The sequence below is a fragment of the Acomys russatus genome, chromosome 24 (genome assembly GCF_903995435.1).
Source record: "Acomys russatus chromosome 24, mAcoRus1.1, whole genome shotgun sequence".
Lineage (NCBI taxonomy): Eukaryota > Metazoa > Chordata > Mammalia > Rodentia > Muridae > Acomys > Acomys russatus.
The window spans coordinates 621,757-682,272 of NC_067160.1; the positions used below are offsets into that span (position 1 = coordinate 621,757).

The 60,516-nt window shown below is 36.0% G+C and overlaps 5 protein-coding genes across 5 annotated transcripts in view; 1 reads left to right on the top strand and 4 right to left on the bottom strand.

The window, feature by feature from the left end:
* The window catches only part of LOC127207364 (olfactory receptor 10AG1-like), a 1,257-nt gene extending 756 nt beyond the window's left edge, over positions 1-501 (bottom strand). The window contains exons 1-2 of the mRNA XM_051166761.1: positions 479-501; positions 1-151 (exon numbers count right to left, since the gene is read on the bottom strand). The exon at positions 1-151 is cut by the window's left edge and continues 756 nt beyond it. Coding sequence (XP_051022718.1) covers positions 1-141 — 141 coding nt within the window. The 5' untranslated portion in view covers positions 142-151; positions 479-501. The remainder of the gene's footprint in view (positions 152-478) is intronic.
* Positions 502-6,958: 6,457 nt separating this feature from the next.
* On the bottom strand, positions 6,959-7,936 carry LOC127207371 (olfactory receptor 10AG1-like). Its single transcript, XM_051166766.1, has one exon. The coding sequence runs from the start codon at positions 7,934-7,936 to the stop codon at positions 6,959-6,961; it is 978 nt and encodes a 325-aa protein (XP_051022723.1).
* Positions 7,937-20,082: 12,146 nt separating this feature from the next.
* Positions 20,083-21,027, bottom strand: LOC127207333 (olfactory receptor 5W2-like). The gene has a single exon (XM_051166730.1). The coding sequence runs from the start codon at positions 21,013-21,015 to the stop codon at positions 20,083-20,085; it is 933 nt and encodes a 310-aa protein (XP_051022687.1). The 5' UTR covers positions 21,016-21,027.
* Positions 21,028-34,774: 13,747 nt separating this feature from the next.
* LOC127207754 (olfactory receptor 5I1) lies at positions 34,775-35,719 on the bottom strand. Its single transcript, XM_051167192.1, has one exon. The coding sequence runs from the start codon at positions 35,717-35,719 to the stop codon at positions 34,775-34,777; it is 945 nt and encodes a 314-aa protein (XP_051023149.1).
* Positions 35,720-56,439: 20,720 nt separating this feature from the next.
* On the top strand, positions 56,440-57,375 carry LOC127207337 (olfactory receptor 5W2-like). Its single transcript, XM_051166734.1, has one exon. The coding sequence runs from the start codon at positions 56,440-56,442 to the stop codon at positions 57,373-57,375; it is 936 nt and encodes a 311-aa protein (XP_051022691.1).
* Positions 57,376-60,516: the final 3,141 nt, after the last annotated feature.

Here is a 60,516-nt window from a genome sequence, read left to right on the forward strand (position 1 = left end):
CTGTAATGCAGGATCCATACTGGTTATTAATATTATGAGAAAATTTCCAATCAGGATAATTATATAAACAACAGAAAACACTGCAAATAGAAACCCTTGGAGGTTGGGAAGGTCAGAAAATCCTAATAGCACAAATTGCATCACTGTAGAAACATTGTGTATTGCCTCAAGTGTCTCATTTCTCACCTGTGGAAAATGTTAAGTCACAAATACACATCATTTCTGCTTCTAGTCAACTTAGTTTTATGTATGGTTTTCTGACATCACACATTTTAGTTTCCTCTTTTAAATAATAAAAAATTTACATTTCAAATCTTAAAAAACTATAATTAGGTACATTTAATGGTTAATGAGTGATGTTATAAAATTAGTGTTTTAACTTTCTGAGATATATTTAATTATGTTTTTAAATAGAAAAATGCATTATTTTAAATTGTATAATTCATTTGTACACCCAAAATCTGAACAGTCTTTCCTATGGTTTTGCTGTGGTGTCTCCAAGGTGTTTTCTAGGCTTGTGTACTGTGGAACTTTGTAATTCCAATACTAAAAAAAGAAAATTCAACTACCAAATATAAAATACTATTTAGTTCAAAATTGGGTTTCCCTTTCAATGTAAGTTATATGAAATCCGCAGGTATAAATTGTATTTAGACATTAAATTGGAGAGTGAGTATCTGGATTGTCTTAAACTATTTGCCTCTTCACTAATCTTATCAGCAGATTTTTTTCCATTCAGCATTACCATAGTGTGTGTGTGTGTGTGTGTGTGTGTGTTTGTGTATGCAAATGTTTAGTTGTGTTTATGTTATTGTTTTGTTTTCTATAGTGTGTGTGTTTGCGTTTGTGTATGCAAATGTTTATTTGTGTTTATGTTATTGTTTTGTTTTCTTATGTCTAAATATTGATCAAAAGGTTTTAAGAGTCATGGCACTTTATGTATAAAACATAGAATATTGTTTTGCAAAAATAATTTATTAAATTACTAGATAAACACTAATACATCAAATTGCCTATTTCATAGGAATAGTTCCCACCAAACACCCAATTATTTTTAGCTGAAGTTCTGATCCACACAAGTAGCTCTTTAACCATATCTTACGTATTTATCTGTGTGCACAGACAGATAATGGTAAGGAGCACAAATCTGGAAGAATTATTTTATTCCCATTCACTCATGTATAAGAAGTATATCATGTTTTTATTATTATCAGCTAGCTTGTGTTCATATTATGTGGTAAATAATAGGAAAATGAAATTAAGTATCTTACTTTAAGGAGAGACCTCATAACCATTTGGTAGCAGTAATAAGTCTGGACAATGGTAAAGGAAGACATTTCAACACATTTTAAATACAAATATAAATTATTTTATAATATTCAAGAAAAATCGTATGTTACTTAAAATATTCTGAATATCCTGTACTTGAATTATAATTTTAATTAGTAAATGATGGTACATACTGTTAAAAATCTGCAGCATGGTTTCACAGTAGAGACAGTAAAGAATGCCAGAGGCAGGGAGACTGGGAGTCATGTGCTGACGGAGCTCGGTTGACAATAGACATGAGCTGTGGTTGGGTTCGGAAAAAACATTCTGTACTCTATTAGACAGCAGAGCCTTAAGAATTTATATTGTGTTGTGTGTGACTAGAGCAGAAGAGGAAATGGTCTACAATCAGGATATAAAGTGAATAAATAAAAAATAAATTTAAAATAAAAAAGATTGACCAAGCTGTTTTTTCACTTAGTCACATAAATAAAGTATACGTATTTGTGAGGAGAATTTATCCTGATTGAGCATTACTCAGTGTACCAATCAGACTTTTGTGACTCTAGAACTATTATGATTTAATTTACCAGATAAAATAAGAAAAAGGAACAAAATGATAAGTAGATACCTTCATATGAAATCTGAAAACTGAATTTTTAGGATATCTATAATTTAGTAAGTAGTGACACTGCTAAAGGATAATTTCAAGTTCAGATAGTACTTTCTCTATACCATTGTTTACTGGTATAATCATTCTACACTCACAGATTTACTCCAATTTAAGGAAGAGAATAATACTGGAAAACAAAGGAAGCCTTTTAATATAAGCATATAGGATATAAGTCAATTTGAGTCTACTCATTCCTGCCTCCCTCCTCCTCATCCTCCTCCTTCTTCTTTTCTCTCTCTCTCTCTCTCTCTCTCTCTCTCTCTCTCTCTCTCTCTCTCTCATACACACATGCGCGCACGTGCGCGCGCACACACACACACACACACACACACACACACACACACACACATGCACACACATCTTTTCAAGACAGAGGTGTTCTGTGTAGCCCTGGCTGTCTGGGAACTCACTCAATAGACCAGGCTGGCCTCAACAGCCTCCCAAGTGCTGGGATTAAAGCTGTGCCACCACCCATTCTCTAACTGACTTAGTCGTTATATAAAGTTGAGCTTTTTGGACATCTTATGTCTAGACTTGATATATGTAAAATATTTAAATATCTCCTAAACAAATACTTTCTTAATTTTGAGAGTTAAATGCAGAGATTGGTGTAGTAAAGATGATAATCTTTTTTACATAGGAGTACTTTCAATTTCTTTATGTGATTACTTAATAATTATATCCAGAAACATATAAAAGCTACCTTAATCAGTGTTTAAAATTTAAGCATTAAAGATTTATCTAATTCTTTTTAATTGAATATTATTTTCTGCTGATAAAATGGTGTTTACTTATACAAATACATTTGTATTTGACAAAATAATTTCACACTTACCTGTTGAATCTAGGCTCAATAGAATACTTACCATTATAGTTTGCACCAAAAATGAGAAAGAAAATATACCTTTCAGCTTATGAAGTTTATCTTCAACAGCTGTTAAATGCCTTCTTAAATGTCTCAGCTTATAAACTAACTATATTCCTTAAGTAGTAAGATTTGCTACCCTGGGGATTAATTCTTTTCCCATGCAACCTTCTAAATGAGATATTAAGTCAGCCTGCCACTTGAGGAGATGGATACAACAACCATATTAATGTCCAGTGGATTATTTTAATAATTTAATTCATGCATATAATCTATTTTGATCAAATTCACTCTGCATTTCCTCTACCCATTCCCTTTCTCTTCCCTGGTTCAATTTAGTACATGTATGTGTGTGTGTGTGTGTGTGTGTGTGTGTGTGTGTGTACACACACGTACACACATCTGCTTGAGTGCACACAATTTAGGCACCACATCCCTGAAGAAAATGTATTCCTTCACCACCCAGAAGCCATCAATTGTTGACAGCCTCTCAGATAGGGTTGGGGCTTCATGAAGCCCTTCCTGTTTGATGCTGAATGTACGGTTGGCATGATCCTTTGAAAGTCTTGTGCATAGAGTCCCAGCTGCTATGAGTTCATATATGCTATAATCCTGTTATGTCAAGAAAGCACTGATTTACTGCAGATGTAAACTTCCTCTAGCTCTTTCTGCTCCCTCGTCCACAGAGGTCTCTTAGCCTTCAGAGGAGTAGGTGTGATATAGATAACTCATTTGGTGACTAGTATTCCATATTTTCTTCTTTTATGCAGGAAGCCATCTGTGGGAATCTGTATTAACTAGCATCTTATACAAAGAGAAGCTTCTGTGACGATGTTTGAGTGATGCACTAATGTATTTGATTTTTAACCCCTATCTTTTTGCAATCATTAAGTGATGTGATCTTTGAAAACATCAACATATTATGACTTCATATGATTTATGAATTAATTGAGTTATTCTTTAAAGTAGAACTAATAAGCATTGTATCAATATAAAAGTAATTTTCTTTTTCTTTTTTTTATTAATTTTTTATTATTAATTTATTCTTGTTACATCTCAATGGTTATCCCATCCCTTGTATCCTCCCATTCTTCCCTCTCTCCCATTTTCCCCTTGCTCCCCTCCCCTATGACTGTTCCTGAGGGGGATTACCTCCCCCTGTATATGCTCATAGGGTATCAAGTCTCTTCTCGGTAACTGCTGTCCTTCCTTTGAGTGCCACCAGGTCTCCCCCTCCAGGGGACATGGTCAAATGTGAGGTACCAGAGTACATGAGAAAGTCATATCCCACTCTCCACTCATTGGAAAAAAAAGAGTTATCAGAGATCTTGGATTGATTGAGAGTCTGTGACCTTCAACCTGACTCGTCCTTCTCCATGTCTTATGATCCAATTAGGGCTCTTTATTCCTCCCATTATAAAGGTGGAGAAGAGTAATAGATGCTAATACGAAGTGCCAGATATGTCCTTTATATGTATAAACTGCAAAGAGCATGCAGAGTATCTATACAGAAATTCTTCTATAGAATTTAATCCCCAATTCACGGCAAGAAGAAAACATGTAGAAAAAGCAATTTCTTATCCAACTTCCAAATCACCAGAGAAGACAATTTTTATAAAACAGTGTTTGTTTCTCTTAGATTATTTCTTGACTTGGCTATCACACAAATAATTGAGACTTTTCTGTAATACAAGGCTTCACAACACAGTCTGAGCAGTTTAAGTCTGTTCATAACACTCTATGCTACCTTTTTTCTTACTCCCAGAAGACATCCCACAAATACTTGCACTCTGTAGCTTTCCTTCCTCCTGATCGCCTTTGGACCTCTAACCAAGGCTGAATCCCTTGCTTCCTTTTCTAAGTGCTCCTCCCCCGGCAGGCAGGAAGGTCAGCCCTATTCTCTCTCCTGCTCATTGAATGGCTGTAAAGTGTTTTGTTGACACAATATGAGGACAATTGGGGATCAGAGTTTGCACAACATTTACATAGGAATTCAGAATTTAAACTAAAAAATAACCTTGTGCCTATACATATACATAACCGTTATGAAGCTATAGCCATATAGAAAATAATTTAAAAACATAATGGAAGAAGATCTAGGCTTAGAATACAATATGATCTAGGCTAAGGAATAGAATATGTAATTAAAATATTAATTTGTAGAGACACAGACAAATAGCTATTTTATATACACATTGAAATTTATCTATATGCAAAAGTTATATATTTCTTCAATTTTGAGTTCTACCACTTGTCATTTTTCTTCTCCTAGATATGACACTAAAATATATCTTTTTTAACAGATTTTAATTTGGAATATGCAAAATTTAATGATTAATGATGATAGCTATATTTTGTAAGATTTTTATGACACTGGTATACCTTTGGATAGAGTATATATTAAAATATTTTGCATATTCACTTATTACATAGTTCTATCCATAACTAAATGTTTAGGGAAATCTATTTGTGAACATTCCTATTGTGAGATAATTTAAAAAGAGTGATAATCAGATTCAACTATCTAAATTTTGCTGAAACCCAGTTATATCATCTCCTTTATGGATTATACCTTAGAAAACAAAGTCAATATTTTTTGGCCTATTTATGTTCCTTCCTCTAGTCCTTAAGCTTTAACATTTAAGCATAATATCAATTTTCTGTGACCTTGCATGTGTATCTGGTCTTCTGCATGTGTTTATTCAATTTTTGTTGTATTCAAGTTTTGTGTTACCAAATACTTAAAAACAATCTTCCTTTATTATTGAGCAGAATAGAACACATGTATTTAAATTTTTCTTTAAATGAGATTTTTATTTATCATCAGTTTTCATCAGTTTTATAAATATATGCAATGTACTGTGATAATTTTACTTTCATTGCGAATCTTATACCTCCCGCACTTGCTAACACTTTTCTTCCTCCCAAGTATCCCCCTTTTATTTCATGCTATTCTTTAACTAAATTTAATTTGGCTGCTTGTCTGAACATGCATAGAGGGTAGTTAACTGAGCAGACAACATAGCAATAGCAGCACCACTGCAGAAAAAGACACAACCTCTCCTAAAATGAGTTCTTAGAAATCTGGTATGGAATAGATGAAAATGTATGACTATGCTAATTGATATTCAATTTCTCCATAAAAAAAACCACGCCAAAAGCTGAATGATTTTAGTACCCCTAGTCAGGGTTAAAAGCATGAGAATGCGCATGCGTGCGCACGCGTGCACGCACACACACACACACACACACACACACACACACACACACACACACACACACACCACCCCAGTTTGGATTATAACTGTTTGGACTGCAGTAAATACTGAAATTACTCATGTATTCACATTTAAATGTACGAAATTTGTTTGGTGCACTTAAAAAGGCAGGGGGATAGATATTTGAATTACAGTTTGAAAAAGGAACACCAACATAATCTCATAGTGAAGTAATCGAGGGTTTCAATAACAAAGTAGAAAATTATGTGCAAAAGTACTGAGTATGTTTATAGATCTGCATTATAGCATAAAGTCACCTCATACTAATTATGGGAAAGGGTATGGGTCTCAGCTTCCCTTTTAATATTATTTTGGAAATATCCCACAGTGAAGCAATCACTTAAATAAAAAAAATCAAATAAGAACTGAGGCTGTAAAATTCGTAGATTTTTTTTTTCAGAATTGGTTAGTAGGGTCCAGAAAGAATCACTGATAATTCATTTATCACTTACTGATTTATTCAATAGCCATTCATTATTCTATTTCTATTGGAAGCTATTGTAATATGGATTTCATAATCATAGAAAATTGTCAGAAAATATAGGTGTGATGATTTGGAGAAATAATACCATCAACATTAAGATAGGGACTTCAAATTTTGATTTCTACCAAAATTATTAATGCTAAAAATGTGAAATATTAACATTTTGTTTTAAAAAAATAAATATACATTTTTTGAGATGGTTCATTGAAGATGGATGTTCTTACCTAATACATGTCTAAACAGAATAAACTGTACAAGAAAATTTAAGCTTGAGGAAATTGTATTATCAAATGGAAGTTATTGCTTTCTTAATATGGAGATAAAATATTTCAAAATAAGGGAAGTACCATTAACACAGGTTAATAAAAGACTTCTTTGCCTTCATGGTCCTATTTTTGGAGAATTAATTTTCTCAGAGCTGCAATCACATCCTTGTTCCTAAGGCTGTATATTAAGGGATTGAACATGGGAGCCACAATAGTATAGAACAGAGAGAGCAGTTTGTCAGTACCAGGAGAATGCATGGACTTTGGCCTCAAGTAGGTAATAGTACCAGACCCATAAAACAAAACCACTACCAGCAGGTGGGAAGAACATGTAGAGAAGGCTTTGGCCCGCCCTTTGGCTGTTGGCAACCTCAGGATGGTGGCAATGATTTTGCTGTAGGATGTAAGCACCAGCATGAAGGGGAGTGCAGCCACCACCATAACGACGACATAAACCGACAGCTCATGAACCAAAGTGCCCCCACAGGCCAGCTTGAGAATGGGTGGTATGTCACAGAAGAAGTGGTCTATTTTATTAGAATTGCAGAAATGCATAGAAAATATCCAACAGGTCTGCCCAATCTGTATTGGGATGCCACTGAGCCAGGAGCCTGCTGCCAGTTGAGTGCATTTTCTTTGATTCATGACTAGAGGATAGTGCAGAGGGTTGCAAATGGCAACATAGCGATCATAGGACATCACAGCCAGGAGGAAGCATTCGTCAGTTCCCAACATAAGGAAGAAGCACATCTGCACAGCACAAGCCACCACAGAAATGTTTCTATCTTGTGTCCAAATGTTGAATAGAATCCTTGGGACAGTAACCGATACATAAAAGATTTCCAAAGAGGAAAAATTTGCCAGGAAAAAATACATGGGTTTCTGCAATGTAGGGTCAAGCCTAGTTATTAATATTATCAGGGAATTACCAATGAGGATAATCATGTAAATGATGGAAAACACTGCAGACAGAATCCCTTGGAGGTTGGGAAGAGAAGAGAAGCCCAGCAGGACGAACTGTATTACTGTGGAAATGTTGCCTTCAGCCTCGACATCCTCGTGTTTCATCTGTAGAAGTGGTTTAGTTAAAGTCTGAGTCATTTTTCTCTTTAATTTTGTTTCTTCTTCGACAATCAAAGAATTGCTTTCCTTCTTATTTCTCCATTCTCTGTATGAACTTATTTCTGGGAATGTGCCTGTAAAACCTGAGATTTTACCATTTTAAAGAAATTTTATTAAATTTTACTCAGAGATGAAAAACATTTTAATATTTAATGTTCACTTAGAGCATATACGGGGGAAGAAATCCCTCTCAGGAACAGTCATAGGGGAGGTGAATAAGGGGAAAATGGGAGGGAGGGAAGAATGGGAGGATACAAGGGATGGGATAACCATTGAGATGTAACAATAATAAATTAATAAAAAATTTAAAAAACTCATTATAGTTTTATAACTAAAGTATATTCAACAAAGGTTCCTTGAGTTTAGACTTATTACTCTGATATATTTCCTGTGACTCCCAGTTATATTTATTTTATATTTAAATACATAATTTCAATCTAATTCAATTTATTGGTAAGAACAATACCTACATAATTATGTTGCTTGGTTATTAAAAAATCAATATCAAGGAACGGAATAAAACAAAATATTTAAACTTCCATAGCATACTATAGAATACAAAAAACCATTTAAACTTTAATGTAAAATCTGCAAAGTCAGCACTCAAATTATGTTCAGATTTTACAGTGATTAGTGAGCATGACTAAGGTGATAAATATATAGAAAGGCTCAGTAATAACTAAAAGAATACGGTGCATGTTTAGTATTTTATGAAAGGATTATATCGTAGTGCTTTCATCTATGACTGTCTCAAACCTCTCAGCCCATCATTAAGTCATACTAATGTATTTCATTCAGTGTTTTCCACTATGTGATGTATTATTGCTTCTGTGATTTGTGGTGGTGCTATATATATTTTTTATTTCCTTATCTGCAAACCTACATTACAAGAGTTCTTAAAAGTTCTAAAAATCTTTGAATTTAATGTGTGATAGAAAGCTTCTTATATGACAAAAGTGATTTACTGTCTTATTGGAAAATTATTACTACATATAAGTGCTTGCATCATCAAGCTTTTTCCAAGTGTAAGAGGTGATTTCTAGCTAGAATTCAGAACCCTGTCTTCTACTCATTGACATTTTGGTAACTTTTGTCTATGAATATTAAGTTGGTTGGAGTGGGGCTCTAGAAGAATCATTTTATTTCTATTGTCTCTTGCAGAAACAGCATTTCACACCATTGTTTTGGTGTGAACAGCATTGTGTGATAGCATGCTGTAATTAATTTGAAGGGCAAATGGACAAGCTCAACGCAAAATAGAGCTACACATGCAATCCTTTGTGATAAGCATAAGCCGTGGTTAAGATGCAAGCCTCAAAGACAAGTTAAATTAAAGTTTATTGCATTATAATTGCATTCACAGTACTCTGGACAAAAGAATTACTTAAAATATTCATAGTCTCCCACAGTTATATAACTCTACTGATAAAAATTTGGTGTACATTATTGTGGAAACACATCAGCTTTTTCATAGAAGTGAGAACTTTGTAGAAGTTATTAGTTCCTGTGAGAACCAAGAGTTGAAGGAAACAAGGTAAGGCTCATTAATGGAAGCTAAGTTCTAGTTAGAATTAAAAGTTCCTTTTATGCTACCCTACACTTGTAACTATAGGCAATTATATTTTATTGTTTGAAAAAATAACCCTATATAATATTTGAATATATTCAATTTAAAAGTTATATATTACATTATTGAAGAGACAACATTATTCTGATTTTAATGTTAAAGACTGACATTGTCAAACTACAAGATGATACCCATAAACATTCAGAATGGAAACCAATCAAGTAAAAGTAAATGAAATGAGACAGACTAAGAGAAATGGATATTTACACACACACACACACACACACACACACACACACACACACAGACACATGGAGAGAGACAGAGAGAGAGAGAGAGAGAGAGAGAGAGAGAGAGAGAGAGACAGAGACAGAGACAGAGACAGAGAGAGAGAGAGAGAGACAGAGAGACAGAGACAGAGACACAGAGAGACAGAGAGACTCTGAACAGAGAGAGAGAGAGAGAGAGAGAGAGAGAGAAGAGAGAGAAGAGAAGGAGAGAGAGAGGGGAGAGAGAGAGAGAGAGAGAGAGAGAGAGAGAGAGAGAGAGAGAGAGATTAGAACTGAGTTACTAAGAATAAAAATTGTTTGTGCATAGTAACACAATTATGATATGATTTCAAGTGCGAATTATTAAAATCCTACACTATCCTACAATATCTTCATCTAATTTCATTCATTTATCCATTTCAACTGATTTCAATCTCAAGCCTACTTCAGGAAAAGTAACTCAAACAAAGAAATTATTTTTTAGTAGGAGGATGGATAATACCCAAGTCAATACCATGCAATCTCTATCTGTTATTAATTAGGTAAAGATTAAGCTTTCTTCAAATATTGTCTTCAGGATAGACATATGTAACATATGTAAACATATGATTTACATGCTAGTTTATTAATAAATATTAATGTTTATGTGATTATGAAGAATAATAGTGATAATTATGCTAATTTTAGCGTTTGTGCTCACTATATAATGAAGTTATTTGACTTTGTGTGAGCTAATAGAAGTTATATACAGAACATGATGAAGATGCATGAATCAGGACTTTGAAATTTTAAAAGAAAATCAAATAATCTATATTTTCAAAATATTATATCACTACATATCCTTTGCTGATAATAAACATACATGTATTTTTAAGTGTAAATGGTAATATACATAAGTAAGTCATGTTAAATTCATTGAAACAAATTATATTAAGTACATACCTTTATTGGATTCATTACAATGCTACAAAATTTTAAAATATGTAATTTTTTTTCAGAGTCTATCTATATTCTCCAATATATTCTAGAGTAAGACCTCAGAACATTCTTTAAATAAGACCTGTTGTTTACTCTGGGGGATTTATAATTGAAGTGAGCTAGTCTGTCTAATGATCACAGGGTTTGACACAATACCATGAAATCTGTCTGTCCCTTTGCATGTTCTTTCTTCCTCTTCCTGCACCTTCTCCTGCTCTTTGTCTTTCTCCGACTCTTCCTTCTTCCATTTACCCCCTCCCTTCTTTGTAAACTATCAACCTCTTGTCTGGAATTTTGTGTGTTTTTTTGAAATCAACTTTAAAAAATATTCAAAAACTGTAAAAGTATATATATATATATGCATATATATTCTTTTTAATGATGCAAAATGCAATATTTTGTATTTTGAACTGTAACCACTCTTCTTTTATTGGCAGCTGAAATGGCTGCACTTTATGACCATCCAGGCATTTGAGCTGTCATGGAATCTGTATCATGATGTTTTCTTTTTCATGTCCACGTCACTCAGTCAGTCAGTCTGTATCTTCTTTTGATAATGTAGTGGCAGATTAGTGAACAGTGATGGACAACAAGCATTAATTTTATATTCATCCAAACTGGAAATGGCATTCAGAGTTTCCATACAGAGTACTCATGTTTTTGTCACAAGACCACAGCAAGTTCAGGAAAATCTAGATGATGTCATTTCCAGTTTACCTTCTGTCTAACCAGGAAAGCAACTCATGACTCATAACGACATGAACTTGAGGCAGTGGTTGTAGATGGATTCAGTCAAGAAATGGCTCACATTAGTGGTGACTTCCGAAATTTGCATGACTAAGAGAATGAATGCACATATCTACCAAATAGTTATGTTCCTGATATGTTAAAAACAATATTTTACAATGTAATATTCTTTGCCTAAAATCATAGAAAATATTTTTTAACTACAAAGATAAAATTTTCTACAAATTCCTGAATGGTTGTGCAAGAAAATGAATGTCTCTTGAGACAATTTTCTGTATGGTTGAAAGCAAGGATAGTTTCTGCAAAGAATATGTCAATTGGTCCCGAAAATGTTATGCTCATATATATAACATAAATTATATATAAATCACTATACAGATTGAGGAAGTTATATTTAGGAATATAAACTTCCTTTCTAAATAGCCAAAATTACAAATGCTGTGCTTGAAAGTAGAAGTAAGCATGAAATATGGTACAGATCTAGAAGTGTCTAATTACCTTGACTGCACAATTGGAAATTTTTAACATTGATATAAAGTAAAAGCTGTGAACCGTGTTCCTTCGTACCATTGATGCCCACTGACATCACACCTACTTAGAGTGTTGGACAAGATTCTGTTTTAGACATGTTACCGCTGTTGTTAAATATATGTAGTCAAGACATTACATCCATAATTACTGTTCTCACTCAGTGCTTACAGTTAAAGAATGTGTTAAGTTTATGTAAAATCAACATGCCAATCAATAGTCATGATTATGTTTATTCAATTGTGATTAACCCTGTCCATGCAAACACTAGAGATGTCTCCATGGTTAAGATCACTGGCTTTTCTTGCAAAAGACCCAGAGTCAGTTCACAGGACTTGGCACCTCATAATCAACTCTAACTCCAGTTCCAGCCGATCCAATGCCCTTTTCTGACCATGCAGTAGTACACATATATGTGTAAAAGAAATTTTACCACAGATGCTTCCCTATTTTAAAGGACAAATAATTCCTTATTTATGTTAAACAGATATAAATATAAACAGATATATATTTATATATAATATAATATTATAAATTAAACTAATTTTAAGCAACACCATACATCCTAAATCATTTGTCAGCACAAAAACAAATCTTAACCACTAAATTTTCACTTTCCTTATTTTCCAACTCACTAGCACTGAACAATCATTAATCTGCAATTTCTCTTAATTTGCATATTCAAGTTCACATATTACACAGATTTCATTAATAATATGTTCAATTAATCTATAAAGTTAGTTTGTATTTTATGAGATATGTGAAAACAAAACTACACAATTTTTCAATTTGTATCTGTTTTCTAGTATATAATGCTTCTTGTGAACTTTCCACATGTTATGTGGTGATTTTTTTGGTCTTTCTCCTAATTTTGTATCATTCCAAAATACCAATGGAAATTAATTCATCTCAAGATAATGGGTATTGAAATGGTACACAAAATGTTATTACTGGTATCCTATCTGTGACTATCATATAAACCAAACCTGGTTGGTTGCAACATGGAAATTATAACTGAGAAAAATACATTATAAGATTCATGGCTCTTTAAGTATTTTCCAACTCTTAAGTAGTATGTGTTAGGATTCTGCTTCAATTCTCCCATCTGTGATGTCATTGCCTGCCTGGCACTGGGGTGTAGACTTGATATTCTGAGAGCATATATAGGGGGAGGAGGTCTCCCTCAGTCACGGACATAGGGGAGGGGAGAAGGGGAAAAATGGGAGGGGAGGACGAATGGGAGGAAACAGGGGAAGGGCTATCAATCGAGATGTAATATGAATAAATTAATAAAAAAAGAAAAATAAAAACAAATGAAATTAAAACCTACCTTACTGCTGAAAAAAAAAAAAAAAAAAAAAAAAGAATATAAAAGACCAAATCCTCCTCATGGCTCTTTCTCTTACTCTTTTACTTCTCTCTCATTCTTCCTCTCTTCCCCGATCTCTCTGTGTGTCTCTCTCTAGGGTATACTTCCTCCTCCCTTTCCTTCTCTCTCAGGGTCACTTAATAAACCTCATATGATATAAATTCTGCTGCCTGGGATCATCTTATTTTATTTTAAGATGCCAGGCAACAGGTATTATATCATATGAGGTTTATTAAGTGAGCATAGGAGAAAAAGGAAAGGGGGGAGGAGTATCCCAGAGAGAGACAGAGACGGAGACAGATAGACAGAGGAAGAGAAAAAGAGAGAGAGAGAAGTAAGAGAGCAAGAGAAAGAGCCACAAGAGTTTGGCCTTTCATAATCTTGGGTAGGCCATGTCCCTGTGGCAGGTAGGCAACGACGTCACAGGTAGGCAGACTAAAGCAAAATCCTAACATTCATCCCTTATCCTATAATTTAAAAATGAGGAACGTCGGATTGATTTTTATATAAGGTAAGTTAAAATATATAAATGTAGGTTCATTGGAAGGAACATTTGGCTGCCATGTAAAGGGAAAAGAGAGAGGGAAAAAAGCAATAGCAATAAATTGCCCAGGTTATATAGTGAAGGGGAGGGAAATGCTCTGCCCTGAAAGTTCAGGGTCGGGGGTAGGGTATGTCATCCATGTCCTGCAGCAAATGAGTACTGAGGAGTGCTGGGAGAACGTGGAGCTGTTTGTCCTGGGTCTAGAGCACACATTTTAGGATTTTGTAAATGGATAAGGGGTGAAGTAATCATCCTAACTACTTCCTGCCTGCGACGGTAGGGTGGCAACAGGGGATTAAAAAACTAAAATGCAGGCCAGGTTTTGGAAGAACAGGCTGTTGCATTTGCTGTCCAGGGTCTGAGAACATCTGCAGCTAGGAGGGGCAATTCAGGCGCAGCTGACATGAGCTGTGAGTTTGGACTGGAACATCTGTGGGTAGCTGCTTTGGTGATGTCAAGGATTTAGAAAGCCTGGAAGAATGCTGGAACATATATGTGGGTAGAAGACAAAGTTAGTATGTTAGGGGAAAAATTCCCATAGGTGTACATTTGAAATTCTTGGGAGCCCAAAGAGGAAAAGGTTGAATATAATGAAAGAGACAATGAAGATAATGCTTGATAATTTGTGGAGAGCAAAGAAAAGGTTTGAACATGAGGAACTTCCTTCCATTTTACCTGATTTTTGGTAATAATTAAAAAGTCTCATTTTGCATCTGTCCAAGTTTGGTTGCAGAGGTGTAAAAGCTTAGCAGCCCTTAATGTGGGCATAGGGATTTGAAGCTCTCCAGAAAACATCCCAGAGGAGCCAGGAGAAGCAGCAGATGGACTGTTTCTCATGGGGAGGTGAAGTCAGTAATCTATTAGGGCATCCCCATAAATGGACTGTGACTCAAAAAACAGATACACAGACTGTTCCAGCAACTTGTCAGATCTGGTCAGCTGCCAATAGAGCACAGCTCCGAGGCTGGCCTGGGGGCACAGCCACCTAGTGCACTAGGATTTTTCGGGGGCCAAACAGTGGGGGGGGGCGATGGAGGGAGGAACTGTGTCAGAGATCTCACCTAGTTGGAATAGGTCTAGCTGTTGGTCAGCAAGAAGGATCAGCTACAGCCATGCAGATCTGGGTTGAGGATACCTCCACCTCCAGTGAACCAGAGAGGTCTCTAGGGCATAAGGAAGCATTAAGCAGTTGGTGTTGGGCACAGAAAGGGCAATCAGGAAGTTAGGAGAGTCCCAAAACCAGGGAAAGGGAAGTGAATCCTACTCTCAGAGACAGGTGATAGGCGAGAAACTTAGCCTGTTGATTGGCAGTACTTGTCTGGATTGCAATTGACCTGAGAAGTGGATTTTCTGTAGTTTACAAGACTTTTTTTATGTTCATAAAGGGAGATAAATTTTAGACACATTAGTGTCACCTATATTTGAAATCCGCAGTGAAATACTCATTGTTAGACATGTACACATTGTAAGAAAAGGCATTAGATGTGTAGCATAGTAGAGGCTTGGGAAAAGAACTTTGTGTTAAAAGCATATATATTCTTTGAGGTGAGCTTAGGAAAAGCAGCAGCCTTGTGGATCTTTCTGACATCTGTGGAACAGTAACATGGGTAGTACAGAAATCTCCTGTAAAGCAGGATGGCAAAAGCTTACATTAGCATCAGTACACATCATGAAAAAGGGGTTTCTTCCCTCTTTTTAGACTAGAGGTATATAATTCTAGCACAATGAAAGCTGTTTTATGAAAAACCAAAGGAAATTTAAAATCTTGAGCTTAGAACTATCATAAGATCATATAGTGGAATGTTTTTATCACAGCTTATTAATACATCCTAGCTCTATTGATTAGTGTCTTATTAATAAATCAGAGCTCTATTTATCAGTGTCAACTCTCTGAACAGTTAATACAGCAATAGCATAGCAAGAGGAAGAATAAAACATCCTTTTAGACAGGCTGACCTTTATAACTTGCATTTACCAACTTAAAACACCTTCTTAGATCCCCCAACATTCATAAAACACCTTCTTAGACCTTCTAACAGTCATAGAATACCTTTCTGCAGTCTTTAAGATGTAGGTGAAATTGTTTTAAGTAGCCATTGTCCTTTAGCTAAAAGAATGGTAAAAAGGAGTTTGCAAACAAAGTAGACTGTATCTAAATCTGATGGTTAATGCATATGAAGATGACTGGAAAAATATCTGAAATCTGTTTATCTTTAACTTGAGGTCTGTGAGTAAGACACACCTGTTTGTCATTTTATATAAGATAGTTAGTGTCTAGTAGTTTTAACTAGTAAATGAATTAACCAATGAACTAACATGGTAGATTAATTTGGCCTAAGGAGGTAATTGTCAGATTTCTAGCTATCAAGCTAATATCAGTTTAGTCATCAATGTAGAGGAGGATACATTATAACTATGTATCAATAAAAATGACAGAGATGATTGGTCACTCATATCCCAGTAAATAGACAGGTGTCCCAGTTGTCTCCCCTGGCAGCATGGCACCATGGGCAGAAACAGTCTGGTGTTAGACACAGAGGATGAGAGGCTCTTTCTGTGGAAGGTGGACATGGAAGAGATTGACCCTACCTTGCATTCAGCAATGTGAGGCATAATTCTCCAGTTTGTCCACAGTCCAGGCTGAGACCTACCAGAGGGAGAGACATTGGGACCAGTTTTGTTCAGTGGTCAGAATATAACAATCCAGGGTTGAAGTCACCTGCCATTGTGTCTAACTCTTCTGAGACATTGGAGAACTACTGCTATGATCTGGGAATCTCTGTTTTTTATAATAAATTTATACATGTTAAATGCCATATTCAGCAGATCTCTGACAATTTGAGGGTTGGCATACTTGACTTAGGCGATATTTGTATCAAGTTAGCTGCTCTAAACTATACTTTGCAAACTTAAATAGAACGTTTTGTTCTCACTTTATGTTTGACCTTGAAAATAAAATTAATCACATTGGTTCTTAGTATGACTAAAAATACATTTTTTAATATGTTAAAGGACTTGATCATTTATAAGACCTTAATAATTAAAGACTAGGAGTTTCAGTTTAATCCCTGTTAAGTTGGAGCCTCAAAAACCACAAACATTGTCCTTAAACACAGTCCATAAAAAGAGAGTAGGACAGTTTCCTGTATGATTAATAACAGTATATAATAAGATTTAAGATTTTGAAATTTTATCCTGCCACAAATGATACAGTGTAAAAAATTTTCTTACATATTATATCTTAGGCTTAAGCACTATTTCTTTTTGGGTATAATGTAGAGATGCAGACAGGCATAATGGCACATTCCCTTAATCACAATATTCAGGAAAAAAGAGACAAGTAGATCTCTGTATATTCTAGGCAATTATGGGCTTACTATTCAGTTGAGAAAAGCCAAGATTAGATAATAGCCAGATTTTGTCTTGAAACAAAATCTAGGGATGGTGTTTTGTGGTAATAATGAACTAGTCTGTCCAGCAAGAATATATGTTTTTATACAGTTTTATAAATTAGTATGGCAGTGATTATAGAACAATTATGCATTGCTTGTCAAAAATTAAAATGGATTAAACAGATTGTATCAATTTCCTGTATGATTTAACATGCTTCACTAAGGATATAAGTTTAAATAATTTCAGCATTAATAGACATAAATATCTGCATCAACTCTTTATTCAAGAAGATAATAATAAGAATACAAATTATCCTTAGTGAGGTAACTCAGATCCAGAAAAACATGTGTTATATATTCACTTATAAGTGGACATTAGTTGTAAAGTAAAGGATATCCATGTTTCAATCCACAGACTCAGAGAAGCTATTTAACAAGGAGAGTTCAAGAGAGAATGCATGAATCTCCTTAGAAAGGGAAAATAGAATAGATGCCATGGGTGGGCGGAGGTGAGTGGGAACAGGAACAGGAGAGATTAAGTGAGGGGGGAGAATGCAGAAAATGAGTATTGGAAGAGACAATTGGAATGGGGGGCATCTTGGGGTGGAGCTAGAAACCTCATGCAAGAAAAACTCCCAGGAGAGTATGAAGGAGGCCCTAGACAGGACTCTTACCAATGGAGGATACAGAAACCTGAGCCAGCCATCTCCTTTAAGCAGGCAAGACTTCCAATGAGCCATGGGGACACTAACCTAGCCTCAAAAACCTTAGATCTAAAATTTGTGTTGCCTATGAGTAGTTCTGGGGTAAAAGTGGCATAGAAATTATGGGATTGGCCAACCAACTACTGGTCCAACTTAATATCAATACCATGAGAGAGAGAGCCATGCTTGACACTGTCTGGAGAGCCAGGACTTCGAGTCAAAGATTAGTGCCAAAAAAAAATATATATATATATATATATATATATATATATATATATATATATATATATATATCAACAAAATGACTTTAATGACATTGTATTATACTCAGGTTGGTGCCTAGCCCAATTGTCATTAGAGATGCTTCATCTAGCAACTGATGGAAACAGCTGTACAGACCGACTGTCAAACACTAGGTGCAGCTTGGATAACTGTCCAGATAGAGGAGAAGGAAGGATTGTAGGAGCAAAAGGGCTCATGGACACCACAAGAAAACTCACTGAATCAATTAACCTGGCTTCATATTGTCTCATAGAGACAGATCCATGACCAGGGAGGCTGCATGGGACTTATCTAGGTCCTCTGCATGTATGTCACAGTTGTGTAGCTTGGTCTTCTTCTGGGACTCCTAACAGCGAGAGCAGGGGCTGTCTCTGACTCTTTTGCCTGGCTTTGGGACTCTTCTCCTCATACTGGATTTACCTCGTCAAGCTTTACTATGGGGGGAGGTGACTAATCCTATTGCAACTTGATATGACATGTGTAGTTGATATCTTTCGGTGGCCTCCACTTTTCTTAAGAGAAGTGTAGATGGAGGAGTAGATGGGGGTGTGCAGAAAAGAAGTGGAAGAGGAGGGACTTGGAGGATAGGAGAGAGAGGAAATTGCAGTCACTAGCTTAAAATAAAAATAAAAGGAACTCTAAATGTAATTAACATGCCATTACAAGGCCACATTTAAAAATAATTTGCTTTCTAAAGTTAATATTATATTACCCGCATCACTGTTGTCATTATTACAGATAAAACTTAAGAGATTAAACACAATTCTTTCATATACAAGTGAAACATAAATTTTACTATGTGATTATTTTTACAAGTAATATGGGGCTTACATAGCAATAAACTCATATTTCACAATCACAGAGAACACAGAGAAAACAGTAAACTAGAAAAGGTCCTAAAATCATCAAACCTAATTTTCAGCTAACATCATTACTGCAATAAAAGGGAGTGCTCTGAACTCTCCAAGAATTGATTATAATTTAAGGATATTTCCAGAGGCAGGAGAAGGAAGAGAAGGGAAAGAGAGGAAGGAGAGGATGAAATTCTAGTTCATGGTAATTACTGAATCTACTAAGTTCGAGAACATTCTGATTTTTTTTTTTTTACTTTCCTAATGTTACTATTATGGCTACTATTATATTTTAACAACCCTATGATGATTATTGGTAACACTTCTTCATAAAACTAAAATATAATGTGAGCCTTAGAAAATTTAAAATACTTCTTTATACTTAATCTCCATTATCTGTGACAATCTCAATGATAACATGCTGAACTTATACACAAATATACCACATTCTTGTTAACTCTGGTTTGCTTTTTCAGAGGCAAAATAAAAAGTATGTCAAGATACAGGAAACTGAGTTTAATAAGACTACACAGTCAATTATTACAATATGCTTGGACAAAAATATATGTTGTGAATCATTGTTAAATAGGTAGCAAGAATGAGAGTTGTGGGTATGATAGGAAAAGATAATAGTCGAGATAAAATAATAATAATATTTTGAATATTCCTATTAGATTATAAAAAATTTATATTGCATATCTTCCAAAATAACATTGATGACAGGAACACACATGTGTGTATAAACAAATGGAATGGACAGTGGTACTTTGGGAACAATTTTCCCTAATTTAGCATTAAAATGGGTTGTAATTTCATTAAATTAACATAATAATTAAAATTCAATTTTATATGACTTAATTTTAGGAAAACAGTTGCTATATATGAGAAAGGTATTTAGCAGCACCTTTTATTTCTCAGTCTCTTCAGGGCTTCTTTCACATCCTTGTTCCTCAGGCTGTAAATCAGAGGGTTGAGCATGGGGATCACAAGGATGTAAAACAGTGAGCTCATTTTGTCTTGATCAAGAGAATAAGAAGAACTTGGCCGGAAATACATGAAAAGCACAGTTCCTTGGAAAATTGCAACTGCGGTTAGGTGGGAGGCACAGGTAGAGAAAGCTTTGTACCTCCCCTCAGCAGAATGGATCTTCAAGACGGATGAGATGATGTAACAGTAAGAGACAAGGACTCCTGAGATAGTGCTCAACTCAATAGACCCGAAAATTGTGAATATTGCCAACTGATTGACCTGTGTGTCCGAGCATGACAGTAGTAAGATGGGAGGGATATCACAAAAGAAATGATCAATTTCATTAGAGCCACAGAAACATAAGTGAAATGTCAATGTTGTGTGTATGAAAGAGTCGGCCACACCTACAAGATAAACCCCAGCCATGAGCAAGGAGCACAGCCTGCTGGACATGTTTGCTGTGTAGAGTAAAGGGTTGCTAATGGCCTGGTACCGGTCAAAGGCCATCACTGCCAGCAGTATGCATTCAGAATCTACAAATGTACAGCAAATGAAGAACTGCAGAGCACAGGCAAGAAAAGGAATTGACTTGTCATTGCCAATTATGCCTAGCAGCATCTTGGGTCCAACTGCTGTGGAGTAGCAGAGGTCACAAAAAGAGAGGTTACTGAGGAAAAAGTACATTGGAGTTTGAAGCTGGGGATCCACTATAATTAAAATAATCATTCCAAGGTTTCCAACAAGATTGATGAAATAGACCAGTAGAAATATTGTGAACAGAGCCATTTTTACCTCAGAGTTGTTTGTAATTCCCATTAATATGAACTCGGTAAATGAAGAGCAATTTTCCCTCTCCATTCTTCTTTGCTTCAAAAATGTTTAGAAAATGTTCAAGAGGATGGGAAGGGTATATTTTTCTTGCTGGACAGCAACAATCGACCTATAAGAGAGAAGATAATTGTCTTCACATGCTATTAGCTTCCCATAAAAGAGTCTGTCAGTGTGAAGATACATTTCTTTTTAGTTAAAAGATTTAAGACCCAACATCTCAGCTTGGCTGATTAGATAATTTGATATAATTTCCTTGCTATTTATGAAGGATGTTGCTTTCAACAAATTCCATAATTTCTGTGTGATATTTTCTTGCCATACGGTATATTTGGCTGAAAGCAGTATTTAAAATTCAAAATGACACTGAAAACTGTGGCATTACAGGCGGTACAAAAGACCTTCTGTTCTTTGAAGAAGTCATATGACAGAAAAAAGATCGCAATATCCCCCTAATAAATCATGATGGCTTTAAAAAGAATTTTGTATCAGTTATAGAAATACAGACTAGGTTCTTGAGTAATACTAATAGGCTTCTACATCTACACCTGATGCAAGTTTCTTTTGGAAACTTCATAGTTGGTACTCAGTTCTTATTACCTGTTAGCAGCAGTCAGGGTTCTGCTACTCACAGATGAATCTTCTGACCAAGACATGCCATAAAATATAACAAAATTATTATGCATTTTCATTAAGCCTGATTCAAAATTAATTTACTATTATATGCCCCAAAGCTGTCCATCTCACAGATAGCAGCAAGTGAAAGAGCTCACTAACCTGCTTTCTCACATGCACTAACCTGCCCATGGGTGCCTCAGGTGGCCCTTAGGTATGGAACTACATGTCCCAGGGAATTGTAGCTTACAGAAACAATAAGGAACTTCTCCATAACTGTTCACCAGGATCTAGAGTTTCCTGTTCTGGATATACAAAGCATTGTGATTTATCATTCCATGAAATAAGACAAAAGCTCCTATGGCTAATTGTATGTCTTGGCACGGCCAGATTCAGAAAGACAGAACCCTGATAACTTTCATTGCAGAATGGAACTATTATTTAATACTTCTTAATACTTCAAACTACTCTGGAAGTTGGATGATGGATAAAAATATTTCTGGAATATATATATATATTTCTGGAATATATATATATATATATAAAATCTCTCTATTTCCTTATCTCTGTCTTTGCCTCTGATTCTGTCAGTCAGTCTGTCTGTCTGTCTCTGTCTTTGTCTCTGTTTCTCATGCTGTATTTCTCTCTCTTTCTCTATGTACTTCATAAAACCTCTGTCTTTGTCCCTGGTGATGTGTGAAAAATGGAATGTGGATGAAGAACATTTCAGTAATTTTCTAGATCTAACAAATCATGGCACTATACACACATGAAAATTAATTTGAATATGTTATTCACTGTCTGCAATCAATTTTGTCATAAAAAGCCCATTAAGTTCATGAATGTGTTTACGTAATTATAGAAAAAATAAAGTCTTTGTTATGTAGCCAGATTGAAGTTAATTTTATTATTACTAGTATTAAATGTAGACACATTCTTCCCTTTCTCTACAAATAAATATTTTAAGCAATTAAGTATGAAAACACATGAACTAAGAAAGCAAAACTTGACTGTTAACATTATATTCTATAAGGGTAACTTTTCAGAATTTAATCTTACGTATTTAGATTTGGAAACTTAACACCTACCTTGGTTGAGCTGGTCTCTGCCAGATAAGCACAAGACAGGTAGGATTTTTATCTTACTGGGGGGCATTTGGGACTACAGACTTATTTCCCTCCGGGTTTGGTGTGATTAACTATAATTCTGGATCTGTATTCTATTTATGTGGTATGTCCACTGTTAATTGTTTATTATGGTAACCAAATTAACACATATCAGAAGAAAAACTACTAATTATTTCATATAACCTAAGATTTACTTCTCCATACAAAGCAGAAACTTATTAAAACTCTACCAGCCACTCCACTCTACCAGCCCTATCCGTTCCTGACATATTTCATACTTCATCATTTTAATCTTTACATTATCTCAGGAATACATCAACTTTGACAGAAATATTTTATTTCTTATTAAGAAATGATATGTTATAGCATTCACCTTTTTAAAACAAATCTTACTTGTTTTTCATTGTATTCATTGGTTGTATAGCCAACAACATTACATAATTCTACACTTCTTAAAACTTCAGTAATAAATTTATACTTATTATATGCAGTATTCATTTCTAGCCTTCATCCCCCATCTGTTCTTCTGTAATCTTTGGAATACACATTTCTTATGATAAGAATCTGCCTATCCTAGAAATCTACAAGTAGAACAATATGATAGGCAGATTTGGGCCCAGGGGTCCCACTCAAATTAAGGCACCAGCCAAGGACAATACAGGAGGTAAACTTTAAACCCCTTCCCAGATCTAGCCAATGGTCAGAATATTCTCCACAGTTGAGTGGAGAGTGTGATATGACTTTCTCACGTACTCTGGTGCCTCACATTTGACCATGTCCCCTGGAGGGGGAGACCTGGTGGCACTCAGAGGAAGGACAGCAAGTAGCCAAGAAGAGACTTGATACCCTATGAGAATATATAGGGGGACGTAATCCCCCTCAGGAACAGTCATAGGGGAGGGGAATAATGGGAAAATGGGGAGGGGGGAGGAATGGGAGGATACAAGGAATGGGATAAACATTGAGATGTAACAAGAATAAATTAATAATAATAAAAAAAGAATCTGCCTATCCAGGACAGAACATAAAAGTATAACTATGTAAAATGTATCCTCTTGCAACATATTTCATATGTCTACCCAAAGGTTTTCAAGTAAACTGTACATGTATGCATGAAAAATTTTTTCTTTTATGGATAAAATCCTACTAACATGTGTGCTTGCACACAAAAGCACATCTATTCCCTAAGGAACAGTCAGTGGTTTGATGCTTTCTGGCTACTTTCTAGCCATTTAAATAATTTATTAACATGAATTTTAATGTCAATGTTAAAGGTGCTTTCTTCACACATTGCAATGGTGTGTGTGTGTGTGTGTGTGTGTCCTTTGACTCCTACTTACAACCAGAGCAGAACATTAGAAGTCTTCCTAGTACTCTGTACTTTACTCCTTTGGCTAAGTGTGTCTAACTTAATCCAAAGCTCACAATTTGTGGCTGGGCTGGCTGGAGAGTGAGCTCTCAAGTATGTGCCACAGTGCTGGAGTTACAGGTACTCAAAATTTTCTAAGGGATGTTGGAGGTTCACACTCAGGTCTTTGTGCTTGCACAATAAGCACTTTAACACACTGGAGTACTTCATTGGGTCATGTTCTTATCGCCCAATGAGTTGACCTCTTACAACACTGGTTTCATGATGGTGTACATTCTATATACTTAGTATATTCCATATTTGAACTAACTTTCTTCAACTAAAATCATAAAAATATCTTAATCACTTTTCCATTGCTGCGACCAAGGTAGTTCTTAGAAAACAAAGCATTTAATTATGGGCTCATTTATAGTGTTAGAGGGTTCATTCACTATTATCATGCTGGAGCTCATGGTGGCATGCATATAGTTACTGAAGAAGTAGCTGAGAAGTGCATTCTGGTCCATAGGCTGATAGAGAGTGCAAGACACTGGGTCTGCATGCAGCTTTGAAATCTTAAAGCTCACCCACAAGGACAGCCCTCCTCCACGAAGGCCACACCTATTCCAGTAAGGTGTGGAGGGCATAACATCCTAATCTTTTAATTCTTTTCAAACAGAGTGATTCCCTGATGACTGAGCATTCAAACATATGATCTTGTTGAAGCCGTTCTTATCCAAACTATCACAACCACCTTATGTAGAACATCATCATCTGTTGGGTTTTTTATTGCATGTTTATACTAGTTTGAATATTTAAAAATAATTGATGAAATGTATTAATTATTTTAGAATAATTGAAATTGAAAATAATAAAAAAAATTAGAAAAAGATTGGATTGGGAAAACATTTCTCTACTGAATACATTCTATGCAAAGTTAATTAAAGCCAGTGGAAATGTGTGGTGGTTTGAATAAAAGTGGCCCCCATAAGCCTATTGGGAATGGCACAACTAGGAGATGTGGTCTTGTTGGAGGAGGTATCACTGGGGTGGTCTTTTAGGTCTACAATGCTCAAGCCAAATCTAATGTGGCAGTCTCTTCCTGCTGCCTGCATATCCAGATACAGAAGCCTCAGTTCCTTTTCCAACACATGTCTACCTGCACTCAACTGAATAAAAAAGTAATAAAAAGGAAAGGAAAGATTATTATAGTTTTCAGGTATGGTAGGAGGAGAAAGTTTATCATAGATATATGAGATAGCACAGATAGACACAGACAGATCTGGGACAGTCCAGAGTAATCTTGGCCCTGAAGCATGTGGGAAGGCCAGGGGGAAGACAGCAGAGAGAAAGGGGAAACAAGGGCAGCAGCCAGGAGGTCAGTGGAAACAAGTGCAATCTCCAGGGGGCCAAAAGGACAAATGGGGTGGCTTACCAATTGTCTGCATTATGTACTGAAGAGCAACCCAGCCCCCTGAGCTAGAGAGTTTAGAATAGCAGGCAGGGTATGCTGGCCATACCCTGAAACAGGTAAGAACTGAAGGATGCAGGAAGAGCCTAGAAGTGAACCAGGTCCACTTTGAAATGCTAAATATGCACCTCAGCTATTTCTCCTGGTTTTGAAACTTAACAGCCTAACTTCATGACATGCTTCAGGCCATGACGATAGTAGACTAAACCTCTGTTGCTATAAGGCAGCCTCAGTTAAAAGTGTTTCTTTATAAGAGTTGCTGTGGCCATGGTGTCTCTTCACAACAAGAGAACCATAAGTCAGACAATATGCAATGATCCACTTGGGATTCTGCAATGTGAAGTGTAATGGTGCAATACAAGAAAGTACAGAGGCAGAGGAGCCTTTGCCAGCCAGGAACAGATGGTGAGAATCTGGGTCATTACCTCAGTGACTAGAGGACCTTCTATTACCCTTTTCAAATGCTTTTCCTTGCATCCATTGCTTTCTTCAGTATCCATATCTTTAAATATGAGACAGGGTATCGTAGCAAGGTTTCTGTTCTCCTGAAAACTGGATATAAACATTAACTTTAGAATTAGTCCGCTGAGACTTCATTTTATGGCCGCTTTGAAGCTCATTAAGAGTTATTTTTTTCACTCAAAATTTAGTTTAATGTCTATGACTTACATTAGATGATAGCACTCATGATCATAAACACAAGACAGTGCAGCATGAAAGAAAATACAGAAAGAAAATACAGAAAAGCACCTAATCAATGAGATGTTTATTCTTTGATCCAGGGTTTAATTATGTAGTCTAGCACAGCTATGACACAGAATCTTCCTGCCACTCTCTGTATTATGCCTGTCTTTCTGCTATGTGTCTGTAAGTTTGACTTATAGCGTTTCAATGAGAGACATGAAAAAAGCTATCAATGCAAAAAGAGTAAAATCTAAGTAATTCTATAAATATTATTAAATTCAATTTAATAAATCTTAATACAACGAATGGCTAGCTGTGCTCGTCATGTAATCTCAGATGTGGGTTACTGAGATGAGGGTGTCATTACTTCAAGGCCAGGCTGGAAAATATAATGAATAGCTGAAAGTGAACATCAATGTCAGAAATGTCGTGTGGACACTGAATAAATATTTAAAACCATCACTTGCTTTTGATTTTCTTCAAAGCTTTCTTACATCCTTGTTTCTCAGGCTAAAAATCAAATGACTCAGCATGTGAATTACAAGAGCATAAAATAGAGACTTAATTACCTTTGATAAAGGGACTAAGAATAACCTGATCAAAAATACCTGAAGAGTAGAGTTCCCTGAAAAATGGCAAATGCAGTCAAGAGCAATGTATAGGTGGCAAAAGCTTTGAACATCTTCTCAGAGGAGTGGATTTTTTCTTTTGGTTTTTAGAAACATGGTTTCTCTGCATAACAGCTCTGGCTGTCCTGAAACTCCCTCTGTAGTCCAGGATTGCCTCAAACTCATGGAGATCCACCTGCCTCTGCTTCCCAGGTGATGGGATTAAATGTTTGTGCCACCACCACCCAGACCCAGAAGAGTGGATTTTTGGGACTGACTTAGACATGAACTCTGGTGGCACATATTTGACCACCTCCTCTTGGTGGGGAGGCCTGATGGAACTCAAAGAAAGAATAAGCAGGCTACCAAGATGAGACTCAATAGCCTATGACTATACAGTGGGGGAGGAGCTCCCCCTCAGGCATAGACCTAGGGGAGGGAAATAGGGTGAAAGTAGGAGGGAGGGAGGAATGAGAGGATATAAGTGATGGGATAACAATTGAGTTGTAATCTGAATAAATTAATAACATTTAAAAAACAAACAAAAAAATGACTGATGAAATTATAGAGAAGAAACAAAGACCCCTGAAGTGGTACGCAGTTAAAGGAAACCATAAATAGTGAATAATGACAACTTATTCCATTGAGTATCTGGGCAGGAGAGGAGGTAAAGTGCCTGAAAAATCACAGAAGAAATGGTTGATATCATTGAACTCACAGAAAGAAGTATGTATCAAAGCATTTTAAGTGCCCAACTGGTAAGCCCGAACATGATCATGGAATATACCATGCAGGACATGATCTGCTCTGTAGAGCAAAAAGTTACTAATAGCCTGATACATATCAAAGGTCATCACTGCTAGCATTCCACTCTCAGCTTCTGAAAAGGTACAAGAAATGAAAACGTGCAGAACACAGTCCCAGAAGGGACTTGAGTTGTCCTTGCCAAATATATCTACCAGCATCTTGGGACCAATTGCAGTGGGATAGCAGAGACCACAACTAGAGAGGTTGCTCAGGGTATATGGACCGGGGTATTTATTCTGATCAAAATGATCATACCAAGTTCCCCCAGACAACTGATGAGATAGATGAGTAGAAATATGGCAAACCCAAATATTATTGGCAATGTTCCCCCTTAATAAATTCAATCAAGGAACACTTTCCTATTTCCATTATTTGTTCCAATCTATAATCAAAAAATTAAAATTTCATTTTAACTTCTAGATATTAACAATCTATTTTGAGGTACAACACAATTCATTTGCTTCTCACCTATCTTATAGTATTAGAATATCTGAGGCCAGTTTTTTTTCTTGCAACCTCTTCCTAATCTATTTGTTAATAACAAATATGGACAGTTTCTGACATAGACAGTTGAAAAACTGGGATGTGCTTATGAGACACTGAGGTCCACGATTTCTACCTATTCATTATTGTATGTAATGTCTACAAGTCTTATTGCAGGAGATACATTAGATACATTGGTTCTCATATCTTTAAAATATTATGAAATAAACACAGTTGTTTGAGAGACAGGATATATTTTCAGAGCATATTATTTCTATTCTTAAAGATATTAAACCCATAACTTAGCTGTTTTATTTTAGAAAGAGCACATGAGCTTAAAACTCATTTTATTGGTTTAAAAATAGTCAATGATTTATTACTTTAATAATGTCAAAATATGCTTACTTGGTTTTAGAAGTAAAGAACAGAAATATTTACTAGTAACAAAGAAGATGGCTATTCCTTTTCTGTTTCATTTTAATTTATTTTTAAATATTTCTATCACTTTACTTAATTTGTGTGTGCATATATGTGCATGGATCTACCTTACTTGCCTTTACATGGGTTCTGTGCATTTCAACCCAGGTCATTATGATTACACAGCAAGTGCTTTATCCACAGAGCCATCTCTTGGCTTTTTAAAAATATTTTTAAATTTCTTTTTGGTATGTTGAGACAGGGTTCCTCTTGAAGTCCTGGCTGAAGTGAACTCACTTTGCAGACCAAGCTGGCCTTGAACTCATATAGCTCCATTTGTCTCTGCCTTACAAGTGCTGGGGCTAAATGTGGGCACCACCACACCAGGCTTTTTGATTGAAACAAAGTTACACCATTTCTCCACAATAGAATCAAATAACTCAAGTGTTAAATAGCCATGCTGAATCATCCCCAACATCTTTTTCTTATACAATTTCTCTTCAATATTAACATATTTATTTTTTTATCTCAATTAGAAATATAACTATTCATTTTTTAAGGTTTATTTATTTTTTATTTTATGTGTATGAGCATTTTTTCATATATGGGTTTATGTGTACAACATCAGTGTCTGTTGCCAACAATGGGCAGAAAAGGACTTTGGATCTCCCACAATCAAAGTTACAGGAGATTGTGAGCTGCCACATAGGTGTTAGGAATCACAGCCAGTTTCCCTGCAGGATGGATTCATATCATCTCTCCAGGCCCTATAATATGTTTTCATTAAAATTAACATTTAAAAATTCACATTTCTTTTTAGAATTTCCATAAAGTTATAGAACTCCGGCCACTACCTAATTATAGAACTTACCTTACTATGATCATGTTTTTAGTGAACACATCTACTTTCACTTCATCTTTTACAATTAATGTATTGACTGAACATGCAGGAGTTTGTTTAGAAAATAAAGTCATTGGAAGAGGGATTTTTTTTTTTTTTTGCCCTGACTCTGAACTTTCATGAAAACTTCTCAGCTTCTTGATGGATTATGATCATAAATAGGGATCTCATGGAACATATAATCTCTGTTATATTGGCAGTCATTCCTACAGTAACTACTCTACCAAGATGCTCATCTAAATGGCCATGACATTATCACAGATTCTATTCTGATTATCCTATTATAAACATGTTACTATTTTAAGTCTATATAAAAATAATATTTTAAATGACATCCATAGTGTTAATTTTACCCAAGAAGAGTAAAGACCACCAAACCAAAAATTTTTTTTTGAGACAGGGTTTCTCTGTGTAGCCTTGGCTGTCCTGGACTCACTTTGTAGACCAGGCTGGCCTCAAACTCACAGCGATCTGCTTGCCTCTGCCTCCCTAGTGATGGGATTAAAAGCATGCGCCACCATGCCCAGCTCCTACCAAACCAAATTTTGGTCAAATGAAGGAAGCATTAATTCTGTGCACAACAAAGCACAAAGCAGCCATCCTTCCCTAAAGTGGAAGTCAGTAGACCAACAATGAGCTAACTTTATAGGCTCTTTTCATAGGGCAAAACCATAAACTGATGGTTTACAGAAGGAATTTGGTAGCTCAGAAACTTGGCAAACAAAATAGAGAAGCAGATAGCAGTTTAAGATTACTTGGCAGAATATCATGTGATTTGATGAAGGGAGGTCAAGCATGGTCAGGGTGTGGTTCACATCAACTTATAGGAAACAGAAACTTAAGTTTTATGGTAAACTGGAATATCTTTTGATGCAATAGTATGGCTTACGATCTTAAGACGGAGTCAGACTGGTCCATCAGTAGATTTCTATATCTGAATTTATTGAGGTGATCTTTACTTCCAACTTTGTAATTGTTAATGTAATTTCTTTGTAGACATCCACTTATTGACCCAATTTTGCTTTCTATAAATAAATCTTCCTAGATGAAGATGAAGATAGATGTAATAAATAATAAAATTTGTTGATACTCATCATTATAAACTTAAAACATCTATCTAGACCTAAAAAAGATTTTAACCCCCAAACAACTAAGCTTAATTGTAAAACTAAACTAAAAACAACTAAACCCTCTGATCTTTAACCCCATCAGATACTTGAGAAGGAATAGAATTTATTGCCTGATTATACAGGGAGTGCATGTTAGCAGCTTCCCAAAGAGAAGATGACAGAGATGGTTTGCTGCATGAACACTCACCCAAAATTCTCTATAACATTGTAGCATCATCTTCAGCCTTCTGGACCAATATCTATGATAGGTATATATGTGAGGTAGGAACTATTAAGGACTTGCTTACCCTGTCTTGGTAGAGTTTGGCCATCGATTCTGCCTGCATCTGAGCTTGCTCATTTTTAAGCAGAATTCTTTCTGTGGTAGAAACAAGGACATTTTGCCCAGTGCCTTGTTTGAAGCCATGTCTATAAGGAGGTTCTTTGATGGTCACCATCTTCCTTGAGGTAGGTTGTATGTTGCCAGGATTTACCTGTCTCATTGTAAATATATCTTTGAAATAAAAATATCGACTCACCAAGACAGGAAAGATGTATTCTTCAAGGCTACCAAATACAAATAGCCCAAACACTATGTATGTAATATTTATATAATTCCTGATAGTTTCATGGTTCCTCCTGCTGTAGGTAGTTTATTGTATATATGTATGATAATATAAATGTAAATGTGAAAATATTTAATAGATAAATAAATAAGAAGGAGGAAGAGAAAAAATTTGCTGATAATTAGGAATTTTTCAAACCAATGGTAATCAGAAACACTAACCTATTACATTTATTTTTTATTTTGTTTCCTTTATCAGGGTATATTATGCCCAAGGGTTTATATTTTATGTGATTCTAGAGCCTTTCAAGTTGGCAACAGCAACCATTGCATCCCCACCCCTTGTAAACATATTAACTTTAAGATGGCATTTCATCACTTATTTCCATAACCTTATGACAATTTTAGAATGTAAAACACATTCAGCCAAACATCAAAAAGCTCTGTATTCATGAATCGTTCATGCACTTTTAGACTTTAAAACCCCTAATTGAATTTCTATGCAAGGTGAAATCATCAAAAGCAAAACCAAGTCACACACTTCAAATGTATAATGCCAAACAGTAAACATTTCTAGTAGAAAAGAGAATAATCAGTGCTTATCAAAGAATAATGAAAACCACAAAACATCACAGAAGTTAAAAACAAACAAATATAACATGATTGAACACTAGAAACTACAGCTCCATGTCAAATGCCTAGGACTCATAATAAGTTCATCTAGGTAGGAAAATACTTAAGTAGTTCCTTAATCTCTCTGCCTGTCTCCTGCTTAGATCTTTCTGGGGCCAGCAGTCTTCAGCAGATATTGAATCCAGTTCTATTCAATATCCTAGGATCTCTTTAGAATTTATACTTAACCCTCATCATAATTTCTCTCCTAGTTTGCTCTCTCCTGCTGAGATAAAGTACTCTGAGATCAAATAATGGGAGGGAAGGTTTTTTTCCAGCTTATACTTCATAGTCCTGGAAAGGAATTCAGAGCAGGAAACCAAATAGAAATGCTAACAGAAGCTAAAGAGTAATACTACTTACTGGCCCCACTCAGGCTCATGCTCAGCTGCCATTCTTATCCATCCCAGGAGTGGTACCTGCCATTCACTCATCAGTCAAAACAATCTCTTACAGACATGGACGTAGCCAATCTCAACTGGGAAATTTCTTAATTGCTGGAATATTTTCCCTGATACCTCAGTATATATTGTGCAAAGCATATTATATGTATGTGTCATGTATTCGTGCTTTGTATTCTTGCCATACCTTACAGTACCTGGTCTTAGCTTACCTCCATGACTACCTCAATGTGGTTCAGACTAGCGCTTGCCTTCATCTGTGTGATGAATATGGAGAAACACTTTCCTAAGAAATTCCCAGGAAAAGCCTTCTATTTAGGCTTTTTTTTTTTTTTTTTTTTTTACTTTAAATGAACCTGGTTCTGCAGACACTGGAGCCTTCATGGAATGAAGTTTATCTGAGTGCACTCATCTTCCCCTGGTGCGGTATGGGTTTTTTTCGTGGTGGTGTTGATTTTGTTACCATGCACTTCTGTTTATGTCAGTATCACCCCGAAAACAGTTCATTGTCTCTGAACTCAGCTTTACTCTGGCTTTAGGGCATAGACAGACTGAAGCCAGACTCTTGGACAAAATATGACAGGAATTGCCCCTATTACTTTCCTGAGAGAATCCCTGTTTTTTTTTTTTTGAAAACACATTATCCAAGTGTCTTCAATACTGTCTTCAGTACTGATTTGATATTGTTGTCTTCTAAGCTCCCACTAGAGTGGCCCATTAAGCTTTGTGTGTGTGTGTGTGTGTGTGTGTGTGTGTGTGTGTGTGTGTGTGTGTGTGTGATGTGTGTGTGTGTGTGTGTGTGATGTGTGTGTGTGATGTGTGTGTGTGTGTGTGGGATGTGTGTGATGTGTGTGTGTGTGTGTGTGGGATGTGTGTGTGTGTGTGTGTGTGTGTGTGTGTGTGGGATGTGTGTGTGTGTGTGTGGGATGTGTGTGTGTGTGTGGGATGTGTGTGTGTGTGGGATGTGTGTGTGTGTATGTGTGTGTGTATGTGTATGTGTGTGTGTGTGTGTGTGTGTGTGTGTTTTAAACCAAATTTCTAAACTCTTTCAGATTCATCCTCAAATTCTTTTCAGTAGTAATGAAGGCACTGCAATTTGATATTTGAATTTTAATTAACATACATGTGTTAGGAATCGTTATGAAATGTTCAACCATAATTTGTTCTGTTTCTCCTCCTTAACTGTTTTTTTCTAGTTTCCTTTCTCCCCACTTATGCTTTTAAATCCCAGTGGCCCCTTTCCATTTTAATGTCACATACATTCAATTATCTATCACTCCTTTTAAAAAACCTTTTACCCTTTCTTTATTTAATAACTTATACGTTCTCTCTCTCTCTCACAAACACATACACATTATATATATGTATATATATACATAGATATATGTATATATATATAAAGATAGAACCTGTTTATGAGTGAGAACGTATGGAGTCCAAGTTACCTTACATAATATAATGATTTCCAGATTAAATTCTATTTTCCTATGTAGCACATTAAAATTCCATAGTATGCATGCAACCTATTTTCAGTATCTACTCTTCCACTGGTGCATATATATGCTTGACACATTTCTCAGTGTTTGTAAATAAGCAGCAGCAGGATGGAGGTGGAATGTCACTATTTTTGGGTAGGATTAGTTCTTTGCATAGATGGTCATGAATCGTATGTCAAGCCACATCCTAGTTTTTATTTTAGCTTTTCAACAAATTTCTCCACTCTCTATGATGGCTATACCAATTTACGTCTTGTAAATAATGAATAAGTTTTTTCATTTACTCACAGCCTTGCATACATTTATTATTATTATTACTTATTAGTGTTTTTACAATAGCCATTAGTTGGAGTGGGATGAAATGTCAAGGTATATTTAATTTCCATTTCTGAGATATTAAATGACTAAGGATGTTGAATACCTAAAAATAATTATTATATTAAAAACTATTTTAATTTAACCTACTTACATATTATCTTTCTAACATCTATCTATCTATCTATCTAGCATGTGCATTGTGTGTATGCCTTTGTCTGGGCATTCAAACGCCACAATACATATGTGGAGATCAGAGGACAAATTTATAAGTCTTGCTTCTCTCTTTCTGGGAAACTGAACTCAGGCCATTAAGCTTGCTGTGCAGCCTCTTAGGTACAGAGCTGACTTCTAGCCCTTGTGCACATTGTAGACACAATGCATTAATCCTCAGAGGGGAGGTGAAAGAAAGGAGGAGAAGAAAGGAAAGGAAGGAAAAGGAGAGGGGAGTGAGGCGGAGAGGAGAGGGAAGGAGAGGGGAGACAGGGGAGTAATCCAGGATGTCCAAATTGTCTAATCATGATCCTCCTGTCTCCACTTTTGCCTTTGACACCCTTGAGTCTAAAATGTACCACATCACACTCGGCTTCACTCTTAACTCCTTAAAGTGTACATCAGTTGGAATTGAGAAATGCATTTGGCTGTGTTATTGAACAATGTTTGAATGGTTGTATCAGTAGGAAATGTGTACATTTTGTGGTGCCATGTTGCTAGAAGTTCCCACTGTGGCATCTATAGTTGGAGTGTGATGAATCTTGAAGCAGATTTTGTCATGGAGATTGTACTTTGGACCTTAGAGCTTTCTTGGCAGCATCTTTTACGTCTTTATTTCTCAAACTGTAAATCAGTGGGTTCAACACCGGGATGATAATGGTGTAGAACACTGAGATGATTTTATCAGTATTAGGGGAATAGAGGGAGCTGGGCCGAGAATAAATGAAGAGGAGTGTGCCCTGATAGATGGCCACAGAGGTCAGGTGAGAGGCACATGTGGAGAAGGTTTTTTTTCTCCCGCTTGTGGAGCGTATCTTCAAGACTGAGAGAAGGATAAAAAAGTAGGAAACGATGATGATGAAGAAACAGATGATCTCCACTGAACTCCCATATGTGGAAAGCAGCCACTCATTAATGGACGTGTCTGTACAGGAGAGCTTCAGCAGAGGAGGTAGGTCACAGAAGAAATGATTGATGACGTTTTTGTCACAATATTTCAGAATGAAAGCAAAGGATGTATGAACCAGGGAACTCATGTTGCCACCAACATAGGAAAGCACAATCAGCCATATGCACAGACTCCTGGACATTGCAACTGTGTATAACAAAGGATTGCAGATGGCAACATAGCGATCATAGGCCATGGCTGCCAGGATAAAGGACTCAGTATCAGCAAATGTACAGAAGAAATAAAATTGCAGGGCACAACCGAGGTAAGAAATAGATTTTTTTGCTGAGAGGAAATTGACGAGCATGTTGGGAACAATAACTGAGGAATAACAAAGGTCGACGAAGGAAAGGTTGCTTAGGAAAAAGTACATAGGGGTTTGAAGGTGTGGGTCCGTCTTAATTAACAACATCAAGCCAATATTTCCTGTTAAAATCATGCCATACAATGTCAGGAAAACAAGAAACAGGACAATTTGGAGTTCAGCCCTTGTTGGAAAACCTAACAAGATAAATTCAGTGACCAGGGTGTAGTTTCCATTTGTAAATTCCATTTATATGTAGGCCTTTGTTTTTTGTTTTGGAGAAGACTAAAATCTTAAAAGTACAATGCAGGAGGAAAGAGAGAGATAATTTAGAATAAGTTTATTTCATTAGTTGTATAAGTTAGTAAATAAATAAAATGTATGCCCAAACTGTTTCCCAACATAAAATATTATAGATATATTTCTGATTTTAGTGGATGCTAGAAGTGAAAGTTGCCTTGTGTTATTTGATTCATTACCCATTCTGACATTGGACACTTGGCTTTTCCTGTACTATGTTAAAACAATGCATGATTTTGTTTACATTTTTGTACTTAAATATAATATAGTACTATGGTAAAAAATAAAGGCGCCATTAATGAAAGGACTATTTTAAACAAAAATCGGTATTTAAATTGATACCTCTAGTATTTTTTGACAAGAATTTTTAAACAGTCTGCTTCCTTTTCTTCTTGCTTTCCAAACCTCAAGATGTAAAAGTTACATGCATGTTATGCTGGCTATTTTATGTGAACTTGTCACAAGCTGCAGTCATTGGAGGGGGGAAAGGACCTTTGATTGAGAAAATTCCTCCATAATACTGTACTGCAGACAAGACTTATGCATTTACTTAATTACTGATATTGTGGGAGAGCCCAACTGAAGGTGGGTAGGTGTACCTCTGAATTTGTGGTCCTGAGTCCTGAAAGAAAATTGAACAAGCCAGTAAGCAGCACCCTACCACGGCCTCTGCATCACTCCTGCTGCCAGGTTCCTGCACTTTTTAAGTTCCTTCCCTGATGTCCTTTGTTGAAAGCTGGAATGTGTCAGTGTAAAACAAACACAAGTTGCTTTGAACATGGTGATTCACTACAGCAATAGTAATTCATCAGTTTTCAGAAACTATAAATTGGGTATATTTCAGCAATATAAAATTTAATGTGATTCTATAAGTCTTTGTCATATATTAAAAAATGACTATGCTGATCATTTGTTTTTGTATCTTTGGTAACAAAAAATAATAATGCTTACTTAAAAATAATACACACAAGCTAGACATGGTGGTGCACACCTGTAATCACAGCACTCAAGGAGGCAGAAGCAGGTGGATTTCTGTGAGTTTGAAGTCAGTCTGGTCTACAAAGTGAGTCCAGGACAGCCACGGCTACACAGAGAAGCAATGTTTTAAAAAAAGAAAAAGAAAAGAAAAAATAATATCCACTAAACATTAATTAGTTAACTCAATAAACTTTTGCAACATTTGGTCAGAAATAAAGTTCTAATGAATTTAAATCATCTGGCACTCTCATGAATCAATCAAGTAACAAACAAAATAGCTGACAACTTTATTATAACTGGAAATGAGTTGTATCCTAGAAGTCTGCCAATAAATGTTTCTCTGCTTTCAGGGTATTTAAGAGATAAACAATGGGCTTGATGTCTGCGCTTTTCTCTTTCTTACTTTCAGATCTTAGAGGAAGCCTTCTGGATCAGGCGATCGGTACCAGTGTTCATGTCTGCTCAGGAAAGGAGCAGGGCTATGTGCTGTTAACTCTGTAGTACTGGGTGACAGCCACTGAGGGTCAGTGGCATGATTCTGGATTGCCAGAACACTTAAGAATTCCTCTTATTTTCTCTTCCAAAGTGAACACAAGGGAGAAGTACCAAGGACAGTTCTTTTGGACCTATACCTTACTAATGTTGATTTGAGTGTAGGGGTGTACTGGACTGTGACACTGTTAAACTCTCTATCAAGCTGTACCCCGTAGATCTCTATGGAACCTTCTTTTTCTTCCTTTCTATAGGTGGATTTGATGCAGCAGAAGAGAGTGAAAGGTCCTATTTCTCTGTTCTCCCTTGCTTTTCCCACCTAAGAATGCTGTGAAGTGATCCTTCCATTCATATCCAATTCATATCCAATAGCTTCCTTAGGCTATTCATTTAGCTTTTCCAAACTCTGCTATCTTTCTCCATGGAAGAGACAAAACTGTCATGCCACAGACTTCCATGGGTCAACTGTTGTAGGGCATGGTTTGGTGCAGCAGTTGATAGAGATGTCATCTCAAGTTCTGTCTTTGTTGAATTCTAGCTCTGAACACTTGGAAAAGTTAGTTGGTGTCTGATGTGAGTTTCTCATCTGTTAAGTTGGGTATAACAGAATTCGCTCCGTGAGGAAGAAGGTTAGGGAGAATGGCAGAAAGACAAGCGAGGATAGCAGGGTTTAGATATATCATTTGGAAAGACCTTATGTACACAAATAATGATGTCATAAAGAAAGCATATTGATATTTGATAATTAAAAGAATTCACCTCATGAAGTTACTGTGAGGGCTTAAAAAGAAGAGATACATTGAAGTATTTGAATGATTTCATGCAGTTCAGTTTTGAAGTAAAGGAAATCTGTACTCAATAATGAAAATAGTTTTGGAAAATAAAAAAAAAAAAGAATGAAGTATTCAAAGCCATGATCGGAAACAAATGTTTCTGGATCATGTATTCATTAGTGTAATAAGTGCTAAGGTAGCCTCAATAATGAAGATGATGCTTTTCATATTTAATGATTAAAATTGCACCCCAACATTTTAACGTTAGCAACCAGAAGGTTCATTATCAGAAATTTAAGCTATCACTGTAGAGTGTAAAGGTTTAACACATTCTATCAGGATAGTGGAAAAATATTTCTTATCATTTGTCTGCTTTTAAGCTATCAACATATTAGCAAAGACAATTTTTAGATAGCATGAATTAAGTTAGAATCAATTTTAGCTACATTCATGTTATATAACTTTGTATATATCAGTACAGAATCACTGTAGACATGCCAATGTCACCTTATAGATAATAGTGTAAATTAAGTCACAGTATTATCTATCTGCTCATATATTTGTGTCTGGGCATTGGTCACCTGTCAGTCTGTCTGTCTGTCATTTATAATCTCTTAATCCCTCCATTTTCTTTTTTTCTTCATCATGACTCACTCTATAGACACTGTAACATACAGAAAAGTGTATTTTAATTATGCTTTTACAGCTTTACCAAAGTAACTACTTGCTATATAAGGCTTTTTATGCATAGTGCCAAATTCCAAATACTTCTGCTGTAGCTTATTGACTTGTCACCAAAACAACTTAAAATATATGTAAAACTTACTACCATTGTCTGACATCTTTTATAGATGGAAAAATGAAGAAATAGAAAATTTGAGGTTAAAGGAGAAGTTGACACAAAATTGAGATAAAAATATGATCTATAGTTGTATGACGTATTATAAGCTTTTCATAAACTGCTTTTTTATTCATGTTACATGCAGGTGGATGCTTAGAATAACATAAAAAGGCATTTGGCTAGGAGTTGTCAAGCATGAATTAAATTGCATGCTAAATTAAATTTAGTCAGAGACAAGAAGGAGGAGCAAACATCAGGTTTCTCATGATTTCATGGTTAGGTCACATGAGACAGGCTGAAGTTGGGAAAAGTTTTTCCTTTTCCCAGAATATCGTGACAGCAACTCCTGGCATGTTCAAATAAAACAGGTATTGTGGTAGTGGTGGTAACAGGAGAAGGAAAAAAAAAAAAAAGAAGCAGAATATGGAAATTCTCAAATTTTCAGAAGTCTAATTATAAATCAAATTCACAAAAAAATCTTTCCACACATAAAACAAACAATGTTCAATTATAACATAAAATATTTGAAATTGTTGGACAGACAGAATGAGTGAATTCTTATCTGTAACATAATGTGTATTTTTACACAAAGATGTTACAGGTAATTGCACAATAGTTGTCAGGAAAAGTAGAAACAAATTACTCTTGTAGACAAAGCAATTTATACTTATATTTTCCTACCATTTTGTCATGATTCATCATTTTTATTTATCACAGACCCACAAAAAACCTAGTTTTTGTGCAATGAAAACCTATTTAAATCCCACAAAATGACTTACCAAGGAAAGGACTGCTTTCCAATAGACTAAATGAATAACTTCACAGAACAGTGAATGCCTTTTACTACATTTTCATGACATTGGGGGTCTAACAAGTGAGATCCCAAGTGTATCTTATCAAGGATTCCTGGGGATTTCTAATGGGATTACTGCCACTGGGGGATGTGCTCCTGTAAATACATTGGTAATTACTGAAATACTGTCAATGTTAATTGTTGGAATAGATAATTATAGTTCTCAGTAATAGTTCAGTTATTTCCCTTGGTTATTTTCTTCAGAACAGGTAACTAACTTTAAGGACTCAAGCATGGTAGAACAATGAGCTATGTCTCTAGTCCTGGGATTATTTTAATCACCTGAAATCTTACAAAAATATTTGTCCTCATTAAAAGTTCTTTGTAATTAGTAAAATATTTAAGATGTAAATTTTGTAACTTAATTGTTTCAAATGTAAGAAGAAAAAGTAAACTGTTACTGTAGAATATCAGTACTGTTTATTTATAATTGTTTTCTTACATTGATTCAGGAAATCTTAGGTAAATATTACTAAGAAAACCTGTTTTCTGAGAAGAGGGAGCTTCTCAGAAATTTAGTATTCACTTAAATAATAATTTTATTCAAGTTTTTTGAAAGTTTAATAATTTAATCAATGAAGCATACACCTCATACAATTAAAATGTTAGAACCGTATAATGTTTGTGAGAAATTATGTTTTCAAAACAAAAGAACCAGACACTGACTCTGGATCAGTCCAGACAGTTCTTGTTCCTCTCAGCATGCTGGACACTGACAACCTGCATCCTTCATGTTGCAGCACCAGCTGCCTCAACTGCAGTTACCCATGAGAACAGGGCAGCTTCTAGGACTCCGTTCTGATATCAATTGGTCTAGCATTTCACACTGTTCCTCACAGGACTCCTATTAAGCCTGGAATTTCTCAACATTTAGAAAATGGACCACAAATGCTATCCTTGGCTTGCTTAACCATTTTCCCAAATTTTATTTGGGCCCCTTCAGAGGTATTATTTGCCATAAATGAGCTTGAAGAAACCTTAAAAGAATGACATCCATTTCCTCTAAGAGGGATTGGGTAGATTTCTGTTTGCTCTCTTGGTCTAAAGATGCTTATTTTCATCAGGAGTTGGTTATAAGTTATGATTGGTCTTATACAGAGAGAAAACTAGGTTGGACTCAGGGTTGTTTCTCTTTTCCTTTATCTTTCTTTCATAAATAAGGAGATAGGAGCTGAAAATAAAAAATGGGGGATATAGAGATATAGAGGGACAACAAAACAAAAGGTGCATTATAGAATTTACTTCTCAATTCAAGGCCGTAATTCTGACTCACAAATGAGGTTATTTTTAGTTCATTGGTATATAATTTTATAGATTGATGTAAAATAAGTATAATTCTGATACATTGGTATATAATTCAAATCTCAGATTATTCTTCATACACATACATTATATATGTAAATATATGTATTTATATTTATATATGTATATATATATATATATTTATACTCTAATATGAGGTGTTATACCCAGCCAACTCTATTATAGCACAAGGTTTACTTCCAAAAAAAAAAAAAAAAAAAAGAAAAAAGAAAAGAATAAAAGGAAACAAATTGGATGTCTATATGTAGAAAAATTCAAATAGATTCATGCACAGAAAATTAAAGTCTAAGTTGATAAAAGACCTCAACATAACAATACACAGACCTAAGAAGCTAACTAACAGGGAGGACCTTAGGGAGAATGCTTAGTTCTCATTCGGAAAGGAAAATAGAACAGATAATGGAATGAAGCCTACCATAGAGGCCATCTGAAAAACTCCACCCAGCAGCAGGTCCAAGCAGATGCTGAGGGTCACAGCCAAACTTCAGGGTGGAGCACAGGGAGTCTTACTGAAGAGTTGGGGAATAGAAGGACCTGAAGAGGTCAAGAGCTCCACTAGGAGACCAATGGAGCGAAAATCTGGGCAGAGGAGGGATTGCTGAATAGACTGATGCACCAATCAAGGCCCATGCATGGTGAGATCAAGACTCTCTGCTCAGATGTAGTAGATGGGCAGCATTGTCTCCTTTAGGGGCCCATAACATGGGGAATAGGGACTACTTCTGACATGGACTCTGGTGCCCATATATTGATAATTTCCCCTTGGTTGGGTGGCCTTGCCAGGCCATAGAGGAAGAGAATACATGCAGTCCAGCTGAGACTTGATAGGCTGAGGTCAGATATTAGAAGAGGACGGTTCTCTCTTTCTGGGGACAAGGGGAGGGGAAGGGGGATAAGTGAGGGAGTGTGGAACTGGGAGTGATGAGGGAGTGGGCTACATTCAGGATGTAAAGTGAACAAGTCAAAAATAAAACAATAAAAAATATAAAGACAGTAATTAAAAAAATGAAAGTATACAAAAGGGCTAATATTAAATAAAATATTGTACTTTATGAATAAAAAAAAGGCTTCAACATGAACCTAAGCATACTACAACTGTTAGTAGAAAAAGTAGGGAAAAGCCTTGAGGTCATTGGCCCAGGAGACAACTGCGCAATGACAATAGCTCAGGCCCTAAGATCAACAATTAATAAATGAGACCTCATGAAACTTAAAGGCTTCTGTAAGGCAAAGAACACTGTTAACAGAACAAAATGAAAGCCTACAGACTGGGAAAAGATCTTCACCAACCCTACATCTGACAAAGGGTTAATACCCAAAATATATGAAGAACTTCAGAAAATTAACATCATCAAACCAAATTATCCAATTAAAAAATGGGCTACAGAGCTAAACAGAGAATTCTCAACAGAGGAATATTGAATGGCTGAGAAACACTTAAAGAAATGCTCAACATCCTTAGTCATCAGGGAAATGCAAATAAAAATGACTCTAAGATTCCATTTTACACCTATCATAACTGCTAAGATCAAAAACTCAACTGGCAGCACATGCTGGCAAGGATGTGGTGAAAGAGGAATACTCCTTCATTGCTGGTGGAAGTACAAACTTGTACAAGCACTTTGAAAATCAATCTGGTGCTTTCTTGTGAAATTAGGAAAAGTTCTACCTCAAGACCCAGCTATTCCACTCCTAGGCATATAGCCGAGTACATTTGCTCAACTTTTTAATAGCAGCTATATTCATAACAGCCAGAATCTGAAAACTACTTACATGTCCCTCAACTGAGAAATGGATAAAACCAACAAAAACTAAACTGAAATCTGTGGTACATTTGCACAATGGAATACTACTCAGCTACTAAAAACAAAGAAGTCTTGAAACTTGCAGGCAAATGGATGAAACTAGAAAAGATCATCCTGACTGAGGTAACCAAGAGCCAGAACGACAGACATGTTATATACTCACTTATAAGTGGATATTAACCCTGAATTGATGTCCTCTGAGAGACTCCACTCAGTTGGAGATCAGAACAGATGTGGGACTCAAAGTTGGACTCTGAGTGGAAAGCTGAGAGTTGTATGGAAGAGTGAGATGATGGAAGGACCTAGAAGTCTCCACAAGGAGACCATCAAGGCCTGTGGATCTGGACCAGAGGGGTGGGAACTGCGCAAACTGATGCACTAACAAAGGAAAATGCATGCAAAAAACCTTGACTTCCTGTTCAGATGTAGCAGATGGACAGCTTATTCTCCAAGTAAGTGGAGAGAGGCAGCAGATATTGCCTCTAACAAGAACTCTGGTGCTCCATATTTGATCACTTCCCCTTAGAGGGGTGACCTTTCTGGCCACACCGAGGAGGAGGTGGATGCTGGCTATCCTGATGAGACTTGATAGGCTGTGGTCAGAAGGAGGGGAAGGAGCCACATCCTCACCATCAGAGGGCTAGGGGAGGGGAACAGGAGGGAAAAGGGATGGAGGGTGGGAACATTGGGAAGATAAGTGTGACGGGGATAACAACTGAGATGTAATGTGAATAAATTATAATACATTAAAAAAATGTAAAAAGTGTAACATACCATCCTCAGACTAAACATGTACTTTATTATATATATATATATTTACTTATAAGTAATATATATAATATGTAATATGTAAGTAACATATGTAAGTATATAATATATAATATATATGTAATATATATTACTTCATTATGTTTTTGGCATACGTTGTCTGCTACAGGGATATGTACTAGGGCATTTCACTGTTTGACATAACTTTATAGTTTGTATACTTAATTATTATAAATTATGTTACTGCAGTTAATAAACCTCAATATTCATGTGTTCAAACTACTTATTATTAACACTTTTTCTCACATTATATCAAATTGTACATGAAGTATCCTGACATACATATACATTTCTCAAATAAACTCACTTTCACAAAATAAAAAAAGGGACTTCAAACACTGTATTTAGAACATATTTTGAGCACACTCCCTTAGCACCTCACACATACAGACTCTCCACCCTCCATGCCTCACCCACAAACTTTCAGCTTTCTGCCCCAGTCTTCCCTGAAATCCAGTTTTTGCTTTGCAATTAGACTTGGGAGCAGGCCTTCTCTATGCTTTAGTGACCTACCTGAGCTCACTCCATTAAAGAAAAAAAAAAAAGACTCTACCTATCAAATAGCTACCAAATGCCAATAAGCTTTCAGCTGGTGAGATTTCATTCCCCTCGCTACACTGGGATTTTTGTCTTGACTTGAGCTCCTTCAGGCTTGTGCATGATGCCACATTCCCAGTGACACAGTCACATCTGCAAATGCCTTGTTGTGTCTAGAAAGTATATTTCATGGTGTCATTATTCACCACTTCTGGTTCTTATAATCTTTTTTCCTCCTCTGCTGCAGTGATATGCAAGTCCTGAGAGAGAGAGAGAGAGAGAGAGAGAGAGAGAGAGAGAGAGAGAGAGAGAGAGAGAGAGAGAGAGAGATGTAGAGGTCCCATCAGCGTTGAGAACTCCACATTCTCTTTTTCTATACATGTTCACCAATGGAAAGTTTCTGATTTGTTGTCAGGTACTGCAGGGGAAGCTTCTCTGGTGAGGTTTGAGAGAGGCTTTAGGTATGGATTTATTGGTAAGTTGTTAGGAGTAATTTTACCGTTATCTCCATATAGGAAATAATATACCAAGCTCTCCACTGAGACCTATGAACTATCTACAGTTAATTGGTCTCTTTAAGAGTGCCAGAAACAGGTTTTATTCCTTAAAGCAGAACCTAAAGAAAAGTCAGAAAGTAGCTGGTTACTCCAATAACACTAGCACCATTACTTCACAGTGGGCATATTTGTCAGGCGAGCAATTGTTATGACTTGCAAGGTTCACAGCTGGGTAAAATTGATGATTATTTTCCTCTCCAGTATTGCTCACACACTCTAGCAGCATAAAAGCTAGCCAAGAGAATGACACTTCTAAGTGATTATCAGTTAATTTATGCTTGATCTGTGACAAAAATATGTGTTGTTTTCAGCATTAGTGCATTAGCATCTTAAAGTCAGGTTTTTCAGGGTAGCTAAAAGTATTGTGAACAGTCTGCAATGATGACTCTACACACCAGTAATTCCCCAAATGATAACTAATTCCTCATACTGTGGTTTTATATGCTAGAAGGTAGTGTCTACTGTGGAGCAGGTGATCCTTGCAGCCATGTGAGCCGCCTCAGAGCAAGAGTGAGGTCAAGATGTGTCCAAACCCTGAAAAGTCACATCTTGAGATCAGCAGGAGTAAGGACTGCTGCTCTGTGTTCTGAGCCTGCAGGTCCTGATATACTTAGCCTTGTAATCCCCATCTGTGTCACCCTTGAGGTATTCTCCTAGCCTATGGCCAGGCTTCAGCTTAAAAGTTCCTATTTCCTTATAAGTACATGTCCAGTTAGCAGAGGAATTCCTCTCCATGCAAATGAAACATCCTCAGCACCTCAGCCTTAGACAATGACTTACACTCACAATGAAAATTGTGAAAATTCACTTTCCCTGGGCTTTTTGTTTCATGCCTTTATATGCAGTTATACAGTTGGACCCATACCATTTTGTTGAAGATGCTGCCTTTTATCCAGGTGGCAATAGTTTTTTTGACTTATATCCTACAATTTATTCCATTGATCAATGTATCTTATTCATGTCAGTAGCATGCTGTTTGTATTACATATATCTAAAATATACCTCAAAATCTGGGATGGTAATACCATTAGTTTTTATTATTCAGAAATGTGTTGTCTATCCTTTTTGTAACTGTTTCAAAACGATATTTACCATTATCATTTTTCAGTTTTTATAAAACAATGACTTGGCATTTTGGCTTTCCTTTTTTGAGACAAGGTTTCTCTGTGCAGTCTTGGCTGTCCTGGACTTTCTTCGTATACCAGGCTGGCCTCTGCCTCCCTTACTGCTGAGATTAAAAGCATTTGCTGCCATGCTTGGCTTCTCCAATATTGCCCTTATTCTTCCCAATGAAGGAGTGAGCTGTTTCACTTCCTTCCAGCTAGACTTCATTCCTTCCAGTACAGTGTGCAACATTTAGCCCATAGTATCCTTATAAGGAAATAGAAGGTTTCAACCTGAAACCTGGGCACCAAAATGTGTGCACCACAAGGGAGCGTGCAGGCCCAGAACAGGAAGGGAATGGGTCTTACTCCTGCTGGTCTCAAGATGAGATTTTCAGGGTTTAGACACATCTGGACCTCATGCTTGCTTCAGGCCAGCTCTCCCAGGCCCATGGCTCACCTGCTCTATAGGCTACACAGAGAATTGCATCCCTTCTCCAATGTCTGGTAACTCAGTTGAAGCTTGTTTTATATATGCATATATATGTTTACATTCCAGAAAGCTTCTAATGTAATGGGTTTCCACACGGCTTTTTAAAAGGATTTTATGATAGTATATTCCCATATTGTCTCTTATACTTGTATTGCATCTGTCACACCAATTAAACCATTTCTATACCATCATTTCCATTTAGCCCTTTATAACACCTTATTTCTTCTCTTCCCTCCTACCATGCTAATTTACTAATATACTGACCTCTACATGTATTCCAAATAGAACACACATACCTGAAGATCGATAGATAATATCCTGAAACCACAGAAAACCTGTGGCATTCATTTATCTGTGTTTTGGTTACCTCATTCAAGATGATTGGTTCTAGCTTTTTATCTACTTACCTGTGAATTTCATTTTTCTTAACTGTGAAATAATCATTATCTATTAATATTTTGATAAACATTTATGTTGTTTCATTTACTGCCTATTGTGAATAGAGAAGCAATGAACATAGATGGAGAACTGTCTTCACGGTGGGATGTGCAGGTCTTTCAGTATACACCAAAGACCAACATAGATGGGTATGGAGATACATGCACTTTCGGGTTTTGAGTAGCTTCCACACAGACTTCTATGGTGATTGTACCAGTTTTCACTCCCACTTGCTGTAGATACTCTGACATCTGTGTCAGCATCGGAAGCCATTTGAGATGGTATCTCAAAGTAGTTTTAATTTGCATTTTCCTGATGGCTAAAGATATTGAAAAAATTTAACTATTTCTCAACCATTTTATTTTATTATTTGAGAACTGTCTGTTTTAATTTGTGCCTCAGTTTTTAACAGTGCTGTTTGTTTTCTTAATGTTTACTTGTTTCAGTTTTTTGAGTATTCTTGACAACACTCAGGCATATGTACAGATAATAAAGAATTTTTCCATTCTGGAAGAAGCTTTTTTTTACATGAATGATGGCACCTTTTAAATACATAAACATTTTTGTTCCATGCTGTCTTATTTACGAATTGTTTGTCTTAATGCCTGGGCTACCAGGGCTCTGATACCATTGTTTTGGATGGTCCTCCAATGGTACTGGTATATTTAAAATCCTGTAGTCTTCTATTGCAACTTGGCTGCACACTCACCTGAGCTCTTTTCCTTGTCCAAAACCTAAATTTTGCCCTATGACATCATCAGTCCTAGGCTCGCATGACTACTCCAGCTATACCTTACCAGTTGATTCCTGGATTCTTTGCTCCCAATGTTACCTTCATTCTTTCAAAAGCATTACAATCTGGAAGGCTCTTACACATGACCAAATTTTCTCCTAGCACAAAGTCCAACCTTACTGGCATCTGGGACAAAGCTTACATGTGCTGATTCTGAGAAAAACCTTCACAGAAGACTTTACAGAAATGAACATAGCCTTAATCAAAGCTGATTCATCAATGCAAACTGACCAGCATCTGTTATTCCAGAAAACCAAAAAGTTTTACTTTAATGTTTCTGGTCTCTTTTTAGTCACACTCAATTTTTAGCTGCAGTTGACCATACATCACTGATTCTTCACAAAAATGAACTGGTAAAATCTTTGCTTCCCTCTGGAAAACTCACAATCTAGTCCGTCATCTTCTGCAAATCTTTCAGCACTCTTTTCCTCTTAGGCTTAGCCCACTGAGGTCTCAATACTCAATGGCATTTTTGTTTCCGCAAAGTTTCCAAGTCACTACACAATCCTCACCAAAGCAACATAGTCAGGTCTCTCACAGAAATATTTCACCATTCTCGTTCAAATGTCTTTTTTTGCTAGGTGTATTATTGCTGCTATAAAACCCATAAACCAAAGCAATGAAAGGATGAAAGAGTTTATTTGGTTTCTGCTTCTTCATATTGTTCACTATGGAAGGAAGTCAGGAAAGGCATTGATACAACACAGGAACCTGATAGCAGAAACTGATTGAGAGACCATGAAAGAGTGCTGCTCACTGGCTTGCTCACTATGGCTAGCTGAGCATGCTTCCTCTAGAACCCAGAGGTGGTTTCATCCACAGCGGTATTGGCCCACACACAAATCACTAATGTTATAGCCCAATCTTATGAAGGAGGCATTTACTCAATTGAGGTGTCCTCTTCCTGAGTGACTTTGTTGCATTAAGTTGACAAAAAGCCATGCATCACAATATATTTAAGAACAAAATTAGTGACTTTAGATTTGAATAAAAAATTATAAAATATCCAGTGATTTTGTTTTTGTTTTTTATTACGTTTAATTTATTCACATTATTTCCTAATTATTATCCACCCAATCTTAGCTTTCTGTTTCCACCCTCCCTCACCCTCCTGCACTGTTCCTTCCCCTAGACCTCTGCTAGAGAGGCCCTTCTACCCCACTGTTGGGCCATGGCCTACCAGGTCTCATCAGGATAACCTGCATCCCCTTGCTCTGTGTGCTCACAAGGCCATCTTGCCTAGGAGCAGTGACCAAATTGTGGGCACCAAAGTGCCTGTTAGAAGTTCAGCAGAAGTTCCTTGCCCCACTCTACTCCCCTACATGGAGAATCAGCTGTCTATCAGCTACATTTGAACAGGAGGTCTTGGTTCTCTGCATGCACTGACTTTAGTTGGCACATCAATTTCTGCAGTCTTCACTATGTCCAGATCTATAGGCCTTGATGGTCTCCCAGTGGAATGTTTGCTCCCTGCTGGACCTTCCATTCCCACGCTCTTCCATATCACTTTCTGCCCTCTGCCCAGAGTCCAGCAATGTGTGCCATATCTGTCCTGACTCCCTACTAGGTGGAGTCTCTCAGAGGAGGTCTATTTTGGGTTAATATGCACTTATAAATGAGTTGATACCATGCCTGCCTTTCTGGGTCAATAAGTTAATGAAATAACTTATGGCCCAGGACACAAAGCAGAAGAGGCAGAAATATTTTAATAGCCATAGTAGATGGAGGACCCTAAGACAAATATGAACTCACAAAACCTGGCAGCATGCAAAAAGACTGCACAAGTTCAAACCAGATAAGGTCCTCGAATTCAGAGAGGAACCTAAACTAAGAAGCTATCTACAATTGACACCTGATTTCAAAGAATAGAATTTATTTTCCTGAGTGTAGTCTAAGTATGTTTACCAATACCTACTCTATAGTAGATGCCCAAGGTAAAAGGCACTCAGTGATATTTTGTAGAAATTTTGTCTCATATTTATTTGTTTCAGCGTTTTTAATCTTAATGGTCTTTCACTTGCATATGGTGGTTTCTCATTTTGTATTCTTATTGTGTGTATATTTATTATGATCTTTCCTTTTGTATTCCTTTTTGATTTGCATGATTGTTGACAGTCTCATGAGAGAAAGAAAGGGCATATTTTCTGTATGTTTAAAGATACTGAGTGCATGGGAGTTATGGAAAGAATTGTGAGAGGGAAAATATGATTAGATAATATTGCATGGGAAAGGTCATAGATTATGGATTTGGAACTAGGACAAAGAGTAGTATATGAGAGGTTTTGGAGGGAACAATTTTGGTAAAAAAATATTTAATTGTGTCATAATCTCAAAAAGTAAAATAAGGTAAAATAGGTAAGTTCTTAAAAAACCTCAGAGAATTACAAAATATGGCATTTAAAATTGCTTGTATTCTTTTAAAGATTTATTGACAAGGAGACAAGTAATTCCTGGCAATACACAGCCTACTCAAAGAGAATGATGAGCATCAAAGAACCTCCTTATGGATACGGCTTCAAGCGTGGCAAACAAGCCACAGGGCAAACTATCCTCATTTCTACCACAAACAGAATTCTGCCTAAAAATGGGCAAGCTTGGATGCAGGCAGAGTTAACAGCCAACAAGCAAGTCCTCAATAGTTCCTGCCTCACAAATATGTCTGTCAGATATATTGGGCATGAAGGCTGAAGATTTTGCTCCATGTTATAGAGAGTTTTGGGTGACTGTTCAGGTAGCAAACTGACTGTCATCTCATTTGGGAATCTGCTAATCTGCACCCCCTGTATACTCAGGTAACTCATTTTATTTTTTCTCAAGTCTCTGATGGTGTTGAAGTTTTAGTTTTACAATTAAGCTAAGTTGTTTGGGAGTTAAGATGTTTTTAGGTCTAGATAGATGTTTTAAATTGATAAGGACAAGATGTGATAGACATTAATTTACATTCAGAATTTTAGACACATCAAGATAGATAGGAAAGATGTTTTCTTCAAGGTTGTCAAATACAAATAGCTAAAATATTAAGAAAGTAATGTTTATGTAATTCTTGGTTGTTTTGTGGTTATTCTTGCTGTACATAGTTTATTGTATAAATGTGTAATATAAATGTATATGTAAAAAAGTAAAAAATATGTAATAAAAAAGAAAATACAATATGCATTAGATAATCCAGTCTCAGAAGGACATAAAAATGCCACATGCTCTCTTTTAATTTGTGTGTCCTAGCTACAACTCTATATAGAAATCTAACCTGGAGTTTCCATAAAAATGTGGAATGTTAAAGAAAAAAGAAAAGAAAGAAAAGAAAAGAAGTCTTACTGCCATCAATGTTCTAGAGCAAGCATTCTGGAAAGCATATTTATGCATTTCTGACATGCATTTGCTGAGGACTAACTTTTTTTTTTAATTTTTTTTTATTAATTTATTCTTGTTACATCTCAATGTTTATCCCATCCCTTGTATCCTCCCATTCCTCCCCCCCATTTTCCCATTATTTCCCTCCCCTATGACTGTTCCTGAGGGGGATTACGTCCCCCTATATATTCTCATAGGGTATCAAGTCTCTTCTTGGCTACTTGCTGTCCTTCCTCTGAGTGCCACCAGGTCTCCCCCTCCAGGGGACATGGTCAAATGTGAGGCACCAGAGTACGTGAGAAAGTCGTATCACACTCTCCACTCAACTGTGGAGAATATTCTGACCCTCATGAGGCTGAGAAGCTTCTGTAAGGCAGGAGACACTGTCAAGAGAACAAAGCGACAGCCTACAGACTGGGAAAAAATTTTCACCAACCCTACATCTGACAAAGGTCTAATATCCAAAATATATAAAGAACTCAAGAAATTAAACACCACCAAACCGAATAACCCAATTGAGAAATGGGGCTTGGAACTAAACAGAGAATTCTCAACAGAGGAGTATCAAATGGCTGAGAAACACTTAAAGAAATGCTCAACCTCCTTAGTCATCAGGAAAATGCAAATCAAAACAACTCTGAGATTCCATCTTACACCCATCAGAATGGCTAAGATCAAAAATTCAAGCGACACCACATGCTGGCGAGGATGTGGGGAGAGAGGAACACTCCTTCATTGCTGGTGGGAATGCAAACTAGTACAGCCACTTTGGAAATCTATCTGGTGCTATCTCAGAAAAATGGGAATAGGGCTTCCTCAAGACCCAGCTATTCCACTCCTTGGAATATACCCAGAAGATGCTCCAGCACACAACAAGAAAATTTGCTCAACCATGTTCATAGCAGCCTTATTCATAATAGCCAGAACATGGAAACAGCCTAAGTGTCCCTCAGTAGAAGAGTGGATAAAGAAGCTGAGGACTAACTTAAGTGAAACTACAATTTTCCATTTCAACTTTACATACTTCAGTATTTTTCAGTAGGATTCTCTAAAAAGAGTAGCACTGTTACATAGCATGATTGCTTACAACCAATGGAGAGGCTTTGTCCTCTACTAGCTAAGATCCATTCCTAAATAAGAAAGTCTTTCCTTGGGATGGCTTTGGGCAATAGTGAACTGAAAATACTAACATTTGGATGTAACTAGGGTCACAGAAATTTCCTTTTGTTTGGGTGGGCAACTCAGTCAAATAATGAAGTTTTAAATTGAGCTCTTCAATGATTTTAACAGCGGTTATTTGTTGAGCACAGTGCTTTTCATTTATGCACCGACTAACTGGAATTTAAGGGCAGAGCATTCTTTTGATAAATTATTACAAGTTGTGTTACTTATATTAGGTCACACAAAATCAGAAATCAATTCATAAACAAAGTGAACTGTGGACACAATTTGATGAACACTGACTAAATCAACATTTTCTGTTAGTACTGAATGTATCACAATCAATACAAATATTTGTGTCATGAAAATATTCCTAATAAATGTAGTTGTATGTATATAAAAAAATAAATTATCTAGACATGCTTCTTCTAGTGCTTCTGAACTATCTAGTGTTGCAATAATTAATAAAAATCAGATCTTAGTTTAGAAGTGAAGAGATAGTTTTTAAAGTTTTTATACTTTATCCACATTACACCCTAATCCATTACCTCCTTTCTTTATCTTCCCATTCGGAACATCGCCCCTTCTTCAGCCCCTTTCCCTTCACCTTGTCCTCTGACTGGGGGGCTGGGGAACTAGGGGAAGTGGTCAAATCACAGTCACAAGAGTATACTTCAGAGGCAGTCCTCACTCCACTAGCCACCCCACATGGAGAATGAGCTGTCCACTGCTACATATGAACAGCGGATCTCGGTTCTCTAAACGCATTGTCCTTGGTTAGTTTATTCAGTTAGTGCAGGCCCTACTGGGTTCAGATGGTCTTCATGTGGAGCTCCTAACTAGTTTCGGTCCTTCCCTCCCACCCACTCTTCCGCTGGACTCTCGGTGCTTTGCCCAGAGCCCAGCTGCAAGTCCCAGTGTCTTTTCTGATCCCCGACTGCACGGACTCTCTCAAGGGACATCTATATTGGGCCAATTTCCACACATAAGTGAGTATATACCATGCTTGTTTTCTAGGTCTAGGTGACCTGACTCAGGATGATCTTCTTTAGTTTCATCCACTTGCCTGGAAATTTCAAGATTTTCTTATTTTTGATAGCTGAATAGTATTTCATTTTGTAAATACACTGGAGTTTCTTTATCAATTCTTTGTTTGAGGGGCATGTAGATTGTTTTCAGATTCTGGTTAATAAAAATAAAAGTTGCTATAAACATAGTTGAGCAACTGTCCTTGTTGTATGGTGGCGCATCTTTCGGGTATATGCACAGCAGTGGTATGGCTGGGTCTTGTGATAGCACTATTCCCAATTTTCTGGGAAATTGCCAGATTGATTTCCACAGTGGTTGTTCAAGTTTGCACTACTACCATCAACGGGCAGTGTTTCCCCTTCTTCACTTCCTTTCCATTTGCTATTGCTTGCATTCTTTATCTTAATCATCCTGAGGGGTGTAAGACAGACACTCAGAGTGATTTTGATTTGCAATCCTTGATGACTACAGACACTGAACATTCCTTTAAGTGTTTTTCAGCCATTTGATATTCTTCTGTTTATATGTGTACCCCCTTTTTATATTACGTTTTTGTATTATTTGGCTTGTTGGTGTTTAGTTTATTCAGTTCTACATATATGTTGGATATGAGCCCTCTGACAGATTTAAGGTTGGTGAAGATCTTTTTCCCAGTCTATAGGTTTTGTTCAGTTTACAATGTCCTTTGCTTTATAGAAGTATGGTAGTGCCATAGAAATGGTCTGGTTGATCAATAGAACTGCATTGAAGACACAGAAAAAGCACACACCTATGAACACTTGATTTTGACAAAGAAGCCAAAACCATACAATGGAAAAAAGATAGCATCAAATGCTAGTCTAATTGCATGTGTACATTACCAAAGTGCAAATAGAGCCATATTTCTCACCCTGCACATAAATAAAGTCCAAGTGGAGTTAAGACCTCAACATAAAAACAAGCATACTAAATCTGTTAGATGAAAAAGTGGAGAAGATCTTTGAATTCATTGGCACAGGAGACAACTTCCTGAAAAGAACTCCAACAGCTCAAGCTCTAAGATCAACAATTAAGAAATGAAAAGATCCTTAAACTTTACTTGCAAAATGAACATAATGCACATTTTCAAAAAATAATGATATCAAACAGACAGAATTTATTATTCAAACAAACTTCATCTCCATTTATTTTGGGTCTTTTAAAATATTTACCAGTTCATTCATATATAAATATTTTGCATACAGTTCTAACAAACTATTACACACACATATATCTGTTCTAGAGGCTGTAAAATGCATATTAGCATGTATGTTAGAGAAGAGGGATCTCAAAAGCACAGTAGTTGCTATAGAGTGAGTGCAGACACATAATGATATTTCTGCAGATTGGGAAGTAGATGAGAAAAAGATTTTATAAAACTGTCATACTTTTTATTTGATCAGGTATGTCTTATCAAAATTCAATAAATAGAATAAATACATAAATTAATATGAACATTATGAAAAAATAGTTTCATATTTTTTAGATTTTCACTTTTACTAGAAGAAAATGAACTCATGATAACCATAAGGTACATTGGTAAAAGTATTCATGTCAATGCCTGTCATTGATAAAGATGGTATCAGTAATAAAGGTGAAAATGTAAAACTTGCATGACTCATAAGGGAAGGCTTAATCAGAAAGATAATTAATTACATTTGAATACAAAAATACTGGAGACAGAGCCTTGAGAGATTTAAGTCCCCACAGTGTCTAGTTGAAATAAATGGATCTACCTGTCTTTCAGGTACCAGAAAATAGCATAGGAACATTCTCAACCCAGGTGGGTTTCTGAATACAGCATTATAAAAAAAATAAATTACATTGCATTTTCTTTGAAAACATTAATAAATTGTTTAACTCTGAATTATTAGAGAGAAAAAAGAGTTCTATTTAATTAACAGTGACATTTTTTCTTTCAAACAGGGATTTGCCTTCCTTCTCTTTTCATTACTGTGAGATTTTAAGAACATAATGATATTTATTCCTTTGTAAAAATTATTCTATTTCCTATGTGTTTGCATAATGTCAATTTGAAATTTGTTCTAGACTTATTTAAATAGTTATAGTCATTCCACAGTAAAATTTGTGGTATTTGTTCATTCAAATCCATCTACGACAAAAATCATTGATGTTTTGAACATACACATGTACAGTTCATATTCTAGTTCTCATATAAATCACAAGAGTAGACAAATATCTACAATATTCATACAAAATAGGTTAAACTTAATAAGGCATTGTAATTCGGAATTGTGTTATCTGAAGAGGGAAAGTCAGTTTTTGGGTACAGAGTGACACTGGGTGTGTCACCCCCCCCCCCAGGTCAGGCATTATGTTCAGGAGAAGTATACCAAGGTATAACGGACTCCACAATATTTCGCTGTACTTTTTTTTAGTTACAATTTCATGGGTGTTTTTTCAGCAGGGGTTGGTTTTTTTCCTTTAGTTTTCTTGTTTTGTGTGTGTTGGTTTCTTATTGTATTGACATATTGTTTGTTCTTTTAGAAAGATGTTAAAATTGGGTAGGTAAGGAACAGGAGAGTTTCTGGAAGGACTTGGGGGAGAGGAAGAATATGACCAAAATACATTTAAATTAAAAATTCCTTTTAAATAATACACTAAAATTTTAAAATTAATTTAGGCATTGGTAACTTGAAAAAGCCTCTACTGTTTTCTGTCACTCTTAGTTCCTATTGTTGGTTTAAGTTTATTTTTGTCATTTAGACTCAGGGGAGTGATATTCAGTTGCCTGGCACACAAATGGAGCTTTACAACAGACATTTCAGTAAAAAATGCTTTATATTCAGTAAAAGCTATAATGACTCAATAAAAACATAAATTATAGATATCTGCTAATGACAAATGCTATTTAAACAAATACAGTGACTAATTACCTTAACAACCTTACTTCAGCATATGAAATTCTACTATTATTATTATCATCTTTGATATTCATTATACCTCATCAAATATGTGACCAGATTTTATGTATTTAAATATACTGCATATTAATAAGTGAAAAATTGCAAGCAAAGTTACATGGATCAAAATTTATATGAAGATTTAGATTCAAAGTATATGAACTTTCTACTCCAAACTTTTTAAATTTCATGTATTGATTAAAATGTAACATTTAGAAAAATTTTGAGGGATTTATGAAAATTTCATTTAAGATTATATAATGTTAAGGTTAATACTATTAAATGCTGTTTTATGCTTTTCCAGTAAAAATGAATGCTAAATTATTATTTCAGTGTGACTTTTGTAAATTTTTAGATGAAGAACAAGGAGCCATGGACAAGGGGAACTGCTCCTCATCGCCAGAATTTCTCCTCTTGGGAATTACCAGTAACCCTGAGGCGAAAATGTTTTTATTCACTATATTTCTAGTTGTTTATCTCACTAACCTGCTAACAAATCTTGGAATGATTATTTTAATAAGAATGGATCCTCAGCTTCACACCCCAATGTACTTCTTCCTCAGCCACCTCTCTTTCTCTGATCTCTGCTATTCCACTGCAGTTGGACCCAAGATGCTTGTAGACCTCCTGTCCAAGAAAACGTCCATTCCATTTTTTGGCTGTGCCATGCAGTTCTTCACTTTCTGTATCTTTATAGATGCTGAGTGTGTGCTGCTGGCAGTGATGGCCTTTGATAGATACAAGGCCATTAGCAATCCCCTACTGTATGCAGTAGACATGTCTAGGAGGGTTTGCTTCCAATTATTGGCTGCTGTTTATTCTGTAGCGTTAGCAGATGCTTTAGTACATACAACATTGACATTCCATTTATGTTTCTGTGGGTCTAATGAGATTAATCATTTCTTCTGTGATATTCCTCCAGTGTTAGTCCTGTCTTGTTCAGATACACAGGTCAATGTATTAGTCATATTCACTGTTTTTGGTTTCATTGAACTGAGCACAATTTCAGGAGTTCTTGTCTCTTATTGTTACATCATCTCCTCTGTCTTGAAGATTAGCTCTGCTGCTGGGAGGTTAAAAGCTTTCTCCACCTGCACCTCACACCTGACTGCAGTGGCAATTTTCCAAGGAACTATGCTTTTCATGTACTTCCGCCCAAGTTCTTCCTACTCCCTAGATCAAGATAAAGTGACCTCCCTTTTTTATACACTTGTAATTCCCATGTTAAACCCTCTTATTTATAGTTTGAGGAACAAAGATGTGAAAGAGGCACTCCAAAGAGTAAAAATTAAAATGTGTTTACAATAATTCGATTATATCCATTACACACGTCACTGCCTTCATTGGACTGTCTGTAGAATTTTTGTCTACATATATGTTAGGGCCTATTTGCCTATTGTTTTTGTGGGACTCCTAACAGTAAAAGAGGTCTGTCTCTGACTCTGTTGCCTGCTATCAGGACTCTTTTTTCTCATACTGGGTTATTCAGACTGGATATGAGACCTTTTTCCTTGTCTTATTGTATCTTGTTTTGTCCTGTTTGTCTATCTTCTCTTGAAGGACCACTCATTTCTAAATTGGAAAGAGAAAGTTTGGGGAATGTGGGGACAGGGAAGATGAAGAGATGTTGGTGGGGGAGTGGAATTGTAGTCATGATGTATTATATGAGAAAATAATTTATTATCTATAAAAATAAAAAGTATTATTTCATTACATTCCAATTATAAAAGATGAATTTATTTTTATATTTTATTGTGAAATGTAAGTTCTGTATATTAAATCCAGACTCCTGTGAATGCCAGCCAAATATCCTAAAAATGATAATACTGAAATATGCATATATATACATATATGTTTATATGCATGTATATCCCAGACATATATTTCATTTAATTTTATTCATATTAAACTCATTGAATTCATAATAGTACCATGTTTCACATATTTGGGGCTTTGTGTTTCTTCATAAATGCAGTAGTTTATTTAATGATAAGAACATGTCCAGCAAGCATAACAGATGTTAACTATAGGGACACTTAATCATCATTAGTCTGAAAATATTACTGAAAAAAGACCTTGGATCAAATTTCATAAGTCTAATGTATGACAGACAAGTTTCTTATGCAGAGCTATAAAGTCACAGAAGTATGCATGTGGATGCTGAGCAGATTCTCTGAGATGATCTTCAAATAAAGTTTATTTCATATCAAGCATTCCATGTTCTTGTTTTGGGTTTTTTTCTCAATAATGTTGCAAAAATCATTGATAAAAGTTACTTAAGAAGGAAACATTTACTTATTTTTCTCAAAAGTAATGAAAAGAAAACCACAAAATGTACAGAGTGTTAAGTCTGTGGATGGAAGTACCTGCATCACTGACCTCAAGAGTAGCAGTAGCCAGGAAGCAGACAGGATTGTAATTAGGGATGAGTTATAATGTCAAGGCCGTGACATGGTTACCAATATCCACCAACCATATCATTGGAAAAGACCTTTAATTGTTCAAATAGTTACCTTGCTGACAACCAACTTCTCTAACCAAAGAGACTTCCTCAACATTTCACCACAACATTCATTCCTTATTCCACAATGGCTCACAGTCATCTCATAATCTCATCGTTAAAGGGTATTTGGAATAGTTTCTAAGTGATCTTTAGTGTTAACTGTGCCAATATTTTTCAAAATTTCAAAGTCTTTTAGCTGTTACCCTCTATGAAATATAAAATAATTTATATATTTCAAAAAATAAAAACAGAATAAATTTTAAATTCTAAATTAGCAGTATAGCAAGAAAAATACAGTTGAAATTAATACTAAAACTCAGCTAGATTAAGCTAAACTTTTCACCTAGATGCCCTGCATCTAGTCTTTTCTCCAAAAAGTTTATATACCCTGATCTGATAACTCTTGAGTCTGCATCAGATGAAGACGGTCTCTTGGGCTAGGTGTCCTCACTGCCTGCAGTGTTCTTCAGAAGATACCCTGTCTTGGTAGCTTCTCCATCATGAGGTTTCCATAGAGCTTATTTTTCCCATCCATAACTACACAGACAGATTTCTTGTCATTTCTTCAGAGGATCCAACCAGCTTCATATTATCTGAACTCGGAAGACTGTTTTAACCCTTGAAAAGTTGTTTCCTGGGCATGGTGTCAAGATAGGGTAACAAGAAATTCTTTGCCAGATTGTAAGAAGACTGACTTTTATTCCAATCCATACTACCAACTTTTCAAATGCAATGTTTAGTGTACACATTTTTGACACAGTCCTTTTTTTTTTTCTTCCTGATATTCTGCCTAGCATATCTCTTTATGTTCTGGTTGTAGCATCTTGGGGTTTTTAAAAGATAAATCTCAAAAATTTTACACATTCCTTCAAAAAAGTAATTGCAACATACACAAACCATTCAGTCATGTTTGTCACTATAATGATAAAAGCTCTCTTCAATACTTCTCTGTGATAGATAAATAAATGTAACTGGTCTACATCCTAAAGAACAATGCTGACAGTCCTGGTTGCAAGCCTCTGCGTTTGCAATGATCAAACATCAGTCCCATCACTTATTCCGTCAGTTTTTCTCTTCCTATTTCTTGTCTTCAGAGCTTATTAAATGTGTCTTTTTGATTTGCAAATAGTCAATTTTCCTTCCCATTTCCAATTTTGTTAAACATTCAAAAATTTTAATATCTCTATGCAGCCCTATTTTATGATTTCTTCTCCTATTTTTCATAATTTGCAATTTTTAGAATTTATCAAGTATATACAATGCACTGTAATCAAATTTATGCCCATTTCTTCCCTCTACTTCTCACTCCCAATTTGTAGTTTTAAAAACACATCAAGTCCCATCTATGTTTCTTTTCTATTCATGGGTATGTGGCCATTCCCTGGATCACAGTTGACAAAGCGGAGGACATATCCTGAAAGGAAACCTCATTTTCCTCACTCAACCGTTAGTTATAGACAACTGTTTCTCCAGGTCAGGAAGTGCGTAATGAACTCTTTGCTGTATGTTGAAATGTTGAATGCAAACAACTACAACTCCTCTGAGGTAATGAGGACCTCAAAACACTTTTGCTCCTTTCTTCCCCATCTGTCCTCCTCCACTTCCAAGTTGTTCCCTAAGCCTGAAAAGAACAAGTGTAGTATAGACGTCCCAATTACGGCTGAGTACCTGCACACACCCATAGCAGTTTGATTAGTTTGCACTTCTGCATTAACTACAATTTTTGTACACACACACACACACACACACACACACACACACACACACACACACCTTATTTTATGACTTTTGAGAGCTAGACCAACATTTAGGTATAGAATGAAATTTAGTTGGCAGTTTTATAATTGTCCAGGTATTTGATGATATTTCTTCAAACTAAAGCTTCATTAGAGTTTAAAAATTTGCTCAGCTAGGTTCATAGCAGCTTTATTCATAATGGATAAATT

Coding starts and splice junctions, on each gene's coding strand:
- LOC127207371 (XM_051166766.1), bottom strand. CDS start 7,936: ATGACTCAGACTTTAACTAAACCACTTCTACAGATGAAACACGAGGAT.
- LOC127207337 (XM_051166734.1), top strand. CDS start 56,440: ATGGACAAGGGGAACTGCTCCTCATCGCCAGAATTTCTCCTCTTGGGA.
- LOC127207333 (XM_051166730.1), bottom strand. CDS start 21,015: ATGGAGAGGGAAAATTGCTCTTCATTTACCGAGTTCATATTAATGGGA.
- LOC127207754 (XM_051167192.1), bottom strand. CDS start 35,719: ATGGAATTTACAAATGGAAACTACACCCTGGTCACTGAATTTATCTTG.